General features: G+C 39.3%; 6 protein-coding genes and 1 long non-coding RNA gene across 8 annotated transcripts in view; 3 read left to right on the forward strand and 4 right to left on the reverse strand.

Moving 5' to 3' along the window:
• LOC144661775 (sodium/glucose cotransporter 1-like) overlaps positions 1 to 3,779 on the forward strand; it is an 18,067-nt gene extending 14,288 nt beyond the window's left edge. The window contains 3 exon segments of the mRNA XM_078522602.1: positions 284 to 385; positions 388 to 499; positions 1,520 to 3,779. Of these exon segments, the coding sequence (XP_078378728.1) occupies positions 284 to 385; positions 388 to 499; positions 1,520 to 1,737 (432 nt within the window). The 3' untranslated portion in view covers positions 1,738 to 3,779.
• A 1,860-nt stretch (positions 3,780 to 5,639) lies between these two features.
• Positions 5,640 to 9,447, reverse strand: LOC144660191 (potassium channel subfamily K member 15-like). The gene is made up of 2 exons (XM_078520787.1): positions 8,898 to 9,447; positions 5,640 to 7,578 (listed from the first exon to the last, which is right to left on the reverse strand). The coding sequence occupies exons 1-2, from the start codon at positions 9,379 to 9,381 to the stop codon at positions 7,013 to 7,015; spliced, it is 1,050 nt and encodes a 349-aa protein (XP_078376913.1). The 5' UTR covers positions 9,382 to 9,447; the 3' UTR covers positions 5,640 to 7,012.
• A 1,027-nt stretch (positions 9,448 to 10,474) lies between these two features.
• On the reverse strand, positions 10,475 to 13,683 carry LOC144660201 (potassium channel subfamily K member 3-like). The gene is made up of 2 exons (XM_078520799.1): positions 12,958 to 13,683; positions 10,475 to 11,963 (listed from the first exon to the last, which is right to left on the reverse strand). Exons 1-2 carry the CDS (start codon positions 13,256 to 13,258, stop codon positions 11,404 to 11,406), a joined length of 861 nt encoding a protein of 286 aa, XP_078376925.1. The 5' UTR covers positions 13,259 to 13,683; the 3' UTR covers positions 10,475 to 11,403.
• A 136-nt stretch (positions 13,684 to 13,819) lies between these two features.
• LOC144660187 (nucleic acid dioxygenase ALKBH1-like) lies at positions 13,820 to 18,262 on the reverse strand. The gene is made up of 3 exons (XM_078520783.1): positions 17,753 to 18,262; positions 16,522 to 16,850; positions 13,820 to 14,752 (listed from the first exon to the last, which is right to left on the reverse strand). The coding sequence occupies exons 1-3, from the start codon at positions 18,160 to 18,162 to the stop codon at positions 14,235 to 14,237; spliced, it is 1,257 nt and encodes a 418-aa protein (XP_078376909.1). The 5' UTR covers positions 18,163 to 18,262; the 3' UTR covers positions 13,820 to 14,234.
• Positions 18,263 to 22,233: 3,971 nt separating this feature from the next.
• On the forward strand, positions 22,234 to 50,747 carry LOC144660223 (uncharacterized). 2 transcript variants are annotated; one of them, XM_078520826.1, is made up of 2 exons: positions 22,234 to 22,306; positions 50,160 to 50,747. In XM_078520826.1, the coding sequence occupies exon 2, from the start codon at positions 50,168 to 50,170 to the stop codon at positions 50,615 to 50,617; it is 450 nt and encodes a 149-aa protein (XP_078376952.1). In that variant the 5' UTR covers positions 22,234 to 22,306; positions 50,160 to 50,167; the 3' UTR covers positions 50,618 to 50,747. The 2 variants fall into 2 exon arrangements, with proteins under 2 accessions (XP_078376952.1, XP_078376951.1); XM_078520825.1 differs by lacking the exon at positions 22,234 to 22,306 and adding an exon at positions 49,720 to 49,791.
• Positions 32,187 to 32,930, reverse strand: LOC144660333 (uncharacterized). Its single transcript, XR_013572078.1, has 2 exons — positions 32,461 to 32,930; positions 32,187 to 32,314 (listed from the first exon to the last, which is right to left on the reverse strand). It is a non-coding gene; the product is annotated as an uncharacterized LOC144660333 (long non-coding RNA).
• A 19,219-nt stretch (positions 50,748 to 69,966) lies between the features above and the next one.
• LOC144660176 (uncharacterized) overlaps positions 69,967 to 70,874 on the forward strand; it is a 2,655-nt gene continuing 1,747 nt past the window's right edge. Inside the window, exon 1 of the mRNA XM_078520769.1 lies at positions 69,967 to 70,658. Coding sequence (XP_078376895.1) covers positions 69,982 to 70,658 — 677 coding nt within the window. The 5' untranslated portion in view covers positions 69,967 to 69,981. The remainder of the gene's footprint in view (positions 70,659 to 70,874) is intronic.

The raw sequence follows: 70,874 nt of genomic DNA on the forward strand, positions 1-70,874 counted from the left end.
TTTTGGATTTTATTACGTGTAGTGGTTGCCGCTTTCGTTTGGAAGCAGAGGATCTTTTGTGTAAAACAATTGAGCAACCATTACACGTCAAAAAATCTAAAATGGCGGCGCGCGGGAAATCTAAAAGCCATAATTTTTCCATTTTATTACAGTATAACAATTAATTGTTATTTCTCCCTTTTCCCGTAAAATTGGAATTTAGACATTATTTCAAACAATTCAACGTCAACTTATCATAAGAGTGGAGGTTCTCTTTAACTGACTCCTGATTGTATTCACACAGGTAGCTCGTTTGACTTGGTGGACTCTGCACGAGAAACCATCAGACACTGATGTCATGGAAGAGGCGAGGGACGAGGAGATTGAGATGCAAGAGATTCCAGAAGAGAAGATGAAGAGAAAGGAGAAGAAGAAAAGAAGGAAGAAGACGAAGAAGCAGGGGACGTTCACGAGAAAGACGCAACTGAAACGACTCCAGCTGTGGATACAAGACCCAAGAGTCATTCATTCCGTGAGTGAACACTGATTATTGTTGTAAATTTAATTCCAAGCTGTTTCAGTATTCAATGGTTTGGGCCATTTATTATTAGGGCAAATAAATCTTAGATGAAAAAGCAGATCTATTTTGTTTGCACATCGGCAAATACAGCCTGGGGGTTGGGGTTGTAACCCTGTGATGGCCTAGCATACTGGCTAATTCTTAGCTCCCATCTCTATTTAGAGTTGGGCGTTGGCGACTAATCTATAATGCCTCCCCTGTTAATACACTTATTTGAGGGTCCCATGACGACCTGTGGCCCCCAAAAGCTCAAAAAAAAATGAGAACAGAAAAATAGAACTAAAATCACAGTGTATATGACAGGGAAGCCCGCCCCCTATTAAGCGCCATGGTCCCAGTGGCGTTCTCCCTCCGCCCGGCACGCGCCCCCTCCCGGCTCCGGGCCCCCGTCCCCGCGCCGGCCCCCCGCTGCCGCCGGGGCGCGACCGCCAGCGGCCCCCGCCCCGCCCCTCGGGGAGCGCCGGCGGAGCCGGCGGCGCGGGGGCCGGGCGACGGCCGGGCGGGCCTGCCGGGGAGGGCGGCCCCGCGCGGGCGCGGGCCTCGCGCCGCGGCCCCGGGCGGCGAGCCGTGGGCGACCGCGGGAGAGGCGGGCGGGGGCGCCGGGGGAGGGGGAGGGGGGGACGGAGGCCCGGGGCGGGGGGCGGGAGGGGGGGGGGAGGAGAGGAGGGGGGGGGGGATAGGAGCAAGGCACGCGCGGCGGCGGCGCGCGGCGCCGCGGGGGGCAGGAGCGGGGCGCCGGAGAAACGCCGATCGCAGGTTAATGGCCTCCTTGATTTGACTTTTGATGTCCTTTTGAAGGATTTTGACCCCCTCCTAGTCGATTTCGTGGTTGGCCTTGGACTGGAGAATTTGTCCAAGGTCAAGAATGAACGTAGTTTAAGACTACAACAAGTATATTTTAAAAGCTTATATAGAGCATGTCAGTGACCTGCCTTCTTACACGTTATTTTTATTTTTCAGGGCATAAACCAGAATCTAGAGTAAAGCGATTCTACTCGTGGTTCTGTGGCTATGAAGCAGGAACTGAAGAAGCGAAGCAAGCGGCCCATGAACAACATGAGCGACTCGCCATGATCACATCCCTGGAGCGGAATCCGTACGCCGAAACCTTCCTTAACATCAATGTCATTATCATCCTCGCTGTCGGGCTCTACCTCTACATTTTCTTTTCTATTTAAATTTCTTGTTGTAACCGGTTAAACCGGTTTCCAAACCAGCTTAACTGGTTTCCAATTCTCGTACCTGAAGCTCCCTCTACTAGTGTCTCATCATCATCATCATCACTATCGCCTCTAACTTCTTTTCCTATATAAATTTCTTGGCGTAACCGGTTCAGCTGGTTTTAAATCCTCACACCTAGACCTTCCTCAACTTGTTTCTCATCATCGTAACCAGCTATCGCCTCTGACTTTTTCTTTCCTGCAAACCTTTCTTGGCGTAACCAGTTCAGCTGGTTTCCAATCTTGTTTACCTGTTTCCAATCTTCATACCTAAACCTTCCTCAACTTGTGTCTATATCATTGCCACTATCGGCTCTAACTTTTTTCTTTTCCATTTAAATTTCTTGGCGTAAGCGGTAAAACTGGTATTGGTGTAACCGGATTTGTCTGTATACGTATTCCAATCCCTACACCAACCTTCTTCAATATGCTCTGTCATGCTTGCTATCAAATTCCTTAGTTTAAACCGGTTTGACTGGTTTTCTCACCCTCGTGCCTAAATGGCCTCCTTAGTATTGATGTCCTCCTCTTACTTCCCATATCGATTTCGAGCCTGTCCAGTTTAGCAAGTTTTGTAAGTGCTATCGTGTTTCTAGACAGCAAAACACGCTCGATCTTTTGCGTGCACGCTTCGATAAGCAATTTTTTAATAATTTTTAGAAAAAACCGACTGTTTTGCAGTGTCTTATGTTTCAAACAGAAATATAACAATGTCATAACGATTAAGTTAACAATTTCAATTTTAACTGGTGTTATACCCAAATACCCAAAGTTCTAGAAAAGCATAGGATATATTTTATACCCAGAACTAGAAGTAAATACCAAGATGCCTATATTTTAGCGTAAAATGCTGTATACTGTATACCACCCCCCTCCCCCTCGCCCCCTTCGTGTACCACATACCCAAAGTCCGACGTTGATTGCACGTGAGTCTGCCCCTTTAGCCACAGGTCTGTCGCATCGGTCCATGCAACGTCTTCAAAATCTAAAGCTGAAGAAGTCGTAGGAATTAATATTTTGGTGCGACTATCAAAATGAATTAAAAAACAAAATTCTTTATTCGCAGAAAACGGCTTCCACGACCTGTCAACCACTGTATTTCGGAATCCGAAGTGACAGTTTCTTATACGATCATTGAAGGTCGTGGAATTTTTTGTTTACAAAGTTGCGTAAAATTTGTGTTGGTCGGGGGAAAAAAGCTGTTTTTGGCCATACTTCGCTGGTCTCAGCACTCGCAATAACATGGCTACCAAATGTGGTAACCATATTGACTGTCAATGCCTCAGTGCTGTGGAATCCTGATTTCTCGATCCTCCATTGAAGGGAAACGAAAATTGGTTCAAGAAAGCGGGCGTAAAATTGCAGTGTTTGATTGAGTGAAGAAATCCAAGGGAAACGAGTTTTGGTTCGAGTTATCAGAACGTTCGAGAAATCGGGATTCTACTGAAGCTTTTCTATGTATCCTATTTTATGCTACGTTATAGTCGAGTGTCAAATCAAGTTTTATCGAAGTCAGGTTAGTAAATATTAAGGGCTAGTATAATATAGTGTGGTTATTAGGGGTTAATATTTTGATACAATCCGGCAGCTAGTATATATTTGATCAGGCCAAGACAATTGTGCTAATACAATTTGAGCTTCTTGTGTAAAATGCTATGTATAAAAAATGCCCTCTTTGCTCGTGTTTTCTCGTGAGCGGGAAATCTGACTACTTCCCATTCTCCGCGCGCCTTCGCCGCTCTCGCCAGAGGCTGCACTGCCTAACAAAGCACTCACGCAGAAAATCCCGCAAGCAACACGGCTGTTTTCTCGCGCGGCCCATTCCTCTTCCCGCGGCCTTGCCACTCGCTCGCGTTTTCTGCCATCATACTAGCTACGTAAGGTAAATAACTATGTTATAGCCAGGTATTTAAACGAATTGTTTTTAAATATATATAAAAGGAATCGTGTATTTCTTTCATTAGTTATCAAGGAATAACTATTAAATGTACTTAACCATAGAGTCTTGTGTGTGAGCCTAAATTATTACTGAGTTTATAACTGTTTCCATGCGGAGCACCAGACTCAATTGACCACATCTTCCTTATCAGGAGAGGGTTAATGACTAGTGGTCTTGTGGTTAGCTCGCTGGTGACCGGGGAATTGTATTGTGTTCTTGGGAAAGACGCTTTACTCTCACATTGCTTCTCTCCACGCAGGTGAAAAAATAGGTACCGGCGGATTTAATTCTGGGGTGAACCTGCGATGGACTAGCATCCCGGCCTATCCAGGGGGGGGGGGGGGGGGGAGTAGAAATACTCCAAGTCGCTTACGCTGCTGGAACCCCTCACATTGAAGGGACAGTGGCACCGATTTAGTTCTACTTGAAAATGTAATAAAAGTGTCGGTAGTAATTGGAAATTCTCTAATAGTGGCCTGGCACTGCTGAAATGTGTGATTACTGGTACTAGTCATAAAAATTGTTGAAGGGTGGATTGGCTATGGATTAATAGGGCAGAACTGGCCTAAGTCCTTTGAAGAAGTCTGGCCGACGTTTTCAAGTTTGACAGTAACTTGAAAGAAAATCACTTATAAACCATTGATGGCATTTTTTCACACCTTGTAGAATGAATTTATGCCTTTCTTTGTTGTTCAAAGGTTATTTTGTGGATCACTGAGTGCACCCTCGTAACTCTATCCGCCATACCTTATTGTTACTTATTTTCGCGGGAACTTTATTTCGCGAAAATTGAACGTACGGGCATATTTCGCGGGACTTAAATTTCGCGATTTGGACAAAAAAGTACGATTAAAGGAACTAAATTTCGCGAAAATTGTTAAAATACTGGTCTGCATGAACAAACAGTAAGTCTCAAAATTGACACAACTGATTTTAAATTTCCTCAGCAACTGTTTCCAACTGAACAAAACTTGGCATTATTTATAACAAAACGAACTTAAAACAGTTTGACATGTTCATGTGTTACAAAGTAGTACTTTTTTGACGACTGTACCAAGATAATTATGTAGTAAACTGACAGCAACGTTGATTAGTCATAACGAATAATATAGAAGGGTATTAACGTTCGCGTCGTTATTTTTCGCGAGAACCTTTTTTCGCGGGTCTTTAATTTCGCGATATTTTGAAAATCGCGAAATTTAAGTCCCGCGAAAATAAGTAACAATAAGATAGTTTACACAAAAACTTCTAAGAATTCTCTTGATACTGGAAAATTATGTCGTTCTGTTTTTGCTATGACGTACCGGACGCCTCGTCACTGACGGAACTTAAATCACGTCCCCGTTGAGGTCAAACAAGAGAGTGTGTTCCTCCGGGCTTCACGTCTACATGTTATCAAAACGGTTGCAAAATGACATTCAAAAACACGTCTGATTTTTTCTTCATCTTTTGTCGAATATCCTTTTCAGCGTTATTTATTCTATGCTAAATGTTCTTTTACACTGTAAACCTTTTTCAGTACAAAATCACTTTTCAGTTAATCGGCATGATATCAATTTTTTGGAAGAATAAGAGTGCAAAGTTTGTTTTGGTTAGATAGAAATAAGTCAATCTTGATTTACATGCATCTTGTGGACTTTACTGATTGATAGCACACGAGAGCATGAATGTCACAAGAGCGAAACGCGTCGCTCGTGGTCATTACTGGTTTGAGAGAGGTGTCATTTTGATCAAATTCGAGTCGCAAAGTAGCTGGTCAGGATAACCTTTTGCTTCAGTAGAAGAAACTGAGAAAGAAAAACCGCCAGCTAGGAGCAATGTCTAAAGTAGCCTGTTCTAGGCTCTCGGTAGTTGGGGGAGAGCGTAAAACGCGGCCTAGCGAGGAAAAAAGAGGGTGACGAAGGCGAGCGAAGGCGTCCCCCTCGTTTTTTCCTCGCTCGCCCGCGTTTTTCGCTCTCCCCCAACTACCGAGAGCCTGGAACAGGCTATGTATAAAGTTACCCTTTTCGCTCTGACGCTGACTGTTTGTAAGCTAAACGCCTAATGCTTTAATAATAAATAGTTCATTGTGACTGATTTGAGAGAAATCAAAACTGTGTCTACGTGCGTACATAGTTTGTTTGCATCAAGTCATATATATGGATTACTTCATAGAAAGTGCGCCGTAAGGATTTATATTCACGAGTTGCAAAACTTTGGAAAACGAACGAGTGAGCGTAGCGAACGAGTGAGTTTTCCAAAGTTTTGCAACGAGTGAATAAAAATTCGTACAAAGCACTTTCTATGCTGTAATTTGTTTATTATATATATAACGAGAATTCAACCATGGAACACTTTACGCCGATTTTTCCAGTTTATAACCTTTGACATACAACAGCTGCAGTTAACGGCGCGAGAAAACAAAGCTGAAAATGCACATAGCTTTACAAGCGAATTCGCTATTTCAATAATATACATGTAAAAAAGAAAAATTACAAACTCTCCTAGACAAAAACTTTATTGAAATAAACACACTGCGTTGCATTTACGTTAAAAACTTCGTATCGCATCGAGGAAACTTCGCCACAAGCGAAAAAACTATTGGCGAATCAACTGGCGAATTGTGAACAAATTGTGACAACACAAGAAGTCGGTTAACTAAACAATAATTACGACGTAAATCCAGATTAAACAATGTAATTTACTTAAGCAAGACGATCCCAAAAGTGCCTGAATATTCTTAGAATATTCTTCGCTTTCACTTATCGACACTTCGCCTTCGCCTTTGAAGAATGATTTTTATCACTGCTGTATTCTTTAGGTTTTGCTTAGCGTGTTTCTCTTGGCTAGCATTTCCATTAAGTTCTTAAAAGGCAAACTTTTGTAAAGGAAGAAAACGTGTAGCCTTGTTTTCAAAACATAAACTGAAGTCGAGAGCAAACTTGCCGCTCGCTTTATTTGGAAACCATTTGAATTCTCGTGCTGTGATTGGTTGAGTCGTATTACTCTAGATGCTGATTGATTGGTTATATTTTTCACATGTGAAGAAAGCTATACGCAAAGCTGATTGGACGTATCGCTTTTTTCACATGTGAAATATAGCAAATATAGAATTCTATTTGCAAGGTTTATTGCTTAAAATTCTCGCTATATATATAATAAAAAATGTTATTCCTGGCTCTAGTTAAAAAATCGAAATTTTTAAAATAATTTTCTCTACATCCTGGCAGTTTTCTCTGTATTATGAGTACTAAATCTTTTTGTACAATTTGCTTCTTCCGTAAAGTCGTATCATTTGGTCCTTACTAGCCGGATTTATTCGTTTAATTCCATTTCATCTCTTTCCCTCGTTTCACCAACTTCGTTGCTTCTTTTCGTACAACGACAACAACGCGCCTTCAATTTCCTGAAGAATTCTCCTGCCTCAGAGCAATTTGCAAGCGCATTGATTACATTTGACATGGCTGCTAAACCAAGGATGATGAATAAGATTCGAATCACTGTAGTTGGTGCGGCCATCTTTCCATCAGCGGTCCCAGGAATCAAGTCACCAAATCCCACGGTCGTGAATGTGATGAAGAACGCATAAAAACCCTCAAAAAATGTCCAGCCGTCAACCGTCGTGTGAAGTCCAGCACAGGAAAACAACAATATCACCAACAACAGGATACCCAACATGGAGCACTTCTCGTTCAAATATCTTGGCACACCTTCCCTCTTCAGACACCTTGTTTCGAATTTCGTCACGAGGTATTTTTCGCCATGTAACATTCTATCTCCAATTAACTGCAGAAACAAAATGTTTATTGGAATTCCAAACAAAGCGAAGAATATACAAAGTACTCGGCCGCCCGTTGTTACTGGAGTGATGTTACCATATCCTTGAAAAAGAACAAAGAAAAAAAACAAGTTTGTTGTTAGACGATGAAACAGCACGATTTCTTAAAAAACATTAAAAATAATCGGTCTTCAAAAACGGAAACAAATAAGACGATCCTGTGATGGAATAACAATGCGGCATTATATTCCCGGTATATGTTGGCGCAAAAGTTGCCACGTTAATGTAGAATACACCAGAATACCGTCGGAGGACAAATCCCGCGGGAGCGTCCCTAGGGTTTAGGTGTTCGTTGCCAAAGATGTACTATGCCCCTACCCCGTAAGAAAAATAAACTACCTTATTACATAAAAATTTTTCGCGACACGTTAATTTCGCGAATCTCGCGATTCCAAAAAATCCTGAAATTAAAGTGACGCGAACAATAAGTGTCGCGAACATAACATGACGCGAAAATTAAAAGACTCAAATTATGTCAATAATCAAGAAAGAATAAGTTTAGTTCCACTGATCAAGGAATTATCAATCTAAATGGATGTTGTTGTCAATTGAGTCAAGGCAATAACTCACGTGTACAAGCATGGACTGCTTGTGAACGTTGTGAGAACTGCTCTGTTGTAGTCCCGCCCTTGCATTTTTGTTAATTTTGACGTTATTTTTCCTTTGAAGTTGTTTTATTTAATTCAAGGGCATGTAAAATAATATTGACAAGGAAATGTAAATTGTGACTTACTCAAAAACGCGAAATTGAAGTGAATCAAAATACAAAATTTTCGCAAAATCGCGAAATTTAAGTGTCGCGAAATATGCGCGCCTCAATATCGATATCGCGAAATTAACGTGTCGCGAAAATTTCATGTAATAAGGTATCCACAGGTGACTTATTCCTTTTTAACCCCTTGGGCGGGGGTAGCAAAGCCAATGGTAAGCACATAAAGCAAAGAAAAATCCGCTTTTCAAATATCCAACCGAGCACGTTATTGTTCCCATTCGATTTCCCCTGCACGTCTCGTTTCTAAAAATAGTCTCCGGAGATATTTATTTAGACTATTCAGGACTAAAATATGAAAAAGACGAAAAGAAAACCGGCCTTGCAAAAAAGCCGAACATTCTCGCTGGATTTTAATAATCCGCTACGATTCACATCTTTGGAGAGACGATTTACAGGATTTACAATTTTTGCGTATTTAAACGATTAAGTATTTTAGAAATAAGCGGCAAGTAACTTAGTGCCTGAGGTTATTAAAGCAACGATTTTAATTAGAAGCTGCAGCGATATAAAAAAGCAATGTTTTTATTTAGATAAGCATTAGCCAGGATCATAGATTATTTCGAGTTAGAACTGTGAAAGAAGCAGCTTACCAATTGTTGTTACAAGCTGAATTACAAAAGACATCGATTCAGCGTAACTCCATTCAGGTCCTGCATTCGACGACGAAGCTTCCTCGATTTTCTGCACGAGGTTGTCGAAGTCGGTTTTACTCATGTTGTACTTCGCCGTTATATTAAGCTTGAGTTTTTCCAGGAGTTGTTCTTTGGTTTTCTCGGGCTTTTTATCGCCATCATGTTCAACAGCTCTGAATATCAACATGCCAATGGTGAGATAAATTAGCCAAATCAGAAACAAGAACAGAAGCGTGCGTCCCTCCCGGCTCAAAGCCATCTGCCTCAGTTCTGATCTCTGAAGCCAGTTGCACTCTGTTGGCTCAATTTGTATGCAAACAGACACAAAAAATAAGCGGGGACTGGAAGCGTTCAATATTTTTTGTTGGTAAGTTGCTATGACAATACGACAATTGTCTTTTGTTTTCAGAAATGTAAATTCACGCGTAAAACAAAGCGACATGGTATCGGTATTGACGGCTTTCACCGGCAGTCAACGCGGAAAGCGAAACAGCTGTTTACTGAATAGTCTAAAAGTAAATTGGTTGCTTTCGCGGGTTAATTCATCTGAAGCTTAATTAAGAAAAAAATAGTTTCTTCAGGACCTTCAACCAAATAAACCCACAAGGAAATAATTAAGCCAAGACTTTTTCTTGACCAAAGAGTGCAAATGAACCACTGCAATTTTAAATTCAGCCATTGTTTTGGCTATTTCTGATTTATTGTATCAGGGTGTTACACTGTACAATAGAGTTGAGTCTTTGTTGACCTGCCTTGTTGATCGTGACAGAGCCAGAAGTAAGTTTACAAAGACTACGGATTATTAAAAAAAAAGTACATAACAAAAATGGGTAACACTTAACAAGAACCTCTTATTTTTAAACCATCCGTTGTTTGCTCAAGTTATCCTATTTCTGAGCACGTAACTTCTGTAAGATGTTGCTTCTATTTACTGTCTCTTAATGAATTCGCTGATTAGTTATGTCTAATTGTTTAACATACAGTTGAACCTCAATGTAACGAACGGCTAAGAGACTGGCAAAATATTTTAGTTGCTATAACAAGGTTTCGTTATATCGGGGTTTTTAACTTTATATTTTAACGTTACTGGGACGAAGAAAATCGTTCGTTTTACCGAGGTTCCACTGTAAAAAACAGTTGAGCTATGTATTTTATTTTCTAAATTAAAAGCTTTCTTACTTGAGAGTAAGAAAGCTTTCTAAATTAAAAAGCTTTCTTACTTGAGAGAATTAACTGAAATTACCCCCCTTCGCTTTACGTCTTTTTAAAATCACTTATTGGTCTTACATGCATGCTTGTAGTCATAAAAAAAAAATAGTAAATACTTTAAAGATGAACAGAATATTGCAAAAATTTATACGCTGCAAAATTCGCTATCGATGAAGCATGGCGGCTTACGAAACCGTCTGGCTTTTTTTAACCAAAAAAATTACAGAACTAACATACAAAGAGGGGAATATTTTCAATAAAATATTCAACAGTGTTCTATTTTTAATTTACATGAACTACTGACAAAAGGAAGTTATTGTTTTCCCTTCGCGTGCACCTGCAGCATACCTTCGAATATTGACGTTAATCGTTGTTTTTGAAAGATGGATTTCAAACTAAGGTGAGAGCTTTCAATTTAGTCAAAATTAATCTACGTGCGCAAACAGCTTGTGAGTAGCAAATAATTAAACATTCCTTGAACTAAGTACATGAAAAGATCGGCGTCTGAATCAACGGCTCACCCGTTCTTCCCGCCTGGCTTGGCCGAGAATTTCGCCTGTGGAACGCCTTTGGAACGGCTTTGATTCAGACGCCGTACTTTCATGTGCCGATCCTAATTCATAAATTATTATTATGTATTTTGCCAGCAGTTTACCTCAATTATTGGAACTGTATTAGGAACGGCTCGGAACGGCCAAAAAGTACGGCGTCTAATAATAATAATAATAATAATAATAATAATAATAATAATAATAATAATAATAATAATAATGATAATGATAATGATAATGATAATGATAATGATAATAATAATAATAATAATAATAATGATAATGATAATGATAATGATAATAATAATAATAATAATAATCGATATTTTAACAGGGTGACCCCTTCAGTCGCAGGACTGGTATCAACGGGGGCCCTGTGTAAAATAAAACAAATTTAAAGTAAAAGAGAGTATGTATAAAATATCTATCTATCTATCTATATAAAAAAACTACTTTAAAAAAGATACTGCTAAAATGCTAAAAAAAAAGTTTAAAAGTTTAAAAGAAGTACTAGTGTTCTAAAATGTTCTAAAAATAACCTAAGAATAAAAAGCAGAGATAGCTTGGAAACGTTCCTTTGGCTGCATAGTCTTAATGTTCGTCGGAAGAGTACTTTGAATCAAGAGGCGTACTTTTGTGAAATTGGGTCGGTCCAAATTCGAATTGAGTTCGGCTCATGAAAAGTACGACGTCTGAACCGGGCGTTACTCGTTTAACTCTAAGCCATCACTCTTCTTCGTCTTAGTAATATCAGCGCTTTTTCTTCTTCCACAACGAGCCTTCAATTCCCTGAACCATTCTACGCACTCGGTGCTATTCACAAGCCCATTGATTACATTTGACATGGCTGCTAAACCAAGCACGATGAATGTGACTCGAATAGCTGCATTCGCTGGGGAGTTTGTTGTAGGACTGCTTCCTGGAATGAAGTCACCGAACCCGACTGTGGTGAAAGTGATGAAATAGCAATAAAAACCTTCTAAAAATGTCCAGTCATCAATCTTCATTTGAGTTCCAGCAGATATAACCAAAAATATCACCAATAGCAGAAAACCCACCAAGGAGCACTTTTCATTCAAGTATTTTGGAACGCCTTCCCTCTTCAGGCATCTTGTTTCGAATTTCGTCAGGAGGTATTTTTCGCCTTGTAACATTCTATCTCCAATTAACTGCAGAAACAAAATGTTAATCGGGATGCCAAAGAACGCGAAAAATATACAAAGTACTCGACCGCCAGTTGTTACCGGAGTGACGTTACCATATCCTAGAAAAAGAACAAAAAAAAAAGGGTTGCGTGAGAGAAAAAACATTGCGTGACGCACTGCAACAGTCTTCAATTTCCGTTGCATGAATCACGTCAACTAAAACAAAACAAAGCAGGCCAAAATATGCGTGCCTGCAAAGGTTAGCACACTATACTGAATAACTAGAGTACTTTAAAATCCTCGTTTGTCTCGTCACTCAATCTTTACACTCAAAAGATCACGCTGGGAAGGAAAATTGCGTGACGTCAAATAATTAAGACGTTGGCCTGTTCTTTCAGGGACAGGTAGGCCACTTAGCAACGTAAATATAGATTATCCATTTTCTTACGCGGTACTTTTTCTTCAGACCTGCATGTCTCACTTTTCAAGGCAAGGTTTTTATCGATTGTTAGAAGTTTTTTATTTTTTTTATTTTTATTAGAAGTTACGTCATCCCAAACAGACGAGTGAACGCCCCAATTATGCTTGAATGAATCCTGCCGACAGAATCGTCATCACTTTATTTACCCTCGGAATTGAAGAGTAGCTTATATAGCTAATATCTCCGAGCATTTCACAGTGAGCACAGTACAACGGGCAAAGACAGACCACGAGCACAATTCACTACTTCAGGCAGCGAGCACCCGGCAGAATTCTAAATTTTCGAACAGAATTTTAGGGCAGAATTCTGAAAAATCATCAACACTAGAGATATAAGTTTAGACGCAATTTTTACGAGCATTGCTGGCACGGACAATTCGCTTGTTTAAGTGGACAATTTATCTAAGCCTAATAATCCCCACGGGATAGGTCACCTTGTTAGCGAATTGTATCGGTTCCAAAGGCTTTAAAACTTTTCTTTAATCGGGAATAAGCAACGATTTAGTATTCCGGTATTAAAAATATAAGCAACGTTATAGGGAAAGATCGTTTAAAGATTATTTAGGGTTGAATTTAAATAATATATTAAATATATTTTTCAAGAGTTTTAGAATACATGAATTACTAGCCTACCGATTGTTGTTACAAGTTGAATCACAAATGCCAGTGATTCATGATAGCTCCATTCAGGTCCCGCATTTGAAGACGTAGCTGTCTCGATTTGCTGTACAATGTTGTTGAATTCCGATTCACTCATGTTGTACTTTGCCGTTATATTTAGCTTGATTACCTGGAGGAGCTGTTCTTTGGTTTTCTGGGGCTCTTTCTCGCCATCGTGTTCAACAGCTCGGAATATGATCACCCCAATGATTAGATAAATCACCCAGACGAGCGACAAGTACAGAAGTGTGCGTCCCTTCCCGCTCAAAGCCATTTGTTTCTTGTCTTCTAGTTGCGCTCTGCTGACTCAATTTGTATATATGCATACAGGTAGAACGCTGGGGGTGTATCAATCTTCACCTGCTTTGTTGCTATAACAATAGGTCAGTTGGTAATTGCGAATTGCCAATAAGTTCGTTATTTTTTCAGCAGTATTAAATGTCACCGGTATCATGAAAGTTTCAGCTTCACTTCCGGTCCAAGTCGGTAGTCAACTTAAAACGGAAGTAAAACAATTCAGCAACTGGTTAAAGAAAGTAAATCGGCTGATTTTGCTCGCAATTTCGTCTCATGCTCACACATGCAAAACAACTGAGATGAATATAATACAACAATATAATTCATTGTTTCGGGCTATTTTTGTCCCCTTGAATGACACTGTATAATGTTTATATAACCTCAAGTCTGTTGTTAAGTGTCGCTCGCGAGAAAAATCTTTAAACAAGCAAACATAATCCAAGAATTTCTACAATTCCACTGTAATATCCCGCTATTTCAGGACCATTTAACCACTAATTAAACTAGCCCTCCGCAGAGAAGGATACAAAGAAAGGCTATAATTAATATACTTTTATTTCATCTCTTCGGCGCCTTTGTTGATTGGTTGTCTACTAGTTAAACAAAAGCTAACCGGACCAGCTGACCTAACACTATTTTATATTTTCTTATTTAAATTAAAAACGTCCATTTCTCCGTAGAATCAATAAAATTACCGTTCTTTGTTAGTTTTATTTTCGTTTTTAAAATCATTTATTTGTCTTTTGTGACATTTAAGGTCAATCTCCATATAGGGAGCAAATATCATATTCTCTTGGAGCAAAGTATTGTAAAAATTACAAACAGGCCAGTTTTTGTAATGTACATAAAAAATGTTTTCATCTTTTTGCACAAATACAAAATAATTTAAAACGGTGCAAATGTTTGCTAAGATGTTTACGCCAGCGAGAAGTTTTTATTTTCATAATTTCACATTACAGACAGAATGAATTCATCGTGTTCCCTTTCTCGTGCACCTGGCGAACGTTTACGTTAATTCGAGTTTTTGAAAGGTAGATTTCAAACTGTCTCCATTCTTCGGAGGTGAGAGATTTCATGGATTTACCGCAAAAACTAATCATGTTACATCGACAACCTTTCTCGGTCTCAATGCACCCACTATCGTTACAAATACTGACGTTCCCAAATTCAGTCTCAATTTTGTTATCGTAGGATTCTTGACACAAAGATTTTTCACTTCGTTCTACAGAAGTTCTATGGCCAATATTGTTCTTTTCCAGAACATCCGGGATTTCCACGTTCTGATCCGGGACAGCATCCAGGTTTACCTCTGACGTCATTGTGACGTCATTCGTAAAGAGGCCGTCTTTCCATTTAAGGCAGGATGGAGGTTCATTTTCTTTTCCCACTTTCACAATTCTTGGCACTGCATGGAAAGCAGTTCTTGATTTCCCCGACATGATGATGACGTCACCACTGCGAACGTACAAAGCTGCAAAAAATTGTAAGAAAATGTCATGTTCTATATTTATTGACATTCCTTGTTGGGGTGGTTTTGTCCCATTTTAAAATTTTGATCCTAACGAGAAAGCGGAAAGGAGGTGATGAAAAAAATAATTGGATCAGCTGGTCAACAAATAAAACTGAATAAACCTTCTGATAGACCCTGACAGTGTCCTTCGCAGCCATTGCCTGAAAATAACAGCTGCAAAGACGATTAAGCTTCTGAAAATGAATTTAGGTATCACCCAATAATTCCTTTCCTTTCTCAAAGAAGTCAAATTGTTCACTTAAGTTCCATTTGTCCAAGATTGAATTTCCCACCACTCCATGTGACTGTTAAGTTCCCAATCCTCCCACCCAGCAACTCCCAGAATAGAGGTTAGTTACACTCACATCTACAAAGTTTTAAAAAAGTTCTCACTAAATGAGTAGTAAGTGCCTTTAAGAAGGGCTGAGCCCGAAACGTATGGAACTTTGAACTTTTTTAAAGGCATTTACTACTCATTTAGTGAGAACTTTTTTAACTTTGTACTTTTACAAGTGCCACGCAGCACACAGAAATTTATTTTTCGATTTATCACTGAACACTCATATCTACCTTGGCAAGGAAGACTATCTAATGTTCTGGGTAAGGTATACTAGAAAGGACGGGGGTGGGGGGTTGAAGTCTTGCCTTTTTTACTTGTTATAGGAGGAGAGAAAGAAGTTGGCAGATACCAGCTAGCTCAGAATATAATTTTTCCTCACTTCCTACCATACAACTTTTTGAATTGCAATTCTGTGAATTTGTTGTTACATCTATGCTCGCACTAATTACTTTAAGTTTTCTTTTTTTAATAGATACATAAACGACTGGAATTCGTTGCCGAGTGATGTCCTCGAGGCGCAATCATTGAGCTCATTTAAGAAAAAGCTGTTAAGCCATTTAATGTTTTAGCAATATGAACATATAACTTATCTTAGTATGATAAATTGTTATTAGCGTAATTTTTTTTTTTTTTAATTTTTATTAGTAAATTTATTTGTAAATTTTTAGCTTTATCTAGGATAACAGCTTTTACATGGGAATTCAGTTTCCCCCTGCTGTTATCCTCCCACTATTTTTTTATTATTATTATATATTTTATCTTTTTTGTTGTAAATATTTTTTGTAATGTTGGGAAATCTAATAAATAAATAAAAATAAATAAATATCTCCTAGTTGATAATTTTCTTTATTCTCGTCATCTATGTGCTTGACAGTGTATTGATATTGTTGCAGGAAAATAGATGTTGATTTTTTTTTTCATGAAACTTACTGTTTATTACTACTGTTAAGTAATAGTAATTGCACTGAGTGGAGTACAATTCAGGGAGTAACTGAGCAAGTACTTAAGAGCATGATTACTCTCTGAATTGTACAACATGAGGTCCAATTACTAATTAATCGTTTCAATAACAAAATTCTAGGTTCGGAAGTCTTTGAAAACCTTAATTGCGTGAAAAAGCCACAGGCAAATTCAATTGGTTGTACAAACAGTAAGAAAACAGCAAAGAAGAACCCATTTAAATGCACGTGATTGATGCACAAATGGCCTAGGTGTACAAAACAGGCATTGAATTTGAACAACTTCAAATTGGATACCTGTTATTAGATACCCACCTGATCGTGCAGTGATAACGCGACAAATAGGTGTGTGCAGAACCAATTAAAATCAACAATTTTGTTATAGATATGATTAATTATTTAATATAAATAACAGAATGCAATAAACTTACCAACTGGTCTAATATCTCTAGTTGCTCCACCAATAAGAAAGATTGCTGTTTGTCCAAAACTCAAGGAGATTAACGGCCATGACAAATCCGACTCATAATGATCAGTGTGACCCCCCATAGAGCCCCCCAGAGGATAGTAATTGACAATACCAGCCTCAGGGGAGTACTCAGGGTAGCCAACTGCATGAGCAATATGTTGTGTCATGCCTGCCAGGTCCGATGGGAAATCATAATACCTTTCAGATTTGTAATCGACAACATTATAGTCAAAGTGATACCCGAGGTGAACCCAACGCAGCCTGTCCATAAGATTGCTATTTTCATCATTGCTGTGGAATGAAAAAAAAATTGCTTTCAATAGACCTCTTTAGCTTTGTTTGTTTGTTGTCCCATTGTAGACCATGTGATGCTACCCTTGAGAATTATTTTTTTCAAATTCAAAATTTGAAATTGACTATGTACTACTAAGAAGACTTCCCCCATGATCGAGTTTTCTTAGTATTTTACAGAATCTTTCAATGAACAGTTAAAATTCTGCTTTGGTACATCTTCCCCTTTTATTATTATTTATTGTTTTGCTACAAAAATAAACTTAATATTTGCTGAAAATCGTGAAAATTTAATTAGCGCCCAGCCTTGAATAAGCGCCCACCTAGAATAAGCGCCCACTCCCAAGGACAAAAAAATTAATAAGAGCCCAGGGCGCTTAATCGAATAAATACGGTATTTCCTAGGCCACAAAAAACTTCTGTTTTCACCTGAAGACCCAAACCACCATAATTTCTTGACCATAAATCACCAGATAAATAGGAATGTACCCATTAACTGACACACAAAATTGGCTTCAACCAGCAAACTGCCAGAGTATAATACAGTTGAACCCTGATAACTCGAACCTTCAAGGGAAATCAAAAAAGGTTCGAGTTATCGGGAGTTCGAGTTATCGAGGGTAAAATTAGTAAGAAAATGACCTGGATGGAAATCGAAAAAGTTCGAGGTAGCGGAAGGTTCGAGTTATTGAGGGTTCGAGTTGTCAGGATTCAACTGTTGTCACCATCATTATGCACAGTTGGGAGAATTTATTAAATACGAAAATTATCTTCCAATCTTCCTCTGGTGATTACTGTATTGCCTTTATTCTTATAACAGTGGTGCTCGAATGTTCATTAACATACTCAGGAGAAATGAACTTTTGATCACCGTCACTGAGGATGGCAATACGTTCTCTTACCTGTGACTTAGCTCCCACACACACTTACTCGGGTCTAAAGTCACGTGTGCATCCAAGTTACACACATTTGGTTTACGCGGAAAATCTTCAATGCACCGCCGAGTCCAGTAATGCTGTGCTCCGGCTAAAAACGGATTCACTATAAACATAAACCCTGGACATGTCTTGAGTTCGAACGCCTGCCATTCTGTGACGCAACGAAGTCCGAACTTCGAATGACATTTGCTTTTGTTCAATTCGAATTTCTTAACGTGCCCACCAAATGTCGAAGGATCTTGAAAGTCAATAACTTCACTTAAGTCTGGAGGAGGTTTCTTTCGTTTATAACGCTTGTATTCTTCCCGAACACAATCTACACGGCCGTTAGGAATTGTTTGATTGTACAGTTCGTCGCACGACCCGTCTGCCATGTTGAAAATTGCAGGCTCTGGTGGACAGCAGCATTTCAGGAGATGATAGGTAGTTACGTCATGTAGTTATCATATAGTGGTTCAAGCAGCTTAAAACCGGGCGGTACATGTTTTTTCAGTTTTTGGTACGGCGCCGTAGAGTTAAAAATCTTTTGAAAAGCAAGTCGTGTTTGCGTGAGTCACGAAGTGTGCGTGAGCTAAATTTCCTTCAATAAATTCCTGCTTACGCATGCAAATATCAAACCACTTCAATGGCATAAATTGATTTCTGTGAAAATTAAAAGTTCTTGAAGTTTAAATGCTATTTTGCTCGAAAAACACAGCTTTCAGCTTTCAGCGGCATTTTATTGACTGTTAATTGTTTTATAAATTTGGGGCACTGGAAAATGCGTCGTGACTTTATTAAAGGAACACTTCGGTGTATTTCAACTTTTGTATTAAATGTAAAATTCGTGCTTTTCTCGCGACATTTGTCGAATACTCATTACTCAATGCACATAAATCTTCCCGAAATAATCAGATTGCATGAGAAAAGCGCATTTATCGCAGCTAAAATGAATTTTAATCGCGTACATAAAGTTAAAGAAGTCTCACAGGACACGCCGATCTTTTTGATGTTGGTCACAGTTGTGTGCGAGCCTTCGTCTTCCTCGATGTACTCCGTCTTCGGGTCAGTAAGTCCACGTTTTCTATCTTGTCTTTGTTGTTCATTCGTCTAGTTGTTGTAGCTTAACAAAGTTTTCGTTGCGTTTAGGTTTCAGTTTCAATTTTGGGCGTTTAGCTGCCGGTTAATTTCATGCTGAGCTCTGCTATCCTGTGAATGTGAAAGTCAAGCGTGCTCATCGGCGACGCCATAAATAAATCGTTGTTCAAGTCAAGTTTCTGAAGTACTGATTTAACCAAACAAATTTGGTCTTCATTTCTTCATTCGTTTGGCGGCAAGCACGGAACAGTAAGGTAGAATGTTTAATCCGGCTACAACTACACTTTTTACTTCGTAATTTGTAAGTGTCAGTAACGTTCGGTCGCGGAGTGTTGCTGTGTACATTTTCTCTCGCCTGGAATGCCGCTTTCAAATTCAGAGTGAGAGAGATTATAGTTGTTTAACTCCTTTCAAAAGTCTTAACATAACACCAGTAGTTTCCATAACTTTTACAAAGTTTATTTTGCAGGCTGAGGGACTTGTTAAGATCGAGCAAGGTGCTGAAATTGGCTGACGAAGGCTCTTGGTTTCACTGTACGTAGATTCCTGTTGTTGACGCCTGAGAGCAAGACAAATACAGCAAGACCTTACAACATCTTGTTTGGTTGACCTACAGGCGAAGTTTGTTTGATCTACTGAAAATATAAAAACGAAAAATTAGAAAATTTCCGTGATTTGTGGCAACCGTTACTACAAAACACTTTCTGCTGTTCATTTAGTCATCGTTCTTTTGATAATGGTTTACTTTTACTTTTAAATTAGAAACAAACCTGATGTAGCCAAGAAACTTTATTAGTTGGAGAGGACAACAAAACTACTTTATTTCACGTTCGCAAAATGTCATTGTAACATGAGGGTCCTGAAGGGGTAAAATGGGAACTGGGATTTGCCTATTTTTTCACTGGGAAAATGGGATTTAGGTAACTGGGACTGGGATTTGGAAACAAAAAATGGGAATGGGAAGCATGTCTGTACGTGACTAAACCTGCATATTTGTGTGACGTTTCTTACATGCAGCGTGTGCACTAGGGTAAAAATAGTTCGCTAAAATGAAAAATAGGGCCCCAATGGGTCCATGTGTTTTGCTGCTAGAGCAAAGTCTTAGGGAACATGTTGATGAAAGACAAGTGAGTCGAGATTGAAATCCAACGTCTTTTATTGTCTGTCACTTGTGTGCAGGTTAATAATTGCACTATATTGTAGTCACTTTGTGTTAATTCAATCCTGATAATTTTACTGATCAATGTTATGTTGAAATCAAAGACAGCAAACATAATTTAATTACTAGTAAGTTAACGTAATGTCTGACATGATCGTCTCTTTGATAAAAAACAGTAACTCTTAACATTATAAAAAAATCTCAATGAACTCAATGTGATTCTTTTAGTGGCGTTATCTCACTGGTTACCGTTAGTTGTATTTGGAATCATTGTCACAATGGTAGCGTTTTAACAACAACGAAAAAGACAGAATCTATTGACCTTATAAGAACTCAATGTGATATATTTATTAGTGACAAGACAGTGGTTCTTTAACCACTTTCACCCAAATTAAACACTGGAACAACTAAATCTTAACAAACTTGTTGTGTCACCCTGAGTTAAATATGCAAAATTCAGAAATTATAAATAATCGCACGCGCACCGGCGTACAACAACAGAAAGACGGCGTTGAACGTAACGCAAAGTTCATTTTGAAAGCGAAAGTTTACAAATAATTATTATCATTCGTCAGTCATCCCTTCACGCATGAACACTCGTCGAATTTCAGTGTCTTCACAACAAGATCGGAAGATCGATAAGGACCAATTTTTGATTCTGCGAAAGTTCGTTTTCTTAAAGTTTTAGAAATTTGTGAAGTTGGAGGATTCACTGAGGACTGCGTAGCCGAAGATGCAGTGGCTCGCTGGACATCAAATTCTATTTTTCACGGCGTTTAATTAATCTTCACAAAATAAACATGTGGCGCCAGCGCGTCTGGCAGTCAAAAATTCATTTTTCAAAAAACTTTCTCTTTCCAGCTATTTTAGCGGGGCTTATACTATAGTACCTACCTGTCAGTTGTAGAAAAGCTGAAATTTAAGGATGAACTGTTTATTAAATGAAGACCGTATTATTTTTTAATAACTAGTAAACAAACTGGTCGCCACGCATTTAAATACGAACTGACGAATGTTGCATCTGATGCAGTGAATCTGGTGAATGAGAACTTCCTTTAATATTTCTTTGTTTTCGACGGTGTGCACCACTGAATAAGTTTCTTTCCCATTGTGATGTTACTAGTATTAATTCGTTTCTAGCTGTCTTTTATATAGCTCGAATACAGCTACAATTAGCGGTGCAGCCTACCAGCATGGTATATTCCTTTCCAGCTGTCTTTGCGTGACAAGTTACACGTTCATACATTTTATTTTAAAATATGAAGTTCAGAGTTAATACAGTACTAGTATGCTGTAGACAGTGTAGACAAGGTGAGGGTAAGTTTATTTTCAAAGCGAAAGTTTACAAACTGTGCACTAACCGGTCCTTTGGAGAAAATATTTATGACCTTCGGCGAGGTTCCAAGTCTTCGCTCTTTTCGTAAATGATGAAAACTGCAGAATAATTTTCTCATAAAACTGGAGTGGTCACGCCACAGTTTGTTTTCTTTCCCAATGCGATATACTTTTAAGGTCATTGCCCTGTATTGCATTGCGCATCCTTACTGCGCAGAATTTTACGGGTAATAAGCGCGCGCGAGCGCGCGCACATAAACAAAATGGCGGCTTTTTCCTATGTGGCTTAGTCCTCGAGAGAAGTAAATTGTCGCTTTCTCGTAAACGAGTCTGGTGACCTATCAATTTTTCCTCATATTTTGGGTGTAACGATCACATTCTTTCTGTAAAATGAAAACAGATCAATTCTTGTGTTTGAAAAATAAATTATCGCTAAAAACGTGTACTTTTCTAGTACTCGCAGAGGAATTTTAAAGGAATTATATGGAATATACAAGGTCTTCCTGCTCCTAAACGAATCTGGTGACCCCCCTTTTTTATTTCAAAATTTAAGTTCCCTTAAAGTAATAAACCAGTAGGCGAAGTTTGGTTAAAAAACTGTGTTTAGTTCTATTTCAGGGCAATGACCTTAAATCGGTTTTCTGTTTTCCAACGTGTCCAACGTGGTTTGCGTTCGAATACTTTGGCCCGTAACTTCGAATGCGATCAGCGCTACGGTTCATTGGTTTCGATTTTGTTTGTTCATGGATTTGATTGACATCGGTAGTTCAGATTTCTCCTCTGTTACGGCACTTACACCTTACGGCACTTACGGCACAAACTTCAGCTCTCAATGTGTTTTGCTTGCAGCCATTGCGGCTGCAGCAAAACACAAAAATAGGGCCCCAATGGGTCCATGTGTTTTGCTGCTAGAGCAAAGTCTTAGAGAACATGTTGATGAAAGACAAGTGAGTCGAGATTGAAATCCAACGTCTTTTATTGTCTGTCACTTGTGTGCAGGTTAATAATTGCACTATATTGTAGTCACTTTGTGTTAATTCAATCCTGATAATTTTACTGATCAATGTTATGTTGAAATCAAAGACAGCAAACATAATTTAATTACTAGTAAGTTAACGTAATGTCTGACATGATTGTCTCTTTGATAAAAAACAGTAACTCTTAACATTATAAAAAAATCTCAATGAACTCAATGTGATTCTTTTAGTGGCGTTATCTCACTGGTTACCGTTAGTTGTATTTGGAATCATTGTCACAATGGTAGCGTTTTAACAACAACGAAAAAGACAGAATCTATTGACCTTATAAGAACTCAATGTGATATATTTATTAGTGACAAGACAGTGGTTCTTTAACCACTTTCACCCAAATTAAACACTGGAACAACTAAATCTTAACAAACTTGTTGTGTCACCCTGAGTTAAATATGCAAAATTCAGAAATTATAAATAATCGCACGCGCACCGGCGTACAACAACAGAAAGACGGCGTTGAACGTAACGCAAAGTTCATTTTGAAAGCGAAAGTTTACAAATAATTATTATCATTCGTCAGTCATCCCTTCACGCATGAACACTCGTCGAATTTCAGTGTCTTCACAACAAGATCGGAAGATCGATAAGGACCAATTTTTGATTCTGCGAAAGTTCGTTTTCTTAAAGTTTTAGAAATTTGTGAAGTTGGAGGATTCACTGAGGACTGCGTAGCCGAAGATGCAGTGGCTCGCTGGACATCAAATTCTATTTTTCACGGCGTTTAATTAATCTTCACAAAATAAACATGTGGCGCCAGCGCGTCTGGCAGTCAAAAATTCATTTTTCAAAAAACTTTCCCTTTCCAGCTATTTTAGCGGGGCTTATACTATAGTACCTACCTGTCAGTCGTAGAAAAGCTGAAATTTAAGGATGAACTGTTTATTAAATGAAGACCGTATTATTTTTTAATAACTAGTAAACAAACTGGTCGCCACGCATTTAAACACGAACTGACGAATGTTGCATCTGATGCAGTGAATCTGGTGAATGAGAACTTCCTTTAATATTTCTTTGTTTTCGACGGTGTGCACCACTGAATAAGTTTCTTTCCCATTGTGATGTTACTAGTATTAATTCGTTTCTAGCTGTCTTTTATATAGCTCGAATACAGCTACAATTAGCGGTGCAGCCTACCAGCATGGTATATTCCTTTCCAGCTGTCTTTGCGTGACAAGTTACACGTTCATACATTTTATTTTAAAATATGAAGTTCAGAGTTAATACAGTACTAGTATGCTGTAGACAGTGTAGACAAGGTGAGGGTAAGTTTATTTTCAAAGCGAAAGTTTACAAACTGTGCACTAACCGGTCCTTTGGAGAAAATATTTATGACCTTCGGCGAGGTTCCAAGTCTTCGCTCTTTTCGTAAATGATGAAAACTGCAGAATAATTTTCTCATAAAACTGGAGTGGTCGCGCCACAGTTTGTTTTCTTTCCCAATGCGATATACTTTTAAATCGGTTTTCTGTTTTCCAACGTGTCCAACGTGGTTTGCGTTCGAATACTTTGGCCCGTAACTTCGAATGCGATCAGCGCTACGGTTCATTGGTTTCGATTTTGTTTGTTCATGGATTTGATTGACATCGGTAGTTCAGATTTCTCCTCTGTTACGGCACTTACACCTTACGGCACTTACCACCTTACGGCACAAACTTCAGCTCTCAATGTGTTTTGCTTGCAGCCATTGCGGCTGCAGCAAAACACAAAAATTCAACTACGCAACAAATTAGCGCGACATCTGCAAGAAAAATTGTCGGAACCTTTGTCTAAAGCTATAATGAATAGGAATTAAACCCACAAGTACTAAATTTTTGAATTTAACATCTGTGCGTGCGTTTCCAAAGGTGCTGTCGATTATGGTTTGGTTTCTTCAGCTCCCCCCCCCCCCCATTTTTGGGGGGGGCGGGGGGGCTGGGGGGCTGGGGCTGACAGAATTCTGAGAATGCGCATGCAGGTCAATATTAATTTCTGGACTCGCTCAACGACGCCTCAGCCTGGGTTCAGCGAAGGGAGAGTTCAGGGAGTGGACTACATTTAGGACAATCAAAACAACAAATAAATTATGCTTAAGCCCGGTTTTCCATACACTAGGAATTTTACTACTGTACTGGGAATGGGATTTGGACAAAAAATAGGCTGGGAAATGGGATTTGGGCAAAATTTGGGCTGGGAAATGGGATTTTGTACCCCCCCCCCCCTTCAGGACCCTCTCTTGTGCTTTAAACCCTATCGTGTGTAAATAATAGTTTTTGTTGTTGTTGTTGTTGTTGTCATGATTTACGTAGCTATGACATGACTAACAAACTTATTAACTCAACAATAAGGTCACTTATAGGCTTAACAATTTTTTTCTTTCTCTTTCTACAATACGAACACAGGTACGTCTAAAGAAATTCAGTGTAGCCATTCTGGAGTAGTCAAGTTTAGCTTTGGTGCCATTTAGAGCTAGTGCGACGTTGTTATTCCAATCGTGACCGACCTCATCATGTTGGGAACAACTTCAGTTACAGATAAGTCGAACAAAGCTTCCCCACTATTGCTTACTTGTAAATTATTTTCAGTTGCAGATTGCTTTTCCTTTACGCGTACATTACTGTTTGCGCAATTTGATGCACAACATCCAGTTATGTTCAAAGTAAAAGTCCATTACTAGCGTGAGTTTTCGTTCATTTTTTTGCCCATTCACTGTTAACTTTGATTAATGGTAAACGCCACGAAATATTAGCAACGAAAGAGTAGTTTTAAACAAGAGAAATTAGAAACTTTATTAACTTTTAATCTTTGACCTGATCGAATTTGAACAGCTAGGCCTAACCGTCTAGCACACGCTTAATTTGTGAATGAGCGTAGACGTCTTGCTTGAAATTTCTTTCATGTGAATTTTTTCTCGGCCACTGTTATTAGTTAGAGAAGTTTCTTTAATTCCAGTGATGCAGTATTTCTGATGAAAGGTTACTTTCATTTACTTATGTTGCCTGAAAAAGAAGTATAAAACGACGCAGTATTCTCACTGGCGTATTTTTGTTTCAATGTTCTAGGAATGTTTGTTGGAGAATCTGGAACTCGAGGATTGTTGACACAAACTAGGGCGCCTTGTCTACAAAAAGGTAAGTTTATGGTTCCAAAATTTTCCTGCATGCCTTAGCATTTTGCTAGTTCATGATCAAGAACTTAAAGTAATTTGGTTTTAATGATAATGCGTTAACTTTAAATAGTCTCCGAGAGAAAAAGGCGAATTAAGCTCAACTTTGGTTAAATGTCGACAGAGCGTGGTTTATGTTCAGTATTTTCGAGGCCAAAACTTGCTTCTCTGACAATAGTAGGCACTGAAGTCCCGTGATCTCACATGTCCTTATTTTCATATGACAGTGATCACGAACTTGATAGCAAAAGTTGACCAAACAAAGAAAAAAGGGCTATATTTTTAAATAATTGCTGTTTCCGTTTTCTACAGGTTGAAGGCAAGAGCGTGCAGCCATTTTGAATCTTAGTGTGTAGCTCTTGGGCTCTGGAGCAAGTTTACAAGTGGAAATATCTTATTTTAGGTAATTCCATACAGTTTTCGTATTTTTTCTGGCATTCACTCAAGTTTGATTGATTTCAGTCCAAGAGTGTCTCATTACTTACAATATTGATACTTTGTCAAGTGTGCCATAATGAAATATAATACCAACTTCTCGCAACTCACATTAAAGGAAAACTAAAGCAATCTGTTAGGAGAATATATATTTCGAGTATGGGAGTGACAAGGTTTACATCGAGTTCATTATGTTCTGTGATCAACGTGAAACTGTCAAATATTGCATTGTATTATTTTTACTTGAATTATTGTTTAGTTTACCAGATCTAAACTTGTTCATAGAAAATTGATTTGACAAATGAGAATTGCTTAATTTAATAATGTCTCCTTTTTTTCTCGAGGTTGAACGCAGGTGTGTTAAAAGAAAGTACAGCCATTTTGGATTGCAGTGTGTAGCTCTTGGACTCTGACCCAAGTTGGCTTTTGGACACACCTTTTTTTTTTCAGATAAGTTCATCATCATTTCTTATCATTTTAATTTTGTTGTTTACCATCGGTGATTAAACGATTTTAATCCAAGAGTAATCAAATCTTATGTCTCCTCACCATACTGACAAATTGTCAAGTATCTTACACAGCAAGTCGTTAAGTGAGGGTATTTTCTGCAAAATATTGCCATTGTTTCATCACAAGCAGTTGAGAATCAGTAAGGACAATTTTTAGTTCGACTCGGGGACTAAAACTAGGATTAAGGTTACTCCATACCTTCGTGTGTATGTGTACATGCTTCAGTGAACAAATGAACTGCATGGCAGTATTATGAAAACGTTTAGTGGTATAGTTAAGTCATTTGAAAACATTTCTGATTAAAAGTACGAGAAATTTATAAGTAGCGGCAAAAACACTTTCGGCGTTACTCGATTTCCAGATTACAACGTTCTAGAGACTTGCAGTGATTTCAGCCGGTGACAGGTCAATAATAACAGCCATGCACAACCGTACGCCAGAAACATATTTGCTTTCCGATAATCATGAATTAATACAGTAATAACCCACTGAAGAACCTAAAATTTAAAAACCTGTTAGGCTAAAATTTTCTTCAAAACCCCTTTTTGATAAGAACCTGTTAAGCCTAAAATTTTCAATAGATTCTTATTTTTCACAAATGAAGGCACATAAGAGAACACAGAAAAAAAAATTTTAGTGTGGACATGCATGCTTGTACTTTGGATTGATAAATTAACTGTATGGATATCATCTTAACTGTGTTCTAGATAATTATCCTTAGTGTCTTATCAAATTAAGAACCTATTTAAGAACCAAAGTAGCCTAAAATCCCACTTAATAACATTTCTATAAGAATCTATTTAGGCTAAGTTGGAAAAATCTAGGTTCTTATACCTGGCCTGGGTTTTTACTGTATGAGATGAAAAATCAGGTCATGCGAACAAAATCATTAACTTAGGGATATTGTTTTGATGTAGCATTAAAATATGTGGTATGGAGAAATAAGTTAAGATTTGTTTGCAATAACTCTCAAAACGTTTTTTAGTTTCGCAGCTTTTTTCTCAGCCTGATGTTTATCTTAATTTTGTTTCTTGCCTCTTAAAAAAAATTTCGTTACTCGAGGAGAAATTAGATTCCGATCACTCCTTCACAACAATGAAATTATGTACGTGCTTGTAATTATACACATTCAAATGTTTTCCTTTAATACGACATAAAAAAGTCTTATTTTATAATTATGAAGTAAACAACAAATTGATACAAAACTATTTAAAAATAACATTACAGGACACCCATTCCATTAGCTCTTTTTATTTAATTAAGATCAATTCTTTCATCACTAACGTTTATTCTATGTTATGTATTCTAAAAAATGTCAAATTTTGATCCTCTCAGCAGATGGAGATTGAATAGCAAGAAAACGAGCAACAACGGGGTGACAGAGCCTGGGTAATTAAAGACAAGTCAAGAACATTTGCAAACTTATTTATCCATAAAGACAATTGACCACACTTTGTTACTGCAATAGCAATGATAAATACCAAGTGTAAATAAAGAAAAGTTCGATACGTACACTATAGAACACAGTTTGCTCTTACTATTTAAAGTGATATAGAAAAGTTATTCTAAGCAATGCAAAAACAATCACAAGAAGCAGGAAAAATTACACAGAAATAAATGATCCAGGAGAAGATTGCAAACTATTACAGTTAATACGTTTTAAAAAATCCAGCCAAATTGTTTTTTGCAAAAGCTATTTCACTTAGTTGTTTATTTTTCGTTCACATGTGTAGAGGAAACTGTCAAAACAGAGTTTGTTATCGTGTAGGCAACTGATATATGTGGTTTTCTTAAAACTTACAAAAAAGGTTTTGTTGTACACTGAGACAGATTCATTCTCAATCTTCATGTAATCAGCAATCAACGCAACAACAAATTAAATCTACTTCACTGACTTAAATATGCTTAGAGCAGAATAAAGGCCTGACCCAAATGCTCTTAAAAACGTTCTATAATATAACGTTACTTAGTGATAAAAGATAAAAAAGATAAAAATACGCTGCACCACTTGAAAAGTGAACGCGGTGAAACATTGTGTGGTTGTCCTTTACTTTTCCACATAAATTTGGTTTACTCTCATAAACATTAATTTCTTTGCTTCTAACCCAACGAACGGGATATTGGCACTGATATTTACGACCACCGTGTTAATTAAAAAGAGTCTTTCGTTGGGAGAGGATTGGAAGACTTTGAAAAGAAAGTTACATTTGAACTCTGATCCATAATCCCCCGGCCTCCTCGCTAAGGAGATTGTCAGTTTAGGTCTCCGCAAACGTAGGGACATGTCGTAGGGACATGTTGCAGCAACATGTAGCAGCGACAAAATCATGTGTTGTTCACACTGAGGGGACATATACCAGGGACGAGGAAGTTTTGTCCCTGCGACATGTTGCACGGATTTCAACTCGTTGGGCTGCGTGCAACATGTGCAGGGACAAAATGTTGCAAGAGTTGACACGAGGGGACATGTCGCTGCGACATGTCCCCGCTACATTTTCTTGCGTGTGTACACATTGTGATTTTATAGCTGCTACATGTACCCGCTACACGTCCCTGCTACATGTCCTCTCTGTGTGAACAACACATAATTTTGTCGCTGCGACATGTCCCTGCGTCTTGACTCCACGTGTGCGGAGACCTTAACTTTAACCCTCCACCCTTCTTCACGTAAGCATTATCAGGTGACTTTACTTTCGTTGACAACCCTCACTGTCCCACAGGAGAACACAATGTGAGATGGTGTAAGTTAATTCCATCGAAAAACTACAATTTCCTCAAACACAGTCCTTCATTCCCCAAAAAGGGTCACTAAATGAAAAAAATATTAAGAATGGCTTAAATCAAATGCCATGTATTGTTGTTTTATAACACGTTATACTGATTGTTTTCTTCGTCCTAGCTATACACTTAAAATTATGTGTCCCCGAGCTACTTGTTTCTCGTGCCCCAGGGACTCCCAGATAAGAGGGTCAAGATTTGTACTATGCACTCCGGTTAGTCAACTATCTCACTCCCTCAATCTTTTCATGTGGGAGAACAGAATGGACGAGATAATTACCATAGACAATCAAAAGGTTGGAAAAAGTTATAAAACTCCCTCTCAAACCGAGAAAATTCCCAAAAATGGAAATAAATAGCAACTTGACTTTATTTGAATAGGAAGAAGACGGTAAACCAAATTTATATGGAAAACAAGAAAACAACAACAGAAAGATTAATTTAACAGTGCGACTGCAATATAATCCCTGTTTAAAATGACTGAATATATGAATAAATTAACCCGTGGAAGGGTGAGTGGGAGTACCTCCCCCTCGCTCTCTCCTTCTCCGAGTGGAGGGGGAGAAGGGTGAGTGGGAGTACCTCCCCCTCGCTCTCTCCTTCTCCGAGTGGAGGGGGAGAAGGGTGAGTGGGAGTACCTCCCCCTCGCTCTCTCCTTCTCCGAGTGGAGGGGGAGAAGGGTGAGTGGGAGTACCTCCCCCTCGCTCTCTCCTTCTCCGAGTGGAGGGGGAGAAGGGTGAGTGGGAGTACCTCCCCCTCGCTCTCTCCTTCTCCGAGTGGAGGGGGAGAAGGGTGAGTGGGAGTACCTCCCCCTCGCTCTCTCCTTCTCCGAGTGGAGGGGGAGAAGGGTGAGTGGGAGTACCTCCCCCTCGCTCTCTCCTTCTCCGAGTGGAGGGGGAGAAGGGTGAGTGGGAGTACCTCCCCCTCGCTCTCTCCTTCTCCGAGTGGAGGGGGAGAAGGGTGAGTGGGAGTACCTCCCCCTCGCTCTCTCCTTCTCCGAGTGGAGGGGGAGAAGGGTGAGTGGGAGTACCTCCCCCTCGCTCTCTCCTTCTCCGAGTGGAGGGGGAGAAGGGTGAGTGGGAGTACCTCCCCCTCGCTCTCTCCTTCTCCGAGTGGAGGGGGAGAAGGGTGAGTGGGAGTACCTCCCCCTCGCTCTCTCCTTCTCCGAGTGGAGGGGGAGAAGGGTGAGTGGGAGTACCTCCCCCTCGCTCTCTCCTTCTCCGAGTGGAGGGGGAGAAGGGTGAGTGGGAGTACCTCCCCCTCGCTCTCTCCTTCTCCGAGTGGAGGGGGAGAAGGGTGAGTGGGAGTACCTCCCCCTCGCTCTCTCCTTCTCCGAGTGGAGGGGGAGAAGGGTGAGTGGGAGTACCTCCCCCTCGCTCTCTCCTTCTCCGAGTGGAGGGGGAGAAGGGTGAGTGGGAGTACCTCCCCCTCGCTCTCTCCTTCTCCGAGTGGAGGGGGAGAAGGGTGAGTGGGAGTACCTCCCCCTCGCTCTCTCCTTCTCCGAGTGGAGGGGGAGAAGGGTGAGTGGGAGTACCTCCCCCTCGCTCTCTCCTTCTCCGAGTGGAGGGGGAGAAGGGTGAGTGGGAGTACCTCCCCCTCGCTCTCTCCTTCTCCGAGTGGAGGGGGAGAAGGGTGAGTGGGAGTACCTCCCCCTCGCTCTCTCCTTCTCCGAGTGGAGGGGGAGAAGGGTGAGTGGGAGTACCTCCCCCTCGCTCTCTCCTTCTCCGAGTGGAGGGGGGAGAAGGGTGAGTGGGAGTACCTCCCCCTCGCTCTCTCCTTCTCCGAGTGGAGGGGGAGAAGGGTGAGTGGGAGTACCTCCCCCTCGCTCTCTCCTTCTCCGAGTGGAGGGGGAGAAGGGTGAGTGGGAGTACCTCCCCCTCGCTCTCTCCTTCTCCGAGTGGAGGGGGAGAAGGGTGAGTGGGAGTACCTCCCCCTCGCTCTCTCCTTCTCCGAGTGGAGGGGGAGAAGGGTGAGTGGGAGTACCTCCCCCTCGCTCTCTCCTTCTCCGAGTGGAGGGGGAGAAGGGTGAGTGGGAGTACCTCCCCCTCGCTCTCTCCTTCTCCGAGTGGAGGGGGGAGAAGGGTGAGTGGGAGTACCTCCCCCTCGCTCTCTCCTTCTCCGAGTGGAGGGGGAGAAGGGTGAGTGGGAGTACCTCCCCCTCGCTCTCTCCTTCTCCGAGTGGAGGGGGAGAAGGGTGAGTGGGAGTACCTCCCCCTCGCTCTCTCCTTCTCCGAGTGGAGGGGGAGAAGGGTGAGTGGGAGTACCTCCCCCTCGCTCTCTCCTTCTCCGAGTGGAGGGGGAGAAGGGTGAGTGGGAGTACCTCCCCCTCGCTCTCTCCTTCTCCGAGTGGAGGGGGGAGAAGGGTGAGTGGGAGTACCTCCCCCTCGCTCTCTCCTTCTCCGAGTGGAGGGGGAGAAGGGTGAGTGGGAGTACCTCCCCCTCGCTCTCTCCTTCTCCGAGTGGAGGGGGAGAAGGGTGAGTGGGAGTACCTCCCCCTCGCTCTCTCCTTCTCCGAGTGGAGGGGGAGAAGGGTGAGTGGGAGTACCTCCCCCTCGCTCTCTCCTTCTCCGAGTGGAGGGGGAGAAGGGTGAGTGGGAGTACACCCTTTCTCCTCTTTTTTCTAATACCCGCCCAATTTTAAAATTAAAGTAAGTGACAAGGACACAAGTTTTTGCCGCTCTTAGCCTTTATGGCTGAGCGGCTACGTTTTTCGTTTATGTTTAGCTGCTCAAATTTTTTTAGTAGAAGGTTTGAAAGAGCATTTTATTTGCCATTTTTATTTTGCTCTTTTCACCTTCTTTACAAAGGGTAGCTTTTTAAAATGTATCTTGTGGCTTATCTTAAAGACAATTCGTGTTATCTCAATATTCTAATGTACAAAAAAAAGATACGTTAAGATTGAATATCATAGTAGTGTTTTTTTGGTCTTGTGAAAATGAGCTAACGTCGTCATGTTTTTCGGATGTGTTTTTGAAAGTTAAAGTAAGGTCAAGTAACTGTTGCGATCCTTTACTGTTCATTTCCTTGCATTTTCCCTCTCGTCTCAAGCTTTGTGCCTGTCGACAAACAAAAAGAAAATCGGTACATTGGAAAGCAAATTCGTGAACTCAAAGATGTAAGGATTTTTCTGTGAAGTTACCAACAATCTGCTGTAAATAGGTAATGTGTTGTACTTTATTTTGCTTCAAAATAAATCACTTACCCTGTGATCGATGTTTCTTGAAGGCAAGAAGTTATGCAGTTTGTAGCAATTGGATTCTTGTGATTGATACGTGCATTTCTGTGGGATTAACAGATACGTACAAATTAAGACGGAATGCGTCAGGAAATCGAGTAATATTTGTTTAAGTAAGACAAAAATCAAGTACAAAAAATAGCAGAAGAAATTTAATCCTGTTTTTATTTTTTTTCCTTTTAAAAGCTATAAAGATGTAAGTAATTATCTGTGATAACACCAACAACAATTTCTTATCAAAGCCTTAGAAAATGAATTTCAAAGTTCGCAAGAACGATGTAAACTATAGTTCTAAAACTCGTAAAATTTCATTTGTAGCTATCATCTTTTAAACGATTCTGTGGAATTCAGTGGACCTTTGAAATTTGTTTTCGATGTTTGGTGTTGTTAGAAATGATTTTTTTTGCTAAGATATTTGAAACAGTAACACAGAAGTTTGCAATTCGATTCTTTTCTGTTTAGATTTTTAACCAAAGCTAAGTGAGTTTTTAAATAGATGAGAAAGTTTCACTACTATTGATATCGCAATGGCATTTTAAAATTAATTAAACCTTCCAACAAAGTCAAGTCTAAAATTTCAATTATCCTGTGAAAGTTGATTTTTTCGTGGATTTTCTCGTACTTCCTTAATTCTTTTTCTCATTGCTTATTACTGTTCAGAAGTCATGTAAACTATTATTACTGACCCCTTTCGTATTCCTTTTACTGGAAAAAGGTACCCCTTTGATATACCTGAAAGACATGGCAAAGTCTTAGAACACGACGTTTTCTTGTCATTTTCATGTAGCGCTTAATAAACTAATAGGAAACATCTATAAATTTCAACTGTTCGAAATATTTTAATTGAGGGCCCTTTTAAAAACCTAAGTGAGAGATTTTCATACCCTTTCGTATACCTAAACTTGTGAAATCCCTACCTTTTATATACCTGAAGCCTGATAAAGGTACCCCTTTCGGGCGGAGCCTCTTCGTATAGGCCATTATAGGGAGTAATCCCCCCCGGGGGGGGGGGGGTAGTGACTGTGCCCTTGAATTGTTACCATATCCAGGCCTTGTTGTTCAAAGCAGCATTAAGTTATTCCAGTATTAGTTCACTTTGAATACAATGTGGTCAGATAATCGTTCATCTGAATTCTTTTTGTTCCACGTTGTTTAATTGGAACAGTGTGAAACTGGAATGTAAATTAAGAACGATAAACATTTTGAAACAAGATGAATAAAGCTATAAAGATAACTTGAATTTTCAGCTTTAGCCTGCTTTAAAACAACCTGTTTTTGAACACTTTGGCCTTTGTAACTTTTGTGGCAATCCAGAAATGAACGAGGCTACAACAAACAAATTTGAAAACGCCTGGAGATTACTGATTTATTTAATAGTTCAAAGTAATAAATGCTAATTGAAGAAGCAACGACATTTCGTGTTTGACGAACAAAAGTGAACTTGTGTCATGCATTCAATGTTCAAAAAATCTAAATCAGATTTAAAACTTTGCGACGACGAATGACAGAGTTAGAGTTTTTTAGCAAGTTGTACAAATTTTCTTCTTGTGTAAACGATAATGCCCCCAAACAGCTTTCGTCGACTTTTGCCACATGACTACAAAGAAACAATTACCATTATTTTGTGGATTCATTTCTCTGCCAATCACGAGTGAAAATATTTAAAGTTCATTGTTAACTGGACTGTGTTGTATTTATTCACTTTAATTCGTATCTCGTTCTTAAGTGTAGTATCCAAAAGCGATACTACTTGACAATTATGCTGTTAGATAAATAAATCTTAAATTAAACATTTTTCAAGCTATTGAATGATATTTCTCGTGTCAGGCTTTTCTGAAAGCCTGATACTCAGGCTATCTGGTTTTACGAGGATGGGCCTGCAACAGCAACTTTCGAGCAACGTTTTCACTGAAAAGTAACTTTTTACATTGGATTTTTTGGAGCAATCTTCGAGCAACTTTTTGAGAAAGTTCAAGCCTTTTTTGGGGAAATTTCGAGCAACTTGTGGGCAGCCCTAATCACAACGCATTTTCATTGGTAGATAAAAGTTTGCATTCTGCATAAGCGATACTACTTGACAATTATGCTGCTAGATAAAGAAATCTTAAATTAAACATTTTTCAAGCTATTGAATGATATTTCTCTTTACCTTCAAAGATGAGGAAAATCACTATTTCGTTTCCGAGAGTTGGTGCCGAAATTAATCTGTGTGTGAATTCAGAACGTCTTCAAACAACACTAAAAACAAAGGCAGAAAAAATACTTATTTTCACTGGATTTTCACGGGAAGTTCAGAGAAGACATTTTGGCCTGGTCACTTAATTAATCTACTTATTATTTTGGACAAATATTATTTTAATTTCACAAGACTCAAACGGAAAAGTTTTGGCTTTCCAATGCAAAGAGGTAAGATTGAAAACTGGAAGCAAAGACATAAATTTGAACTGTCAACATGAATCGGTATGATGATGAAAACGATGTTCCTATATATGTTTTTTTCCTTAATTAGTTTGTAAATGATAATTTGTGATAAAATGCATTTCAACTTTTCACGCACGCACAATGAAAAACTCACGCCACGTAACTCAAAGGACTTAAGACTTCCAAAACATCGCCCCTACCCCGAAAAACTAAGTCCCCAAAATCTCAGATCAGAGGCAGCGGAGCGTTTTGAGACGTGGAAGGCTCATCGTTCTCCAAGCCAAGCGCATACCCCACACCCCCGGGAGAACGCATCCCCCTACTCAATTTCCCACAGTTCAGACGATCCTGCTTCGTGGTGCTTTTTAGGTTGTTTTTTAGACGTTGTAGGGTAAAAAATGTACGCTCTGATGTTGCCCATGCCACAACTAATGTCAAATACAATCCTAACAGATTTCCGACCTCTCCTAGTGGCGTTTTGGGGGCAATGAATTTCATTGAAAGTCCTACAACATTATCCCTCCAAGCACGATCCTGGTAAAACGATTTGGGAAAAGTGCCCCATATGATAGCGCCCACCACATCCAAAAAGAGAACCACCGAAAAGCGTTTTGTCAAGAGATTTTTTCCTTGAGATTGTTCTTGCCGAATTGTAACAGTGTGCAAAAAATTGCACTTATGTCCAGGATTGAACACAAGTATTGTTTAATGAGTACTTCATGTTTGACTGTGTTATTTGACATTTCTATATTACTTCATATTTGACAAGTTTTGATGTGTTTTGGTGAACTTTTATTAGCAAGGACACTTTGTGATGGCTATCATGAGGAACGCGAATCTCATTAGCGTTCAATCCTGGACATATCTGAAAAAGTGCATTCTTTTCTGTGTACATCTTTGAATCTGTGCAAAGTATAGCTCAATATCGTAAGAATTCTACAAATCATTCTTTAAGTGTCCTTCTTTATATCAGCTGGTCTAACGACAAAAACCCATTAAGTTAGGCTGGGATTTTATGACGTGAAACATAAAGTTGTAAAATAAAACATTTCAAAGACACTTGGTTTCTGGACTTGATTTTTTTTTAAAAAAAATATTCATATTTATTTTAGGGCCTTTTTTCAAAATTTTAGCTAGCAGTCATTCACGTATCTAGAGCTTATGACTTTCCTTTAGTTAATAAATGATAAATTACTGATACTAGAAAAACTTGGTTTCATTCCTAATGCAAATCGTCTGGAAAGATACGTTCAATTCACTGTATATCATTGTTTTACAAACAAAACGAGTAGTAGCAAGTGCAAGCTATCTTTAGCCTTTTAATTGCATTGATCTTTGAAGTGAAAGATCATGACTTTCTTTAATTCTTGTTTAATTTGGTTGAAAAGCCATCCTCGTTCCTTGGAAATTACCAAGGGAAAAGTCCTTCGAACAAGCTGGGTTGGTTGAAAAAAGGAGTTCAAAATTACGAAAGGGATTTTTTATCATTCGAATCTAGTCTCTTCTTATTGCTGTACATTTCTTTTAATGTTATTTCTGTAAATTTGGAAGTTTATCGAGACAATATCCTTCATGAGTTTTTTCTTTTATATCACATATGCATCACCTAAATACTTAGTAGAAAAATAAATCAAAATTAACAATTTTGATACACTAGAGTTTACAAAAAAAGCAACTATATGTGATATCTATGATTTTCATTTGAATTCCACCAAATGCTTTTGTTTGGTTAAAAAACAATTTCTTTTTCGTAACTTATTCAAACACGTTTTTCGTTTTCGATCAAGACTCTGATTTAGCACTGAAAATTTAATACAACAATTTTTGACAGTCTAACTTTGACCTCCGAAAATAAAGAACTAGTCATTTTAACCCTTTCCGCCCTATATAGGCTCAAAGTAATAATTATTCTTATTGCTGATTTTCTTGCCTACATTTGTTATTATGTTGGTTCGTAGAATTTGGTAATAAATGAAGAGTAATATGAAAATTTATCAATATTGAAAAGAAACGCTTTTTATTTTGAAAATTCCGAAACTGAAATAGTAAATAACAGAGTAAATTAGAAAACTATGCTGTACTTATCTGAAATAAGATGCTTCTGAATTGTCATCTTGCGCCAGAGTCCAAGAGCTACAGATATCGCCACTTCCATCCAAAATGTTTGCACGTAGAAGACCATACACTTTATTTTCATCTCACTTTATTTTCATCTCTGTCCAACCTGGAGTAAACAAGGGAAATGTGTACCCTAGAAATTAACGATAAATGTTTCTTGTCCTTTCTGTGGTATTCTGTTGTTCGACGTTGTTGTTTTGTCTTGACAAAAACGCAGGTAGCCATAGAAATTTTTAAGCATAAAGCATCAAATTCGCGTTAATTAAATGCATGCAGGTAAACATAGCTTTTCGAAAATTACGCGTAGATTTTGTTCGCGTTGTTAAAATGCTTCGTAATATTCCTGTAATTAGGTAATTCATATTTGACATTTTGTGTTGTTTTCGCGCCTTTTATTCCTTTTCGATAATTTTCTCCTTATGATTATTCTCGACAAAATGGTTGTCTTTATTTTTAGTAATGAAAGAAAACAGGGACATTATGTTCGCTTCTCAGTCTATAATCATGGTAAATGACAAGAAAAATAAGAAAACTATAATATACTTATCTGAAAAAAGATGTTCCCAGTTGTCAACGGCGTCAGAGTCCAAGAGCTTCACAATTCGATCCAAAATAATTGCACTCAGGAGCCCAAGCACTTTTTTTTCGTACATCTTTTTTTAACCTGGAGTAAACGCATGAAATATCAACATAACTTGCTTTCCTTCTTTCTTTCAACACATTTACTTACATTTGCTTCTAAGTTTTGAATGCGGAGATGTAGTTTTATAGGCATTAGCAAGTCCCCGCTATGCGCTAAATGTTGTGTCGTTGGAACATGTCCCCTCTTGTGTAACCTTTCATGCCCAGCTAACAAATATTATTTATGTTACTCTTAAGAAATTGGTGTCACATCAAAGCGATAATGAATTGGTAAACTGAAAGACACTCGACAGTATACACTCTAGAAGTAAGAACCAAAACTCGGTTTAAAAATTGTAAACAACAAAAAAAATATACAAATTATGATTGACTTATCTGAAAGATGCTTCCAATTGTCAACTGGAGCCAGAGGCGAAGAGCGCAGGCCAGATTTTGAACGACTGCTCGAGAATTCAAGCTCTTTCTTGAAGTTACACAGCACTGATCTCTGTTCTGGCAGCTGGAGAAAACGGAGGAAACGGCATTAGTTATTGTGTATATTTTAAAGTGTAATATTTGAAAAAAATTTGCAGCGACTTTTGAAAGCGTTGGCAAATTGATCTCACATAGATATTTCTGACTTCAAGAGATTAAACAGTTCAAAAACAAACCTCAACTCTTTGAAACGGCGAGGCGCCGGGATTTGGCTCAACAGCCAAATATCCACAAAGAAATGATCAGTCTACCCTGAAACCAAGAACCAGAATTGCTGTAATACATTTCTTCAAAACTCATATCCTGCGCAAAACGAACAACAAACTACAATACACCAACATCAGCTAACTGTAATAAGCAAATTTTATACTTTCTCGCTCGATCCTAATAAGTGCTAGTAACTCTCTCAGCGTATGGAATATTTTTTTTTGGAGCGACTGCTAACAGGGTTATGAAAACTGAATGGAGTATTGCTACAAGAGTTAAAATGTACACTGAATGTATACGGCAGTGCTCCAAATGGAAAGCTACAAACTGCGAACCAACCGAAAAACTGTGAAAGGACAACATTGCGCTTGGCCAGTTGAACAGAATCATGCAGTAATTGTACTCACAGGAAAATATAAGTGTTTGGTGACCCAGTATTTCCAACAGCTTGTTAGCTCAAACGTAGCTAAACGTTTACCGCTGCGTGCTGGCCAAAGAACAACTCGGCTGAATTTCGCGAAGCAACTGTTAGTATTAGACCGTTTTAAGGCCAAAAATTAAAGGCTAGCGAAATTCCAAAAACTAAAGCTTTATACATAGTAACTAAACGAATAACACTGACACAAAGAAAGACAGAAACCGCGGACTTATCTGAAGAAAGCACATGAAGAAAGAAGTAGACCGCCGCTCGCCTCACATTTCGTACTTCAACGGACCAACTGCAAAATTATGAGTGTTTCATTTCACACTTCTTTTTATATGCGCGATCAAAATTTATTCCTCGCAGCTCCGGGAAATAATTTATGATTTTCGATTCAAACCGAAAGCATTAAGGAATTTTTCAAAAATTTTGTGAAGACTTTTATGCCTTGAATAACTTAGACAATGCTGCGAGAAAAGCACGCACATCAATCATTTATGCAAAATATTTTAAACTTCTTTTATATACGCGATTAACATTATCTCTTGTAATTACGAGAAATATGTTTGATTCAAATTGAGTGCATTTATGAGCTTTTTCAGATATTTTTGTGAAGATTTTTACGCCTTTAATAAATCAATTCAGCGAGAAAGCCGCGAGAAAGCCACGCAATCATTAATGCGGAATGTGATTTTTTGATAACCGTGAGTACAAATGTTCTGCGTATTGAATATTATGTTCCTTTTTCAGTCGATGGGAATAGCGCTCTACTTTATTTCCTTCAATAGACGCTTGACAGTGAAAGCTAGTGAAGTTCAGCGGTTTAAATTCGTTTCGCCTATAAACATATTTGCATATGATAAAATAACCTGAGTGTCAGGCTATCTGGTTTCACTTGGATGGGCCCGCAACAGCAACTTTTGAGCAACGTTTTCACTGAAAAGCAACTTTTTACATTGGATTTTTTGGAGCAACCTTCGAGCAACTTTTTGAGAAAGTTCAAGCCTTTTTTGGGGAAATTTCGAGCAACTTGTGGACAGCCCTAATCACAACGCATTTTCATTGGTAGATAAAAGTTTGCATTCTGCATAAGGGATCTCACGGCACAGGGTCTGGGAACGACGGGTTGGGTCCACATACATGACGTACCGACTAATTGCCCTTAACGGACTGTCCCACAGAGGCCAAAACAAAAAAATCTGGGCCAGAACGTCAAATTCTTCGGAAATCACGAGGCGGAGCCAAAGACAACGTGAAGTGGAAATTTAATTTATTGAATGAACTGTTTTAAGAAGCATTTATTTCATTAAAAACATGTGAAGTCAAGATGTAAAAAAAAAATTTCATTTCACGTTGTCTATGGCTTCGCCTTCCGGAGTATTATTTCGAAGTATTTCTTTGGGTGTACCCCACATGAAGTTTTCTATTGGAACACTTTTTGCTTTCTGGGGAGGGCATAGGTAATAATTTGACCAATTTCAGTGAAAATTGCAGAAATTGTCCGGCTGGTGGTACAGATCATAGTAAATCGGCAAATTTACGACCTAATTTAATATTCTAGCACATAGTTTAAAAGAAAAACAGCGTGAACTGATCGGACTCAAATTAGGTCATACTAAAGTTCGAAGACTGTTCGCTTTTGAGGACCGAGAGCTCTGATGAAAACGAATCAGGGAAATATATTTTTCAACTACATTCCAGAGGCGGTACCCGATTCTTCGATGTCGATCGAATTTGCACTCCTTGTGTAATTAATTGTATTCTATCAGGAGCTCTATGCACGAGTCTAAAACTTATACTCATACAACCGGTACCGCTCTCGTACGCTTCAAATCACCAAAAGATGATAAAAACAATCTAAACAATTCAAAAATATTTCTACTTCACTTTATTACAAATACACAGTCGAATTTTAAGTACTCATGTGGACTTTTGTATTGCGATTTATAACGGACAGAGAAACGATAGGGAAAAAGACCTAAAAAACTATTTGTCTTCTAACTGATTTTAATAAACACTATTTTGCCGGTTTCTTTCACCTGCGTACTTCCACTGTTATAGCTGACTGATTAAAATTTCGACCACAAGTAATTAACAATTAGACTACGAGCCCGAGTTTTCATGAGCAAATAGTCAACGAGGCGCAGCCGAGTTGACTATCGCTCATAGAAAACGAGGGCAGTAGTCTAATTGTTTTAGTAGAAACTCTAAAGGATTGTAGTCCACAACATACAATATTGTGCACTTTGAAGACAAAAAATAAGAAAATTTACCACTTAAAAAGCTACTCGCGCGCGCGACTGTTTTCTATCGGCGATTATAGTTCACCACTAAATTTTCTCCGATTCTGATTGGTTTAAATTGAACACGTGACGCGATAGTGCCCGTCCGCCGGAGGGCACTATCAGCCCATAGTGCCCTCCCGTGAAAAAATGCCCGGATCGATAGTGCCCGCCCGTGACTGTTTTTTGTAAACAAGCCGCCTGCAGACAAAAAAACCCAACCAAATTATTGCATTTAGTGGGTTTCTCGTCTGTTTTGTTTCGTTTGTTAAATTCGGCTCAATTGAGTTTTTTATCCTCAAAAGTAAAAATAATTTACGATGTTGTTTTGTATGTGCGCGCGGAAGAAAATTTAGTGGTGAACAATAAAAACAATAGACTCGGAAACGGATGAACCCCTGAATTTGATGTTCTAAAACTAGCATATTGCCCTCGAAGCTTCGCTTCCGGGCAAACAGCCGAACGAAGAAACAAGGCGAACACAGAACCAGCGCGGCCCGCCGAAGCAGCGCGCCCGAGCGCCAGGACGCGAGCGCCCGCGGCCGCCCAGCCCAAGAATGGCGCGAGACGGGGAAGCGCAAGGGAGCACGCGCGCGGAAAGGACCGCGATGCGAAGGCGGGCGACCCCCCAGCCACGACAGCTTGAAGGGAGTAGGATTGAAAATGTGAAGAAAGGCAGGAGCTTCACACTCAGCACGGTCGAAGCCGGCGGGTAAAGAAACCGGGAAGATAGAGCGAAGTTTCAAACTTTCAGACATTTTCTTAACAAAAAGCTTGTTTTTTGTACTGGAAATGTTAACTCGTTGATTAGGAGTGAGCAAATATAATTTTTTTACGTTTTCACTTTTGATGAGCGATGAGACTCGAACGATGAGCCTCAAGTTTAGAAAGGGTAAAATATCGCGTCTTCGTAAATTATTTGAAAATAAAAAAATGTATTACCTTGCAAGCAAATGTTTTAGGAACTTAAATAAATAACCGCGCGACTGAGACTCCACTGGAGGATTTGAAACACTCGTTGAAACTTCACAACAAAACGCAACCAAGCAAATAAACGATATCTTGCATCACTTTTTTCATTAAAACGGACTTGGTTTTATACTGAGAGCTTGCTTTTTGCCTTTTAAATGACGCCACAGGGACGTCTTCTTTAGTGAGGGTAGTTTTCTTTATCTCCATCACGATTTTCTTGGGCTAGCGGGCTTGATGACGATTCAAAATTTCCCGCGAACTTAACTACAACTACCAGAAGTCTGCGCATTTACGTCATAATGCAAATGGTCTATTGGGATAATTTCAATAATTTCGGCGGGTAAGCAGAAATGTCAATCAATTTCGGTGAATTGCCCTGTGCAATAAGAAAAAATTTTAAACTGAGAAGAATATGCTGCCTTTACAATGAATGGCTAGATATTCTAGTCTTCTCGGATAAGGACGATATTATACATTAGTATTACTTTGAAACATGTGATTGGTCGAGAGCATTCAGTCAATATACAGTAGCAGTGAACTGACATGATAACCCAATATCTGCAGCAGATATTGGGTTATCATGTTGAGTTCAAAGTCCGCCTAGTTTCCAAGCCCCTCGTCCGTGCAGTGTTAGCGCTTTCAAACTTTTGAAAATATGGCTGAGCGATTCGCCTCCGTTTCCGACGAGGAATGAAAGTTTTGATCGCGAACAAAGATTATAAAAACACCAAGAAAACAAAAACACAAGTGTAAAAATTTGAATGGTTATTTGAGGGAGAAGGACCTGGAGGAACCACATTATGTAAGTGCTTATTTTGAATTAAAGCCATTTTGCATCGGATAAACTGAAAAGTCTTCGTTTGCAAATTGTTTGAAAACGTATAATAAAACAATTATTGAATTCGGTTTTTGATGAAATCGTGAATTATCAAAACCTCGTGTCTGTGTTATCTGCCGAAGCCGAAGGCTGAGGAGATAACAGACCGGTTTGATAATTCACGATATCATGCTCAACCTCATCCAATAATTGCTTATTAACCGTAGGCCCCGTCTCCTGCATCTTCAGTGTCACGGTCAGCTGGGGACGTAATAGACTTTCAATAAAGTCCTTCGTTTTATTATGACGCGCCGGTCCAGTTCTGCAAGCGCGTGCTACGATTTTTCAAAACATTTCCTGCATTTGATTCCACATTCGTTAACTAGTTTTCGCTTCTCCTTAGGGTTCGAGTTTATATTCTAGGTGCATTGTATATAGAAGTTGTCTGCGTGCGGAAAACCACTGGCGTAGTAAGCTTTAGCTAAAGTTTAAGAGGGTCTATTGGGGTGTCAGTCCACAAACCGCCATATTTTATTCTTCCTTGACCGCAAATTGCTTTTGTTTTCTTCTGATTTAAATGTACCCGCAAACCGACACTCAAAATTGGCTTAAACCGCCAAAGCGCCAGAGCATAATAGCCGACTGGACGTGTTGCTAACTACCGACTACCGCACAATTCTTGCCTTACTCTACACCAAGAACCACAGAGCCGCCTTTTCTGCAGGCTGTTTCTCTACAACCGAAAACATTTTGAGCGTTTGAAGGGAGTGAGCGTAGGCGGCCAGCGAAAAGATAGAAAGCGAGGTTTAAGTTAGTGAACTTCGGATCACTTAAAATTACGGCTTAATACGGCTTAATACTCCAAAAGGTAACCACGTCTCCGTTTTGCGCAGTCGCGACCGAAAAAAAGGCGGCCAGCGAAAAGAAGCACGAGGTTCAAGTTGTGAACTGTCGGATCATTAAACGGATTACTCCAAAAGGTAACCATGTCTCCGTTTGGCGCTAGCCACGTACCGAAAAAAAGAGAAAGCAAAGTTCTGAAGAAGAGGGAAAAAAAAAAAACGGGGGAGAAAATATAAAAAACGAAAGTCTCAGTTAGGGACGCCAGAGAAAGAATAGAAAACGAGGAAGAAAAAAAAAAAAATAAAAATCATAAAAAAAATAAAGTAGTAGAGACGGAGTAGAAGTCCAGCCCACAGTCCCAATATAGAAAAAGAACGGCGACCCGAAAGAGCCACAGGGGAGCGGAGAGGGGAAGGAAGAGAAGCCAGCAAGCGCAGCAAAAAAAAAAAGTCTGACCCTCAAGAAAAAGAAATCAAAAGGAAAGGGAGACGCGAATGCGGAGAGAAGAGGATCTCTCTCTCTTATCAGAAAGTCGTCTGAAGAACAGAGCCCAGAAGTCTGACAGTATGGGACTACACAACAAGCGAGAGAGACACCCACGAAGGCTGAGCGGACTAGAAGGGGTAGCGCAAAAAAGAAAATGGAATGCCATAGTTCCACTGCCGCAACGGGAAACAGCCAGAAAAAAAGAAATAGACAAAAGACAAAATCACGCGCCCCAACACTAAAGAAGAATCGGAGAGCAGAAAGAAACACGAAGATACTAAAAAAGGTCTCTTTCTATAGAAAAGAGGAAAAGTAGTATAAGGGAGGAAAGATAAAAAGAAAGAAAATAAAAAAAAGCAAAAAAAAAAATAAAAAATAAAAAAAAATCCCAAAGGAGACGAGGGTAGAGGGGGGGGGGAGGGGGCGCAGCCCCCCCAGGAGGGCAAAACGAGAACGGGACAAGGAGAGAAAAAAAGACCGCAAAAAAAAACGAGAAAACTCAGAACGCGGGGGACCAGAGACGGAAAAAGCCGAACGCAAAGGTAAAAGCAAAAAAAGAGCAAAAACCCCAAAATAATAATAAATAAAAAAAAATCCAAAAAAAGGATCAGTGAACACGGGCGCGAAAAAAGAACGTAGCAAGAGGACCATCCCGCTGTCCACGATGCTTCGCAACCAGCCTTGGGCACAAGGTCCCGCCCCCCAAGGCGGGCCCGCGTAGATACAAAGAGAAGAAAGGAACAAGCACGAATCAAGATACTATGTTACGTGTCGATCCAAGTGCAGCCGAAAAAAGCTAAAAGTAAAAAAAAAAAGAGAGAGAAACGACAAACAGGCAAAAAAAAAAAAAAAAAGAACGTAGGACACCCCAGATAATGTTTGAAAAGAAAAGGGGGGGGGAGCGGAAGAGAGAGAGGGATGGTTGTTGGGAGGAAGGGAGGGGAGGACGGGGCAAGGCAGCCCGGAAGGGAAGACCCGAGGAAGAAACCGAGGAAGCACCCGCAAGACGCACGACCGAAAAAAGAAAATTAAAATCGACACCAAAGGAAAAAAAAAAGAAAAAAAAAAGGAAGAAAGCACAAAAAGGAAAAATAGAAAAAAAAAAGTGTGCCCAGGAAGAAAAAGGAAAAGAAAAAAGAAAGGCAATAACCACACTCGCGAATCAACAACAAACTTCCCGACATTTTCAAAAACCCTACGCACGTGTCTGCCACCGATTATCTTACGAGAGTCCTATAAAAAACGAAAAGAAAAGAAAAAAAAAAAGAAAAGAGGGAAAAAAAAGAAGGAGAAAAAGAAAGAAAGAAAGAAGTCCAGAAAGAAGGGAAGAAGAGAGAAGACAACGTGCAAAAGAACGCCAGCGAAGAAGTAAACGAGAAAAGTGCGATAGAAGACAGCGGAACATCGCCAAAGCCAATAGTGTGCCCACAGCCCGCGCGCTCGTCCCGAGCCGAGTCGACGACAAGGAATCAAAAGGAAGGAGTACTGCGTAACTGCGAATATCCAATCCGTGCAGTGTTGCCAGCTATGCCCAAGGACCCAAGATTGCCAGCTCCATCGCCCGCTGTTGCTGTAGCTACTGTGGTACCAGCATCAGGCTCCCCCAAGTCTGCGAGGTTTCACCAGCTGTCAACGTTCGCTAGACAAGAACAATAGCCTCAACAGGCTAGCGGACGCCAATAATTCTGCGCATCCAAGCTTTTTGAGAGCGATGCGAGCTAGAACCGGCCAGTTGCGCCACCCCCGCCACAGAGCGCTCCTCCAACAGCAGAGAGAATCGTAGAAATCCCAAAGGACAGGAGGAGACCAAACCGGCAAAAGCGCCCGCGACGAACCCGCCACCTGGGAGTGGACATTGTGATGCCAGAGCGCGCGCGAGAGCGGGTCAGAGAGGGAAGCGTCGGAGAGAGAGAGCGAAGACCACCCCAGCAAGACGGGACAAAAATGAAAATGGTAGTGGCTGCAAGGGGGAGTTAGCGGGTTGGTTCCGTAATTTTTGCGGGAAAGGGATGGGGTTCCCTTAATCACGAGGAGAGGTTAGCAATGGTTAGTCTAGGTGCTCCATGAAATGATTCGTTTGTGATGAACGGGCGGAGATCAGAGTCAGACAGAGTTTTCCGCTTTTTGTCTGCTTCCAGGTTAGATGATTTCAGTCCGTTGGCCGAATTGGAAAAGAAAAGCACCGGGTCCTTTCGCAGGAAGGGATGCGTGTCGGAGTCGATCGTTGAGCGGATAGTTCGGCTGGTAATTAGTTTCATGTTTTTAGATTTGGAAGTTCTGTGTGTTGGGAGGAGTATTATTATTAATTTAAAGAAGACCCCTGGTGATTGTATGAGGTCTACAAGGCTTAGTGCACAAATAAAGACAAACTGTATTTAAGAAATACTTCTACATCAATAAAAATCGAGCTGATTTGATGTATTTGTGCGTTTGCTAATAAATAAATGTATTTTTTATGGTTTTCACATTTGACGAATTCTTTAACTTAAGTTTGTTAAAAAGAAATTCCGTTGGAGAACTTGTTAAAGAAACTTGGAACTGTGACTTTCTTAGCAAAGGGTTCTCTTGTCCAGAAGATCACAGCTGGTGAGAGCAAGATTTTTTAAAACGAACGCCACAATTGGACGCTATATAATTGTTTCAACTGAGATTAACGAGCAAAGTTATAACAATACTACAATAGACATAACTACATTAGCTCAAAGCGGAATGACTAAGTTTTCCAGTCGAGGTCACGTGTTAGGCATGGCGTTGTTTACGATGAACACGTTTAATCAACATGAACGCCACAATTAATCCGTGACTTTGGACCTTTTGTGAAAAGTGCATCGAGGCGTGTTGTATTATTGTGATTGGCTGTTGAAGACTGTAAAACAACAGTACAACACGCAATGCAGTTAGACACGTTTACTATAAACAAGACCTCGTTCAGAGCATAGCTTCTGCTGTTCAACTTCGAAGACGAAAACCATCGCTGCCTTAGTTGCGCAATTTGCAATGGAGAATGGCAAAGGACATCAACACCGTTGCAAAAAAGGAGTCAGTTATGAGGAAGCCATGAACCAGGCATTGAGTGAAATCTTTCAAAATCTCAAGGAGATTCAAGAGGACACTAGAAAGCAAAGAGAGAAAGCGAGTCTTGGGCGAAGGAGAGTGAGTGCTCCCGCTACAGCGCTTAGAGAAACAACAGCAACTTTTAAACAACCGAAAAAAGAACTTGACAGAAAATTGTCTTCAACCCTACCGGCTGCGACTTCGGTGACTTTGTCGACCATGCATTGGGTATTGCAGTGTTTTGAAGAAGAGGAAGACGTTGGAGTGGCTGATTCAAGTTTTGGCTTCCTGAACAATTATTGAGGAATTTGTGGGTGATTCAGATAGACTTGAATTTTCGAACTGGGTGCATGTCTTGTCCTTGCAAGATAAAACATTATTCACTGATGACGATTCGGTGTGGGCTTTGCACATTAGTTTCGAGGGATTAAAGTGAAAACTCACCAAGTCACGAAACCCCATGTTCAGTCGTATGAACTCTTGGTAGGACCTAAATTTCTCATTCACGAGTTTAATACAGGCGAAACCTTACCAGAGAACTTTGTTAATTCTTTCAGTGCGAAAGCAATGTAAATAACTCTACGAACATCAATAGATGTTATCAAAGCTGCTGTATATGGCTTTTATATCCCTGCGATAACTTATCATCATTGAAAAGTTGAAGACAGTTTAATTGAAGTTATTTCAGACAAGTTGTTTTGTTTGAATAGGATTTTTCTCTTTGGAGTTCACAAGAATTAGAAATATTAGGGAAAGGAAATATTTTCAAATCGCCAGGCGTTTAATAACAAAAGGGTTTGCTCGTGCTTGAGCTCACGCACGCTAAAACGCCAGAGGGCAGATTAGAGTTAACTGCAGTCTTTCCAGCCGAGTAAATCATTCTGGAAACAGCACTGATTGTAAATAGATAAAAATAGAGTGACTTGACCTAAAAGAAGTATATTTTCTGGAATATATATTAATGTATAATATAATGGAAAATTCATTAAAGCTTTATTGACTGGAGTAAATGACCCAAAATATTATCTGCTGCGTTGTGGGGATTTAGAAGAACTGAAATGACATTAGGGTTAAATAAATAAGAAAATATCTCGGACAAATTATAAATGGGATTAAATAGTTTATAACTATGATATTATCTGTGTATGTCAGATTTGTGGCCTTAACATGTATGACCCTTTTACGCGGCATTGCGAAACATCAAAAAAGACAGCGCCATGTTTAACATTTTAAGTGATTATAAACTTTAAATAATTAAAACAAACCAAGGTGCAAGTCATTTGCAAAAAAAAACTGGGCTGCCAGCAGAACCTTTTTGTAATCGAAATGCCAATTTTTTTAGTCACCGAATTTTTTGTTAGTACTTTGTTAGTTTTCTTTATTGAACTCGTGTTAAATCTTTTATGAGGTTGCTGTGGTTTACGTTTCGTGGTGTAATTATTATAAGGAGCACTTGATTCGCTTCAGTAATTTTTTAAAATCAACCGGCTCTCCTGTAAGTTTTTTTTTCTTTTCAGACTTTTCAGTGTCTCTTGAAAGTTGAAAGTACTTTTTCACTGGCTCATCTTAACTTCACTTTGTAATGTCATAAAACCGGCACGCTACGAAATATATGAACCACTGACCATATGTTAATAACTTTGGAGAACAAACATGTGTTTTTTTGCCGGTGCCAATTACATGCACGTGAGAGAAATAGAGCAATAAATGAAACCACTTGAGATACATCATAATAGCAGGGGTCTCCTGACCACCACCCCCCCCCCCCCACTCCCACTTACAACAGAAATGTAGCGCGTGACATGCCTGTGTGGGAGTGGGAGGGGAGGGAAAGACAGGTATACTAGCAATCTTAATTTGGTCGCTACACCATAAAATTCCCACAATTATCCACCCTCCCCTTTGAAAATAACCCTCCCAATTCTGAAACTTTAAACCCTCAAGACATAGCCAATCCTTCATCAAAAATCAGCGAAAGGATCACAACCGAGCTGCGTCAAATTTGACAAAACTTAGTCACAGATTAGTCCTTTTACCCACCAGTCAGTAACAAACTCACTATCACCAAAAGAAAATGTATTTCTCTTGCTATAAGAGAACATGCAGACCTTCGAACACTCGTGTATAGAGCTAGCAAAATTTAATTAACGAAATATTCCCGCCTTTTAATCAAAGATACCTGGCGTGAGATTATTCTTATGGATAAAATTTAAGGAATGTAAATTTCCTTGGAAGCAAGTGCTAGTGGCATACATTTGTTTATCGAACTTAGTCTGTCTTGACATTGTCAACTTTCATTGGTAAAACCTTTAGGAAATATCAATTTGACTCCACGCCAAGTTCTCCTCGGCGTTACTGGGAATGGTCCCAAAAATCCCGCGAACCGGAATATGCTCGCAATAAACAAAATTATACTCGGTGATGTTAAATTAGTTAGCCGTGTAGTTTTGTTCTCCGTGAAATATTTTAAAAGGAAACTTTAATCCTTTCAGATTTTGTCACAAAGAAGCTTTTATTCCATAGAAGCAGAAACCGCAACCTGTATATGCTTCATTGAACAGGTAACTAAAGAAACCTCACGACTGAATTTGTCAGAAATACAATATCTTTATTTCTTGGACACAAGCTTTCCTCTAAAAATTGCTATAGAATTTATTCCATCGCATTAAGTGTAAAATTTTAGTTCTAGTTTTAGTAAGGGTGTAGTCTGCGATAAAACAAATTCGTGACTCACTGGGAAAATTTTATGAACGCTGAAATCCGTGACCAGCTTTCAAAACGGGCTGCGCATGATGTGATTGGCTCTGGAAAAAACATTAATAATACATCACACGCAAAATCCCTAGGCTCTCTGAAGTTCATAGTTCATGTTGGAAGGTGTAGAGCTCAATTTTTGGTAAATATTTCGGTCGATTTTTTGTTGTTGCAGAATTTAAAATGAATGGCACTAAACAATGGAAGAGTCCACACAAGAATCACAAGAATGGAGTGAAATTTGAAGAGGCTATGGAACAAGCTTTTACTGAGATCTTTCAGAATCTCAAAGTGATTGATGAGGGCGCTAAAAAGCAAAGAGAAAAATTAGATCTACAGCGAAGAAGAGGAAGTGCTCCTGCTACAATGCTTAGAGAAACGGCAAGAACTTTTAAACAACCGAGAAAGAAACTCGAAAGAACTATTTCGACACCGCCAGCAGCTGCTTCAACTTCGTCAGCTATTCAGCAACCTGTGAACAGAGACTCTATTGTGGAAAAGCGCGCGAAGCAAAAATCAGCGTGGGAAGCGGACCGCGGAGGAAATGGAACGGAGAAAGAATGTTTCCACCCTCGCCTCAGTTCCCCAAAGGCTCGGTCAGTTCGTCGGGTTTTCTGTATCGAAGATGACTAAAGAAGATGGCCAGCACTAGTAATTGTTTTAGCTTCGTCTCACTAAAGTTCTTATTGCGGTGGGCTTTGCAGTGCTTTGAAGACCAAGATGTTGGACGATTTCATTTAAAATCTGGATGTGATTAAACTCGTTTCTCTGAAAAGAGTGACGTAATTCATGTCTCTTTTTAAAGACTTGCGGGGACCTCTATTGAACATAAAACTATCGATAAACTAATTTATAGTAATACTCTGCTCAGTGGTCATCCGCGTACCCAGGGTCTTCCTTCCCTTCAAGCGTGCGCAGAAGGAACGAAGACTAGAGGTACGCCGGAGAATGCTCAGTTGTGCTTACGTCCGTTCTCGTCCCAGAGCCGCTTGTCCCTATTAGCCAGTTGGGCCTTTGCACGAGAAATAGGGGGCTCTGGGGACACATAACCTGATAGGGTAGATTTTGACGCCGCCCCACCCCGCCACCACTGGATCCCGCAATCTGAGGAGGTGACGGGTGGGGGGGGGGGAGAGGGGGGAGGGACCGGCATTCATTTTGACAAAGGCTATCAGTTAAAATCTAGCCAATTAGGTATACTGTTTTAAAATCTCTTATAATAAAGGGATTTCGAAACGGTCGATTGTTGATTTGACTGATTTGGCAATAAAATCATGTGTCTCCAGAGCCACCCGTTTTTCGTGCAAAGGCTATGAGGCTAAGAGGGACATGCGGCTCTTGGGACGACAATGGTCTAAGTCCCAACTGTTTGAGTTAATCGCATTCCCAGCGGGGTGTTTCCCTTGGTAATTTGGAAGCGGCGGTTGCAAGGTATTGTGGTAAAATGTACAGCCGCCATCATTTTCCGTATACCGTAAAATTCCGGTTATAAGCACCCCCACTTATAAGCCCCCCATGTTATAGGCCCATCTACCTGGAAACAAAAAAATACATCCGATTATAAGCCCCCCCCCCCGGATATAAGCCCCCCTCTACCGGATGACAGTACTGAACAGGGCTAAATGTTGCTTTGATTATCGTGCGTTTTAAACTTAAAACGTATTTCGATCAACACTCCCGTAGCTCTTTTCGAAACGATTTTTCCATTCCGCTTATAAGCCATTCCGGATATAAGCCCCTCCGCTTATAAGCCCACCCAAAACCCCTTACGAAGTTGTATAAGCCCAGGGCTTATAACCGGAATTCTACGGTATGGCGAATTTCTCCTCGCCGTGAAGATGATCGATACACGAGCTTTTGTACAGTGGACGGCTACACATTGACTGCCAGCGATGGTCATCTTTGTTTACGTAACAACAAAAAACGAGAGTACATGAAAATATGAACACTGAAATTTCTACAACAAACGTATTAAGGAGTCTCTCTCCCCCCCTTTCCTCGCTAAAAGGTACTACGATCACCAAGGACCTCCCAGGGAGGGGATGCACGCTTTCTGGATCCCTAAAAATTCTTATTCATCGAAGTTCCCATTAATAGTAAAGGTATGCTTTGTTTCCTCAAAATAAACCAAAAAAAATATCCCTTGTTCCCTTGAAATAAATTAATGTGTTCCCCTTGATTCCCCAAGGGAGGTGGGAGGTCCCCATAACTTCCTTCACTGTCGTATAGGAGTCCATCCCGGGGCTTCACTTTCCATGGACTTGACCTTGAAATAAAGTTCCTATAGCCCTGGAGGCAAGGGCAATGCAGTAAAAACGAGTGCTTATTAGATCCTGAAGGTATTTAACAATGAACAAAGAACTATACCGACAACAGATTTTAATCACCAGACAGAAAAAAAACGTAGTTCCGACAACATTATTCAAGGACTTAAACTTAGACATTCCGGTAAAGAATGAGCTTTTGTCTTTTGACAAGCTTCGTTGGTTTTGTTTTCAAACAGTTTCACTCCAGTAAGATATGCGTGCCTCTGCCGTAGGAGACACGTGGATTATTGCATGCCCGCGCGGTATATAATCAGGAAGAAACCGGCACCAAACGTGTAAAGCTGTAGCATTACGTATTTTTACCTGACTTTTGTTTTAATTTTTTCATGAAGTTTATTTTTTTTTTTTTTATCTCTGTGCACCTAAATGAAACAGCCTCCGTCCCCCCCCCCCCCCCATCCCCGCCCTCTCTGGATATTTAAAAAGAGACGTGGATCATTGCACGCCCGCGCGGTAAACAGTCAGCGAGAAACCGACAACAAACATATAAAGCTGTAGCAATACGTACTTTAATCACTTTATTTGATGTTTTGTTATTAAGTATATTTCATTTATCTCGAGGGCTTATAAACCGGCGTGATAATTTGTGAACTTATGATACAAACATAACTGAGTGATATAACAAGTGGTTTAACACAGAACCTTAGTTCCTACTTTTCTCAAATCCTCAGTGCGAAATTCAAAGAGAACAATGCTATTCAAACAAATTGAGCATCGCTCAGCATAAATTCAGCTCAAATATATTTGTTATACAGCCATAAATCAACTTAGTGTATGCCACACGCGGTGCCCCTATTCAATCGCTTATCGCAAGCCATGACATTGCAACATCCACTGAAGCAGAGAATTGTCCCGACTCTTACATGTGTTTTTTGACAAGCAAAAACGATATTTACAAGCCTCAAAATTGAATGTTTGTTGTTATAGTATGTTAATTAATCTTGAACCAATCTGTGGTTTTCACGTCAAAAATCGTTCGGTGTAAGACCACAGATTTATGGACCTTTGAAGTGTCCGGACTGAATCCTTTACGTCCTTTACCAAGATGGCCAGTTCTAAGGTTCTTCTTGCAACATACGGACGTCATTCTATATTTTCGTTCTGTCTTCCAGGACACGGTTGAAATCAATAGTTTCTAAGCCCTCCGCCTCCTCCTCAAAACACTGCAAAACCCAGTGCGCAGTTGACAAAGTTGAGGAAGGGGTTGGTGCGGACAATTTTCTTACAGGTTCAATCTTCGGTTGCTGTGAAGTTGTTTTCGTTGTTGAGGCAGCAGGAGCGCTAACTCTCCTTCTTCTCTGAAGAGCCACCTTCTCTCTTTGCTTTTTAGTGTCTTCTTTAATCATTTTGAGATTCTGAAAGATTTCGCTAAAAGCTTGATTCATAGCCTCTTCATAATTCACTTCTCTCTTAACTCGAGCTTGCCGTCCTTTTCCGCTAGTCATGATAAACGACGGGACCGCGACCAAAAGTAAAGTATTGTTCCAAAACACACACGAAATATTTCCAAACGTTCAGCTGCACGCCTTGTTACTTACGAAATGAACTTCGGAGAAAATTATTGAGCACATATAAAGGATAGAGCCCCCGGCATAATTATGTGTTCCGATGTTTCTGGACAGCCAATCCCATCATGCGTAGCACGCCTACAAGAGTCACGATTTACATCGTTCGTGCCAATATTTTAAATTTTCTCACGTTATTTTTGTTCTTTTCAAGTACACCCTCTCCGAAACGTGAGTAGTCGAGTCTTAAGTCAAGCGAGTTGAGCCGGTATTTTCGATTATCTTTCAATTTCATCGTTCACTGGAGCGTATGGAAACTGAACTCATTCACATGTACGTTCAGGAACTAATTTCCTTTTACAATGAGTTTTTTCATGCAGAACAACGCCAAAACATACATTAATATTAAATCGGTCCTGAATAAGTCAGGGAATAAAGATATTTTTTCCGTTTGACTAAAGGCATAGCGCATCTCAAAATATTTGCCCTCTTTTATAACGGAAACGCATAACCCGCGTCCAGACGAATTGCGTCTGCGGTTTTTTGTGTCTAGCGTAAAGACCGGACCCGGCCTCAAGAGTCCTCATGGGCTCGTTGGGGTTGGTTGAGGGGGGGGTAAAGACCGGACGTCGGAACTAACAGACACGTTACGTTAAGCCCTGAGTTCTTCTCTTGATGCAATATATCAAACACGAGCGACAGTGTTTCATCGGGATATCCAAACACCGAGAAGAGAGTTGAAAATATGACGCGCAGCGGAGTATTTTTGACGAAAATTCGAGGTGTTTTGATAGCCGATGAAACAATGTAACCAGTGCCTTTGTGGGTCACCTTGTCTTCATACCTTTTTCAGTTTTTTTTTTCTTGATTTGTTAGTATCCTTAAATGTCACGACATTGCTGTTTTTAATTGCTCTTAATTTTTTATTATTATTATTATTTTTTTTCAGTTGCTCACACAGGTTGACTCACACACAACAAAAGAAAGAGAAAACAGCACGAAGAAAGGGACGACAAAAGAAGAAAAGAGGAACAAACACAAGAAGAGAGGAACAAACAAGGAGAAAAAAACGGGCAACGCAGACGTAAAAGAAAAAAAAAATAGGTAACAGAAAAAAAGACTTTTTTCTTTTCTTTTTTTCTTGTCTTCAACTTTACTAGTTATATTTTTATGTTACAGGCCTCTGTCACAATGTGACGCCAAAATCGACGAATTCCAACCACATTTTTTTCGATAAATTCCAGTGAGAAGGTACAACATGTGGAGTTTTCCTTTTGAATTGTTAGCATATGTTTAAAAACCAGTTAGGCAAGGCATAAGCAAAATATCAAATGTTTACAATAAAGTTTATTCCCCGAGTAAAGGGTGCCAGATGTCTTGCCCTGAAAAGCATCACTTTTGACAGAATACAAACAAATAATCGGTCAAACATTGAGACAAACAAACAAACAAACAAACAAACAAACAAGGCTTATGACAAACATAACTATTGTTAATTACAGTAATTAGCTGAGTGGAGGGTCTGTTATAGGGGGTCGTTCAGTCCGCAGACCGCCATATTTTTGACCCTTTTTTTCTTCCTAGACCGCAAATTTCTTTTATTTTCTCCTTAAGACCAAGAAAATCGGCTCAATCCAGACCGCGAGAGTACAACAGGCCCTCTAGGTGGAGCGCTAAATAAGTATCAGTAAAATACAGCGAACTGATCTGACACAGTTGCAATATGTTAACGGAATGATTCTACAAGTGGTTCTATACAGTTTTCCTAGATACAGCACTTAAGAAATCCAACTGGAGATCAATCATATTAGAGCAAACTGATATTAGACGGCAAAAAAATTGACGCAAAAGTATTTATTATACAGTGAGATATCAATGTGTGCCACACGCAGAGCCCGAACTTGATCGAATATCGCCCGGTCATGACACTGCAATTTATTAGCATGCAAACAAAGAATATATTAACAAAAGGTCCTTCGCATCGCACTTTTAAAAATAAACTAATTGGATATTTATAGCTCTCTATTATCAAAACTCTAACTTGTACTCAGCTTTTGTTCACCGCTTAATCTCAAAAAAAAAAAAATGTGTCGCATTGTGGATTTCACGTAAGAAATTCCTTAGGTGAAATGTCCGCACCGGCTTAGTCCTAACAAAATTTGTTGCCAAGAATGGAAATTTAAAGGTTCTATTCAATCATCTGCTGTGCGGATTTGATATTATGCTTTCATTAAATCATCCAGGAAACTTAAGTTAAATTCAACCGGTTCAAAATTCTCCTCCAGTTCTTCTTCAAAGCACTCCAACCAAGGCATTGTTGACAAAGTTAAATCAGGGAGCAGTGTTGGCCTGGATATTTTTCTAACAAAATCTTTTCTTAGTTGCTTAAAAGTTGTAGTCGTTTCTGTGGTTTCTGTCATCGTTCTAGCAGGGGCGCTAACTCGTCTTCTTCTCGGAGGGCCTGCATCCTCTTTTTGTTTTTTAGAGACTTTTTCAATCTCATCGTCGTTGCAATCAAAACCGATATCAACTTGGTCAATGTTGAGCTCCTCTTCCGCCAAGGACTGCAATGAAGGCAAGGGCGACAAAGCCGGAGAATTTATTTCAGAAAATTTTCTTCCGCGCAATTCTTTTATCGGTTGCTTGAAAGTTGTCTCAGCGGTTTCTATAAGTGTTTTTACAGGAGCGCTGACTCGCCTTCTTCTGGGTTGAAGATCTACGTTCTCTATTTGCTTCTCAAAGTCTTCTTCAATCACTTTGTCGACAGAGCTTAAACCGATATCAACCTGCTCAATGTTGACCAAGGACGGCAACGAAGACACGGTCTTCAAAGCTGGAGTAGTTATCACGGCAAATTTTCTTTTCATTTCTTGTTGGGGCTGTTCAAAAGCTGTTGTTGTTTCTTCAGCTTCTCTAAGCGGTACCCAAGCTGCAGGAGCACTGACCTTTCGGCTTATCCTCTGATGATGCACTTGCTCTTTTTGAATTTTTGTACCGGCTTCTATCTCTTGGAGATTATGAAAGATCTCACTGAAAGCCCGATTCATGGCCTTATCAAAACTCACTCCGTTTTTGTAACCGCTTGGCTGTACTTTACCACTCTTCTTTGCTTATAAAGAAACAACTAAAGAAAAGTACTATAAAAACTGAAGTCAGCACTGAGCTGATCGCGTGTATGTGGGATATTGCAGTCGGCATGTAACATCTAACTTCTTGATATCTCTTGATAGCCAATCACATTATATTTAATGTGGTCCCCTACACAGAAAACATCAGATATTGTCTGCGCATGAGGCTACGGTGATTTATAGTGTTCACGCAAATGAAAGGTTAAATTTATCTGAGCAATTTTTTTCTTTCAAAGTACACTCTGTCCCTAAATGTGCGCTCCCGACCACCATTAAACTTTACATGGCAGGGGCAACTCTGATGCAGTGAAGTTAGTTGTGCGTTTTTCAAGAATCTTTCACAAAATCATTTTCCCGTTTACTGGAGCGTGTACCGTTAACACCATGCAAATATCAGACCAGTTATATACGCAGAAAAAACCCGTCTATAATATTGAAGAGGAATCATTTCTTTTTTTACAACAAACCTCTTCATGTAGAACAACTTACTAACATATATAATATGTTTTTTTTTATAATTGGTTCTGATGTTGGTGACCATTATGGCGAATATGAAATGATTCAGTTGGTTTTGAGAAAGCAGGTGAAATGAATACTTTTTTTTAACGCTTAAACTTTTGACTCGGTGCATCTTAGAATCATCTAAAAGAAACTTCTTTCCATACAATCTTTTCTTTTAAGATTTACCCTTAAAGTGGCTGTATGGCACGCAATTTTAGGCAATTTCGGCACTGTCCAAATGGTCATATAATTAACTGAAATACCACAAGAACAGGTTAAACTGTAAAAGAACTCAAAAGAAACACAGAAAGGCCAAAAAGGGGCATGAATGGGCAAAATTGGAGAAGATTAAAAGGATTGCGTTCCGGTAAACTTGAAAAATGTCGGCCCGACCTTTTTTAAGTTTATCTCAATTGTATGAAAATGTCATTTACAATGTTCGAAAATCATCCTTGTTTGTTATGTGGCCGTGATTTTGCCAATAAAGAATTTTGCTCTGCTTATTTGAAGTTTAGAGCTCTTTATTAACGAAAATAAATAGAATTACCTAAAATACTAAAGTACTACTGAAACGAAATTTTCGAATGTGATATTTTTGCATAATAACAAAGTTTGAACCTTACTAACAAAAGCTTTAAACTTTTTTTTTCGCCAACGGTTCGCAAAAATCGTTTTTTCAGCCGTTCGAAGTTGGATAGTTGCGCCCAAAATTGAGGGTCAGCTTCGCGCGGCCAAAACAGCCTTGTGACTTAACGAGTTGTATTTTAGTTTCATACCACGACTGTTTTTCAAACTCGAGTCACGTGACAGGGTTATGCAAAGGGACTACTATAAGAACCTGAAAACAGTACCACCGCGCTAGCGTTCCTTCTAGCGTCCAGGTCGCGCACGGGCACAGCACTCTGGCACTTTCAGACGCGGCGCCATTTTAAGGCTCGTTTACACGTAATCATAAGTATGCCGGGTCTATCTCTGTGGTTGCGTTTACATGAGAGCCGGTGAAGGTATTCTAGCTTGAGGAAAGTACTTAGTACTCCTACATGAATGTGACTCTTGCGGCAGGGTTACTTTTTTCGTCGTGTAAACCGTCCTTGGCAAAAAAGGTTTCCCTTGTAGCTGAAAACAAAAGCAGCCGAATTCGCTGAACCGAAGATGATTCTATCGATTCCACTACAGACATACGTTACTCTATGTATGTTCAAAATCCAGTCAAGCATGGCTAAAGCAATTTTCAAATATTTACAGACAGACTTAAGTCTGAAACAAGGGAGTCAAAAACAAACAAGCCTCGTGATAAAATCATTACTGATGCTAATTAGAGCAATTAACTAAATGCACCAACACGTACGTACTATAGTTCTAAATGTACAGTCAGCTTAGACAGTATGCTGGGATATTATTTAAGGCAAATGAAAAATTACAAGAGATGAAAACTAACACGATTTTGTTTCAAGAACTAACTAAATAAAGGCGTTTAACCTTTTTATCTTTATCATGTTTTATCGTCGTTTTTAAAGCTTTTCTTGTCGAAGACACGCTGTGTGGCTTTACGCAAACACCCTCCGCTGTACTCAGCTAAAAATAACTTGAAAATGACCTGGCTGGTATGCCTTGGAATTTGCGCATAGCAAAATACACTGAAATAGTGGGACATAAATAAACTAATTTAGCCTGGTGCCAGTAATATCTCGTCCAAGATTTTGTCTTTTTAATGTTCATAAATACTAGTAAATATTAGTTCCGCACTCGAAGGATCGCTTAAGGCACTAGAGGCGTACACGAATTTCAGGATTCCTTTGAAATCCTAGACGCTGAGAATTAACTGAACCTAATTTTTTTTGTAAATCAGTTTGCGCCTGTATTCTAACTTAACACGCTTTTTATGTTATTTTTTGTTTTTTTTTTTTTTTTGTTTTTTTCCCCCTTTAAATTTTTAAAAAGGAAAAAATTTTTTTTTTTTCGTGCTTTTGCCTTACCATTTCAACAAACAGAGGATATCTGTACTCCTCATCAAGGATAAACTAAATAAGCTAGTCTTACACTCAGTACACTGTTCTAAATTGTATTAAATTGATCAATCTATTTCACAACACTGATCTAATTTGTGGTGATCAGTTTCAGTTCGGTTGTCAGTCCTTCAAAACACGTACTGCCGTAAATTGTCAAACAATAACTGATCTTCCGCCGTTTCTAACACAGTGAACAAGTTCTTCCAGACCACTCTTTAAGCTAAGGACTTCATCTTACACAAAGTTGAAACTGGATAACCGTCGAGAAATCCAAAATTTAAGCTAATTAACCCGTTCAACATTTTCTTCTTCATAACACTGCAAAACTCTCTCCATGGACAGTGATTTGGGAAGTTCATTTTTCGGTTGCTGTAACAGTGCTGTCGTCTTTTTAAGCATTGTAGCAGGAGCACTTCCTCGCCTTCGTTGTTGATACACTTTCTCTCTTTTCTTTTTAGTGTCTTCGTCAATCACCCTAAGATTCTGAAAGATCTCAGTAAAAGCTTGGTTCATGGCCTCCTCATAACTCACTCTTCCTCCTTTTTCTGGCCCAATTTTTGTCCTTTACAGCTATTCATGACAAAGTGGGAACTTAAAGCAGACCAAAAAGCTGCCAAATTATTTAGAAACACTGCGATTTACGCCTTGCGACTTGAACTGTGTGAACTTTGAATAAAACACCCGACTGTTTTTGTCTGTTCAATATTCTAATTTAGTCTTGAAAGTTTCTTCAATAGCCAATCCTATTGCGCGTTGTACAATTATAAAGTTGCGGTTTGTGGAGCTTAGGAAAGTTTTATCAAGATTCTAGGCATCCAGTCAGTTAAATCCACATGCATGTCTATTTGATGTTCCGTTTCAGCTATGAAGGCAGAGTTAACAAACAGACAGGCGTGTGTAAGAAACAAAAGGTTTTCCTTGTTAGTCACAATACGCAAGGATGCAAACCCCAGAATTTGGTTGCAGCCTGAGGGGGAATATTTTACTTCAAGGTGGGACCAAAAAAGGGTACAAAAAGAAAAAGTAAAACAAAAAATGGACAATGAGTCTGGAAGACGAAATATGCTTATTAAACAGTTTTCCATCTGCAGTGACTTTCATGCTGTCTCAAATCTACTGAGGCGGTCAGGTATTTTTTCCTAGCTCTCGCCTTCAGCGTTCCTGTTTTTTTTTTTTTTTTTTTTTTCAGGGGCTATTTTCAACATCTTCCAGCCGAGTGGCGGGGCTAAAAACGCACCGGAATTCGAAAGGATAATCAGTAATCGTTGCCTTGAAAACGCCACGGGTTTCCAGACAAGACAATTGAATTTTAAACGGGCTTAGTCGAAACTTGATGAATTAAAACAAATTGACTTGTCACTTGAAGTGCGACAAAGAGAGCCGCGAGCAGGCGCCGAGCGAGCGCGCGGGGAGGGGGCCGCAGGAAAAAGCAAGCGATGTTCTCTAGGACGGCCGGTAACGCTTTAAGCTTTTTGTATTTAATTTTTAAATTAAAAATAGGTTTTCATGCAAAATGATATAGCTAAACGTTCAGCTGCATTCGATAAACACCGCCTAAATGTTAAAAACATTTGCTTTTCTAATGAAAACAAAACACGACGGAAACGGTAAATATGTGTGTCGTTGAAAACGTTTGGGATGGTTTGTGATGTACTTGAACCTTTTAAGACCTTTAGGAATTTGCTCAAAGTTAAACCCCCACGATCTTTATTTAAAATTAAACTATATAAAACACACATCTTTTCCTTGCTTTTCGTTGACTATAGTATCTGTAAAGACAAAGGGAATTAACTGATTTTATGAGATTGAACCATTAAAATGGTTGACCCATAACTCACGTCTGTGGGATGACACATTTCCCATGCGGTATGAATCACGCTAAAAGCTTAAGCCTTATATAAGTCACTCCCATTAAGTGACAGCATTAATAAATGAGGATTACATTCTATAAACTACAGTGACCTCTTACTTCCATCTTATGGATTTTGTTTTGGGCGATGAATGTGAGAAACAAAGCCTTCAAGACGTGCGTGACTTTTAGCTACGGATAAGAAATGAAAAAAAAAAAATATTTGAACAAGAGCTGTGGTAACGTGCGCGCTTTGGAGGAAATTCGACGTGCTAGAATTTTGAGGAAGTGTGAACAGTTGGAAATAGCAAAACGAGCCCGTTCCAGGAAGGATATTTGAGAAGCGTTGCCTTGGAAACGACACCGGTTTGGGAGATCAATTAAAGGCTTACTCCAAACTTGATCAACTGAAACTAATCATCTTGACACATTAAAGAGCACTTTACTAGTAATTGTAAACGAGAATCTTAGCGACATTCTTTCTGTTTTCAGCTTTTCTTACGAAAGTTTGATATCGTCATACAAAATGATCAGCGACTCGTTTGGCATTCGATAAACACCGCCAAAAAATGTAAAAAAAATTTAGTTGTGAAACTGAAACGAAACTGGACGAAAACGGAAAATACGTGTGCCGTGTAAAACGTTTGGAGTGGTTTATGTCCTTGAACCTTCACATATACACATAATCACGTATATTCATTTTTTGCTCAAAAGTTAAGCTATCACGCTATTAATTTCAAAATTGTACTTAGCCTAACTAGACAAACAAACATCTCAGTTTTCCTTGCTTTTCACTGACTATCGTAAATGTAAAGACAAAAAAAAATGATCTGATTTCGTGAGTTTGAAGCTTTAGAATGTTTGACGTATATCAAGATTTCACACGTCTGTGGGATGAAGGTCGCACATTTTCCGCAGTATGCATCATGCTAAAAGCTTAAGCCTTATAAGCCACTCCCATTAAGTGACAGCGTTGATAAAAGAGGAAAACGTTCTAACTAGAATCAATTGACCTCTAAGTTTGAGCGCACGCACTTCTTTTCTGGATTTCTTGGGAGATGAATGCGAGAAACAAAGCCTACAAGACTTGCGCCACTTTTGACTACGACAAAGAAATGGGAAAATATTTTGAACACGATTTTTCGTAACCTGCGCGCTTTGGAGGAAATTCGATGTGCTTGAGTTTCACGGAAGTGTGACAGGGGGCAGACCGACTGAATCTTTAGCCGAAGCGGCTTGTATCGAATTGCGCGAAACTACCTTATCATAGAAAATTAACGCTTCCGTAAATTACCAAGGTCTTTGAAATTAACGAGACTTGAATTAACGTGAATTGGAGGAAAAAATTTCTTTTGAATAAAGGAAATTAACGCAAGGGATAGGGCAATTTTTTAAAATGAAGAAAATTAACGCAACTTTCGATGTCTCTAAAGATATTTTGGCTGTTGCATCGCTCTTCTGAAAGCAAGAATTAACTGGAAATATTGCAGACAGTTGACATATCTTTAAGGCTTTTATACTGTAAAAGACTGACAAAATGTGCAGAAAGAGGAAGTTTGTTGTTTCCTAGTTTCTAAATGTATTCGGACAGTATCCAGTATTTGGAATGAAATTAAGATCTTGAAAATTAACGCTCCACTTAAATAGGGTCGCGGACATTAACGCTCACAAAAAATAACGCGACTTAATGTTTAGAATTCACATTAATTTCCTATAACAAGGTATCTCGTTCCAGAAAAAAATATTCGAGAAACGTTGCCCTGGAAACGACACATTCGAGAACAATTAAAAGGCTTACTCGAAACTTGATTAACTGAAACAAATCGTCTTGTCACATTAAAGAGCACCTTAAAAGCAAACCCGAATCTCAGCGACCACATTCCCTCTGTTTTCAGTTTTTCCTACGAATGTTTGACATCGTTTTATTCAAAATGATCAGCGACTCGTTTGGCATTCGACAAACTCCGTCTAAATGTAAAAAAAATATTTTCGTGAAACTGAAACAAAACTAGACGAAAACGGAAAATATGTGTGCCGTGTTAAACGTTTGAAGTGGTTTATGTACTTGAACCTTCACGTATTTACAGACCTTTAAACGCATGATTTGCTCAAACGTTAAGCTATCACGCTATTAATTTGGAAATTGCACTCAGCCTAACTAGACAAACAAACATCTTTAAACAAACATCTCAGTTTTGCTTACTTTTCACTGACTACCGCATATTCAAAGACAAAGAAATCAACTGATTATATGAGTTTGAAAATTCAGTTTAGAATGGTTTACAACGTTTATTTAGATTTCACACGTCTGTGGGATGAGGGTGGCACATTTTACGCAGTATGCATCATGCTAAAAGCTTAAGACTTATAAGCCACTCCCATTAAGTGACAGAGTTGATAAACGAGGACAACGTTCTAACTAGAGTCAATTGACCTCTTATTTTGAGCTCACGCACTTCTTATCTGGATTTCTTGGAGATGAATACGAGAAACAGAGCCTACAAGACGTGCGCCACTTTTGACTACGACAAAGAAATGGAAAAATATTTGAACACGATTTTTCGTAACCTGCGCGCTTTGGAGGAAATTCGACGTGCTAGAGTTTCACGGAAGTGTGATCATCAGTTGCAACAGATGCCAAATAACGAATCGTCAGCCGATGCGGCTTGTATCGAACTGCGCGAAACTATCCCGGGAAAGTTCGCGGATGAAACTAAAGTTCACATGGAACAATTATATTTTAAAAGTCGAAATCAGACGGAGGTGCCTGGAACGGACAAAAATTTTTCAGTGTGGCAAGCGACGGTATAATATACAGGGGAGCTAAAAGATGCTTTAAGGAACACTGGACGGGCATAGACGCGGAATTCACTCCACGGAAAGTATGGTAACTCGACACACTTTATTAGCGCCTGAAATGGAGGTGAACTGAAGCTACGAAAGCAATTCCCGAGAAGTATCTCTTTCAAATAAGAAGTGAAAGCAACATGTTTGTTACCTCTAATTTACTTATTCTACGACACAAGTTACGTACGTAGACGCTCGCTTACTTATCAGCTGAAGGTAAATTTTTAAGTGTACTATATACGAGTTTGTATGGATTTGAAATTTGATGAAAAAATCGCTGGTTTTTAAACTCTAAAAGTTACAATAAAATTTGAAACCTAGCCTGGTACCTTGCCAGGCGCTTTGCAATACATTTGTTTGATTTAAAAGTGTTTTGTTTTAGTGACACGTACTTTCAAGAGATTGAGCCTGAGATAAGGCAGGAAAGCAAGATGTCGAAGGACAGATTCATATTTTGGAGATTTCTCTAGACTGAAAAACTCGGCCGGCAGAACTTGCTGAATGTAGCTGAAGAGCCGACACCCTCACGTTCCACCCGCTCACTGTGATTTTATCAAAAGTGAGTCGAATTTGAAGGCAAAATGTTCCTTTGAATTCGCAGCTTTTGACAACAAATCTGCCACCAATGAGTGTGAAAGGAAAAAATGTAGGTCTAACTTCCATCTGAGCGATGAAATTTTGATTTTTCATCACCTTTTCAGTCAATTTCCCTTGTCATAGAACGTTAGGAGGTATACTATTGAGCTGTGTTGGCTTTTATAAAAGCTTGCTTTTTTGAGCCGTCCTGGATTGTGGAGTGTCGCATGTCGCTGACTTACAAGTACGTGACTGACCGTTAAAATAAAAATCAGTCATCCAAATGGCTTAAAACAGCAATAGAAAGACAGAAAAAAAGGACAAAAGCTCGGGTAATGTTTTTTAAGGACAAAACAGAGATCATTTTTGACCGAACACAATCCAATTCATACAAAAACATTTCGTTCATTTTACGTTTATACAAGGTCAGCAGACGAAAGCGACGGAACGCATTGGATTAGTGAGTGGGTTCCTGAAAGCAGTGCTTCTTATTTGAAAAAAAAAAAAAAAAAAACGCCCAGCAGTTTACTTGAAGTTTGTTTAGTCTTTACAACTTTCTATCAAACTTTGACCGAAAAATTCTTCTTCATGACGTCACTAGAACGAACGTGACCACAAATAATTTGATCCGCGCTGCCCTGGGAACAAGGCAAAGTGAAAATCTCTAATATAGCTGTAACATGCAGTCGACTGTGTGGGGCTGAAATGGGAAGAATCTTCGGCGCAATTTTTTTTCGAGTAATAACGTTAACTGGCAAATTTTAAAAGCTTTTACTAAACTGAACTTTGTGTTCTTGAAGAAAGTTCGTTGGTGCATGTTATTTTTTGGCGCGGTTTTAGTTGGTCGGTAATTACCACTTTCAAGTCGAGGGTCGTAAAGTGTGTACATGCGAGTGGGAGGCCAGAATCACGCTGATCAAAATTTAAAGTGACATTTTAACTACGCGTGACGGCCATTTAGTAGACAAAAACTCTCAAGCAGACACGTTTTTTCAGCAAAAAAATTCAAAACACGACATGCCCTGGCTTTGTACCACTGTCCTTTACAATGACATTATATTACCATTTCGGCATTTCTCTGATCTAGTTTGGTTACAGCCTGTACCTAGCTCTCGTAGCGTTTTTCGCTCTACCCCAACTACCGAGAGCATGGAACAGGCAAGTTTGGTTTGTAGGCGGTGCAGATCAACTGAGTAAAGACGACTGTTGTTGGAAGTCTTAGCGTCTAGAATTCGAATCTGTATTATTAAAGGTCGGTTTAACTGAATTTTGAGCCCTGGTCAGTTAGTTTTAATTAATGGCGTTTCAAGTTATTTTTAACGTGGAAACAAAACATTTTTAACTTGCGTGAAAACTCAGTGATTGTCTGATCGTACAATATTAAAAGCACGTTTTTATAGCAATTAGAAATGGAAAATTAGAACAAGCTAGGTGGGTGTGTTGAGACGTGCCGGCTTGCGAAACCGTCATTAAATAATTAACTTCCCATCGGATGGGAAATAATCATCCCTGTATAAGGAAGCATTTACTGTTCTTATAATTACAGCCAAAGCAGCCTAACATTCTTCAGTCCCTCGTGATTACCAATTCACGGACACTTTCTCGGTTTAAAAGGCGCAGAGATCAAGAGAGAAGTTTTTTTTTTTTGCAAATTATAAATTAGTGAAGGTATATGTACATGCACGTTGCAGATAAGATAAAATCAATATAACAGAAGTTTAAGTTGTTCAGTATTTTAGTCGCTCATGTTCAACTGCACATGCTAAAACGCGTTTTCCGGGTTTTTCTCGGCAATAAGTGACGTTATCTCTTTCCTGGTGGTGTATGTCAGTCACGGAAGTATCCAGGCTGTAGTCGTTATAGTTTAGAAGACAAAAATTTTAAGACAAATACTATTAAACCGACACATTCGTCATAAAAATCCGGTGTATTTGGCAATGATACCGAAGTTTTCATGTTGCTTAGATACCGTTTACCGCCAATTTTAATGTAGCCCTCAAACCAAGATGGTGCCAGAAAACGTGGTCTATTGCTCTCAGACAAAAACACTCTCAGACTACGAAAGCTTGGCACTTTATTAAAAAAGCTGAGCAAGGTCATTCAACACAAAAGCTTACCAACAATTACAATGCTGTGATCGCATATGGCTCGGTCAAGGCACGCACTGAATCGTGAAAAAATCTTCCGGCTTTAATTGCTTTTAGTGACCTGTAGTTGAACCTTAATTTACGTGCCTTTGTGATTGATTTGATATGTGCCAACACTTTTCAGTTTCAACAAGAAAAAAATGAACTGTCTCCCTGAAAAATCAATAGCGTTTTTCTTTTCTTTTCGCTTCGTTTCGTCTATAGAAAACTGAAGTGTACTTATTGTATGAGTTCTTGGCATTACAATGGTTTACATGCCAATCAGCACGATCGATAGCGGCCCTGCTGGGCGTGATTTGTAAGTGATTTGACTTGAGCTGACACCGTCACGTTTTTGAATAAGTTATGAAAATAGCAAGCTCTTAAAAGTATTTTGTAGCGGCTTGGTATACACCGTGATATATCCTCTAGGCTTTGAATGTAGATTTGCAACGCATACTGACCCGGATTTGGTAAACACAGATTACACGTTGTCATATTCGGACAAAAGAGATAAGGAGTTAATAAGGACTGAAATCTTGCAAAAGACGCAGGAGATTAGTTTCAGACTGCAGAACAGCTTTGGTGGCGCTCTTGAGTTAGAGATTTCTTAGGCCATGGATGCCAAAACTCGAATCCACAAGAAACACTCTTCAACGTTTGACTATGAAAAGGAGATGGAAAAAGCGTTGAGCGCGATTTTTCACAATCTTCGTGGTATAGAGGAAAATAGATTTCGGATCACTTCTTATCAACGCGATCCGAGTGAAATCGTGAAAACCCGAAGTACTTCGGAACCGACTGCTTACATCGAATTACCACTAGCATCACAAAAACATGATCCTGAACTACAAGAACAAATCCACACTGAACAAGTTAATGTTAAGACCAGAAGGAGGTTACCTGAACTACCAAAACGAAAAAGCTGTTCTTCAATAAGTGAGTGAAAATTAAATTATCTGTGGAGTCTGAGAGATGCGCTCAGTCAGTCAGTGGCAGACAGTCGATGCAAACGTCCGGCTCCGAGAACAGCTTGTTCGGCATTTCAAGTGATAGAGAGATACTTAATCAATTTCGCTTGGTCTATATTGCTGGATTTTTTCCGCGATGGGTGCTGGTTTATGTGCGCTTGAAAGTACCAACGGAATTTACTAAGTACAAATTGCGGAGCAAGGGTCGAACAAGACTCGCAAGTCTGATCGAGGTCCTGCGCTCTACGATTACAAGATCACAATGACATACTGTATTTTGTTGTTAGGTCTACCCTTTTCTGAAAGATGGAAAACTTGCCGATTTTTCGACTTTAATTTTAGCAGTAATGTCAAGTTTAGCGTTAATATTACGACATATTGTATATTAATTGTTATAATTTTTCTAAGAAAACACCCTCGGTAAATATTAATAAACGGGAAGACGCAACAATGTTTGCGGTCTATCAACGGTTTATAAAGACAACTATTAACACTAAATCAACACGCAGTAACTTCATTGTTAATCTTGTAAATAATAAATTGCATCTCACATGAACAGAGGAAAAAAATGCAGTCTTTCTTATCGATAATTGTCTTAAAATCCGCTTCAGTTGGCATCGACCTGTACTTTATCCAGATTTATCTCAGTCTGAGGACATTTTGTTAAATTTCAGTGGACAACGATCTAAATTGGGTACTTAAAAGGTGGCAAAGTCAACACAAGGGGTGGTGTTTTCAAGCGATAACGCAACTGTCAAAGAAATGTTGAAGGCATAAGTCAGTTCCCGTTACAAAGCGAAAGACTTTGAAATGAAGCAGGCCGATCAATTACAGCAAATGCGATTCATTGTTCAGGCTAATTAAAATAACGGTTGTCAATAAACTGAGATTGAAACAAGGCGGTCAAAAGATAGGTATGGGTCATGTCAATTTCTGTTTACAAGGGATTTTAATTGATCACGCAAACCGCGAAATAGAGATACAGTAATATATGTACAACTGGAATTTTTAAGCTGGTTGAAGAAAGGTTAAAATGCTAGTTCATCATGGTGCAAAAAAGTAAAAAATAGACGCCCAAGAAGCAGTAATAAATCAAACAGTGAACTAGCGCAATTAATTTCTCTCTGTGTTTTATCCATACATATCTTAATCGGTGTGCCAGGGTTCTTATAAGAAGCTCTATTCAAATTCGCAAAAGAATGTTTGAATGTATAAAGCAACAATATCGGTCCAATTTTGCCGGTTCATGGCTTAACTGAGCTCGGAGCAAGGAGGAGGGTGAGCTTTTTGTGAGCTGGGTTTGGTGTCCTCACCAAGAAGGAACCCGTGAATCAAGCCTGAGTTGACACTCTGTATTTCGTGAGAATATTCTCATCGTAAGTGCGACTCAATGCACTGAGGAGGTCAGCTATGGCCTTAGTAGTTAGCTTGTCTTGCAGGTAGATCTTGGCCTTGACCAGACATTGGATAATCCCATTTGACAATGCTATAATGACCCTATAATGCTTCGGCTTTTACTTGACCACTTAAACTGAGATAAACCCGCTTCACATTTCTAATCTTAGGCCTACCTGTGAGCTTCAGCTCATTGTTTCAGTTTTCAATTTACTTTTTTCCTTTTGTCCGTGAGATCATTACTTGATTGAAGAGATTTCTCATCGCGTTAATATGAGGGGTCATCGCCGCCAAAATCCTGTTTCAAATTCTGTTACGTAGAACCTGTAATACATTAGAACCGAAATTGAACAGACAGAATAGAATTTAGGAAAACAGAACAGAAATTCAACAAGCAGAACGGAATTTTAAACATCGTAAACCACAAACATAACAGAAATTGGAGCAGCAGAATAGAAATTGACTTTGTTCCAATTTCTGTTCTGTTGATTTGTAGTTTATAAATTCTCCTCTGAAAACACTAGAAAAATTGAACAAGCGAAATAGAATTTAGGAAGACTGGACTGAAATTACACAAGCAGAACGGAATTTACACAAGGTAAAAGGAATTGGAGCAAGAGAACAGAAATTGACGCCGTTCTAATTTCTGTTCTGTTGATCAGCGAACCGAGCGGAACCTGGGAAAGACCCAGTTGAACATTATAATTTATGAATATTAATGCAATATAGTTCGCGCGCAAAGAAAATTTATCCAGCTTTCAAAATGGCTTCCGTACGAGAATGTATACAAAGTTATGTTGTGGATATTCAAAGGCGTTTCGAAAGGGGAAACCACAACGCTGATGGTTTAGATTATATAATATTTCGCCTTGATTGGGTGATTAACATCCTTTTGAGATATTCGGGTACGGAGAGAATTGACTCGAGGGTAATCGACCTTCTTCGTGAGGTGAAGGATACAATTACTTCAAGGCAATGTCCAAACTCTCATGCTGCGGGAACTATTTTTACAGGAATGCAAGGAAGACCAAAGTTTAGTATTCCAAAAGAACAGCTACAGTTCCTTATCGAACAGCGGTTTAATATTCCAACCATAGCTAATATGCTATGCGTAAGTCGTCGAACTGTCGAAAGGCGATTGCAAGAATTCGGTCTCAGCTGTAGAGAAGCGTATAGCACAATGAGTGATGAACGTCTGGACATAGTTATAAACAGTATTTTGGCCGACTTTCCGGAGACCGGGTACAAAAGAATGACTGGATTTTTGAGAGCAAGAGGAATTGTTCTTCAACAAAACAGAATTCGTGAAGCGATGAGAAGGATAAATCCGGAGGGAACATTGTCACGTGCCCTAAGATTACATTGTATAAATAGAAGAAGCTACCAAGTTTCAAGCCCACTGGCACTCTGGCACATCGATGGCAATCACAAACTCATCAGGTAAAAAGATTCAATCAATAAACGTCAAAGTAATCGTGTTGAAAAGAATGATGGTGAAGAAAGAAAAATGGTAGATTTTTAAGTAAGGCAAAAAAAAAAAAATGTTGGGACAAAACATGTCAAAATAACTATTATGTTGAACTCTTTCAACCAGAAAGTTAAAATATCAAAACTGAAACTTTAGATAGTCCTAGACTATCATTTTCTAATTGTGGG

The sequence above is a fragment of the Oculina patagonica genome, chromosome 7, assembly GCF_052425735.1.
Source record: "Oculina patagonica isolate OP01 chromosome 7, crgOcupat, whole genome shotgun sequence".
In the NCBI taxonomy this organism is placed as follows: Eukaryota; Metazoa; Cnidaria; class Anthozoa; order Scleractinia; family Oculinidae; genus Oculina; species Oculina patagonica.

What these genes read in the sequence shown, in the direction of transcription:
- LOC144660191 (XM_078520787.1), bottom strand. Translation starts at nt 9,381, where the DNA reads ATGTCGCTTTGTTTTACGCGTGAATTTACATTTCTGAAAACAAAAGAC. An exon ending in TCAGCTTGTAACAACAATTG is followed by an intron (nt 7,579 to 8,897) that starts GTAAGCTGCTTC and finishes TTCTTTTTCAAG; the next exon opens with GATATGGTAACATCACTCCA.
- LOC144660201 (XM_078520799.1), bottom strand. Translation starts at nt 13,258, where the DNA reads ATGGCTTTGAGCGGGAAGGGACGCACACTTCTGTACTTGTCGCTCGTC. An exon ending in TCAACTTGTAACAACAATCG is followed by an intron (nt 11,964 to 12,957) that starts GTAGGCTAGTAA and finishes TTCTTTTTCTAG; the next exon opens with GATATGGTAACGTCACTCCG.
- LOC144660187 (XM_078520783.1), bottom strand. Translation starts at nt 18,162, where the DNA reads ATGGCAGACGGGTCGTGCGACGAACTGTACAATCAAACAATTCCTAAC. An exon ending in GTGTGGGAGCTAAGTCACAG is followed by an intron (nt 16,851 to 17,752) that starts GTAAGAGAACGT and finishes TTCATTCCACAG; the next exon opens with CAATGATGAAAATAGCAATC. An exon ending in TAGAGATATTAGACCAGTTG is followed by an intron (nt 14,753 to 16,521) that starts GTAAGTTTATTG and finishes AATTTTTTGCAG; the next exon opens with CTTTGTACGTTCGCAGTGGT.
- LOC144660223 (XM_078520826.1), top strand. Translation starts at nt 50,168, where the DNA reads ATGAATGGCACTAAACAATGGAAGAGTCCACACAAGAATCACAAGAAT.